General features: G+C 39.2%; 2 protein-coding genes across 3 annotated transcripts; both read right to left on the reverse strand.

The window, feature by feature from the left end:
- Positions 1 to 1,426: 1,426 nt before the first annotated feature.
- On the reverse strand, positions 1,427 to 2,473 carry JAZ8 (jasmonate-zim-domain protein 8). Its single transcript, XM_089169498.1, has 3 exons — positions 2,259 to 2,473; positions 2,061 to 2,157; positions 1,427 to 1,928 (listed from the first exon to the last, which is right to left on the reverse strand). The coding sequence occupies exons 1-3, from the start codon at positions 2,372 to 2,374 to the stop codon at positions 1,734 to 1,736; spliced, it is 408 nt and encodes a 135-aa protein (XP_089025624.1). The 5' UTR covers positions 2,375 to 2,473; the 3' UTR covers positions 1,427 to 1,733.
- A 35,178-nt stretch (positions 2,474 to 37,651) lies between these two features.
- Positions 37,652 to 54,529, reverse strand: LOC149005336 (DUF1365 family protein). 2 transcript variants are annotated; one of them, XM_089169217.1, is made up of 6 exons: positions 54,092 to 54,529; positions 53,336 to 53,447; positions 48,867 to 48,959; positions 38,921 to 39,115; positions 38,523 to 38,762; positions 37,652 to 38,394 (listed from the first exon to the last, which is right to left on the reverse strand). In XM_089169217.1, the coding sequence occupies exons 1-5, from the start codon at positions 54,421 to 54,423 to the stop codon at positions 38,529 to 38,531; spliced, it is 966 nt and encodes a 321-aa protein (XP_089025343.1). In that variant the 5' UTR covers positions 54,424 to 54,529; the 3' UTR covers positions 37,652 to 38,394; positions 38,523 to 38,528. The 2 variants fall into 2 exon arrangements, with proteins under 2 accessions (XP_089025343.1, XP_089025342.1); XM_089169216.1 differs by having other exon boundaries at positions 37,676 to 38,762.
- Positions 54,530 to 63,891: the final 9,362 nt, after the last annotated feature.

A 63,891-nucleotide genomic window follows, 5' to 3' on the forward strand; every position in this document is an offset into this window, starting at 1 on the left:
ATGGGGATATTAATATGCCTCAGTAGGGTCAAACTCACGACCTCTTCACTAAGAGGTGTTGGTTTCAACCACTAGAACAGCTCGGCGTTAGCAATTGTATTATAATTAACCTCTTTACTAAGAAGAGTTAGTCATGACCAACATGTCAATCAACCCTTTTGGTAGTTCAGTTTTGGTTGTTGATTTACGTAAAAATGTTAGACAAATAATCGTTAAAAATCGAGAGACTAAGTCGTCCATAGTTAAAAAAGGTTTAACCTAGCTTCCATTAATTATTTGAAGTAGAATTCCATGCAAACTTGAGTTGGGATCTTCTACCATTGAGGGTAGAATATGCTACTAACTTTATGCGTTCTCCATCAAAAGGAAGTGCATTATCCTCTACCTTCAAGGGTAGAAGATTCGCTTCTGAAAACTTTATGTCCAAATTGCAGTGTTTCAATTTTACTTATTGATTTACATAAGATTCCTGGGCAAACAATGGACGAACGCACGTCACTGTAGGATCTGTGGTGACCTTGGGAAGTGAGAGACTAAGTTGTCCCTATAAAAAAATGACTAACCTAGCTTCCACTAATTATTTTGAAGTAGACTCCTATGCAAACTTCAATTGTTTTGGCGTCTTCTATCGTTGAGGATAAAGGATTTCGTTAACTTAATGTCTTATTTGCCACACATTAAGGAGGAAAGCCCACCTTTGAACTGAATTGGTAGATTCCCCCTCCCCCTCGAATGTATGATGGAGGCTGCACATTAATGAGTTGGGATCATCTCCCCGCAATGATAAAAGACTATGCTCTCCTCATACCTCTTTACCATATATTTAGGAGGGACCCATATCTCGCACACCTTATCAATGCTCAAAGGTGGGACCTTCCTAACTGTGCACAGGGAAGTAATGTGAAGGGAGCACAACCTTCTAACCCTACGAGTAAAGGTTTCAAACTCTATATTGATTGACCAGGGGATAGTTAGTTATCCTCTACCCACGAGAATAGAGTATTCGGATTTTAGAAACTTTGCGTCCAAGCCGGGGAGGTTTGAGTTTTACTTCAAAGACAATGACAATGGGGTCAAAAAACCCTCCCGCAAGGCCACACTATCATAAAATCATTGGGACTAAATCCTTCCTGCAAGATAAAGGACACCAAGGGCTACGGAATTCGTTAAACTGTCACTGGAGGTACATGCTATAAACTATAAAGTATAAACAACCAAGGGATCAAGTACAGTTGCACACTGCCCTCAACTATAAGCTTACAGTCATTTAAAAAAGAAAATTAGGAGAGAATATAAAAATTAAAACATACAAGAACCATAAGCATACAGTTATTTGAAAATTGAAATTACTTGATACGATTTACATATATTTCCATTGGAGAAAAACTGACTAATTACCAAAGGATTGAAATTTAATTTACCCAATTGGAGATAGAATTTAAATCAAACAAAGAAAAAAAATCTGAATTCGATTAATTCTAGAATTAGTTGTAGATTGCAACTCTCACCCACCAAAATAAAGTAGAATAGAAGTTAGATAAACACATTAATCTGATTTAGCTTTACTTGATACCTGAGACTACTCACCCTGCAAATACATGCTAATATATGTATGATTTACTAATACTTGTTATCTGTTCTTCATCAACATGCTCATGATCTCCCAGATGAGAATACATTAGAGGGGGAGATAACCATGAACCATGAACCATGCTCTCTATTGTTCTCCATGATCATTGTTGCTGGTAAGGAGAAGTGGCTTGCATTCGATTCTTTCTTTTCTGGAGAAACTGTTGCAGTGATCTCTTCATTGACAGACCTGCTGGACTTTGAAGCTGCGACTGCAATGGCGAGACCGGCTCTGCCGATCTCGGCGTGTTCATCCGTTCCTCCATCTCTCTTTTTGCCAGACATATGATAGTTCTAGCCTACATGAAACAAACAATTAATCAATCCTAATTAAAGCAGGATAAGGGGAAAAAAAATTTTCTCTTTTTCAATTTTAAATCAACTAGAAATCTGTACATGGTTTTAATCTTTGATGTCCATGATCAACATACCTGAAGCTCTGTAACATCACAGACACAGATACGCCCATTATAGAAGATGGTGAGTTGTTGTTGTTGTTGTGGGGTCTCCATTGAAGATCTCTCAGTCCTTGAAGATGGAAAAAGGATATCAATCAATTTAGATATATAAATGAGAGAATTAAACAACAAAAATGAAGAATATATAAGTACAAGAATCTGATGACTTACATGTTACCATTGCCGGAACCTGGCGTCTCCGGAAGGAAATCCATACCTGCCGGAGGAAGCCGGAGGTCAAGGTTGCAGTTTCTTCTAACAGAGAGTGGAAGAGTCATCTCTTTCATGGAACTCAGTAGAATTGGTTTCAGAAAAGAAAAATTAAAAAAAAAAGTGGGAAAGAGGAGAAATAGTTGTGTCTGAGGGGGGATAACCTACAGAAAGAGAAATAGGAAGAGGTGGGGAAGGTTCACAGAGGAATTTATATAAAGGGTTTGGGGGAGGTTATTTTTACACATTGAAAACTTGAAATGCAGAAAAGACAGATGAAGACGAAAACTCAGTTAGTGACGAAGTATCAATAAAGCACGTGGAACATGTGTTTTAGTTTTCTATTGTTTCATAGTTTCATATCTCTCCGTCTTGGGTCGTCTGCTTTTTCCCACGTGCTTTTTATTTTTATAGTGTTCCTGCAATTCAAATGGCTTGACCTGGGAGGAATCCCAAAACTTTAAATTACTTTTCCAGTTTCCACACAAAAATTAGTTTCTAAATAATCAATCAGGTTTGGTTTTGATGGATTTCTGTAACCAATGGATTGCAAGTAATTTATTAGATTTGGTTTGATGGGTTTTGTAATCCACACCAGGAATTTCATTAGTCTTATTTATTAAAAAAGATTTTTAAAAAATTAACTTAAGTAACTTAATTTTGAAGTCCGGATCTTTTACTCGTAAGGATTAGGGGTGTCAATCGGTATGGTTTTGGTACGGTACTAACTTTGAATACCGAAAACCAGAACCGTACCGTATCGAATTTAAACGGTATGGTACGGTTTCGGTATTTACAAAAATGGTTCGGTATGGTTTCGGTATTAAATCGGTACGGAAAACGGTTTAAACACCAGTATCTAGTGCGGTACAATTTTGGTACGAATGAACTTATGCCAATTTGGTTATTAGTTCATTAAGATCTTAATGAAATTGTGATCAACCAATCAATATAATTTGAAATTAACATAGATAAAGCAAATAAATCTAATTAATAGAGACAAAACAAGTAAATCTAAAAAGATGAGTGAATGATGAAATAAAAATTTGAAATAAGAAAATAGGGATGGGGAAAAGGTAAAGTATTTTAATTGTAAAATTACAATTTATATCTCTTAATTTGGTACGGTACCAATTCGGTACGTACCGTACCGAATTTTGAACGGTACGGTATGGTGCAATTTTAGATGGCGCGGTTCGGTACGGTTAAACGGTTTCAGTACGCAATTGACACCCTTAGGTGTCATCGGTGCGGTTTGGGGCGATTTCAGGCTGGATTTAACGGTTTCGGACTGAAAAACATCGAACCCAAACACGACTTATTAGCAAAATAACGGTTTCAGACCGGTTTCGGTTTGGTGTGGTTTGGATTTGGACTGATTAACGGTTTAGGTTCGGGTTGACTAATAGTTTATGATGTGTAAGAAAAAGAACAAGAAGAAACAATTGAGCATCTTACAACAAAAGCGAAAATTATATGGAAAGCAAAATTGTTATTGGACAATTTCCATTAAAAAAAACCCACCATTCTATAGAAATCAAGAACCTAGATAATTAAGTAGTAAAATGACTATTTGATCTTTGAATTCATGCTTAATTTTTTTAATTGTCTATACCAATTACCTAATGGTAATATAATGATTCAAATACTATTTAATATAAAATTACAAAACAGGTTATAACGGGTTCGGTTTTGAGTTGGTGCGGCCTCCACAATCCTCAACCCAATTACGGACCATTAAGGTTCAATTCGGACTGGTTCAGGCTATAACAGCCGGTGCAGGTTCGATTTTAACGGTTCAGGCTATAAATTGACACCCCCTAGTAAGAATAGAGGATTGTATTTTTCTCATAAACCTTCACCACATATCTAGTCAACAAAAGAAAATATTTGAATCTTAACCGACTTGATTTTGGAGTCCGGTTCCCCTATCCTTTTATGTAGAGAATTTTGTGTTCCATTTACATTTTGTTAAATTGTATTGGGTCGGATCATACCCGTACCCAGGTAGAGAGGGTAAGGCAATGGAAATAAGCCTATAAATTGTGGATCATTGTAAAACCCTAAAACTTAATGAAAACAGTAGCCTCCTTTCTCCCGTAGACGTAGGCCTCTAGCCAAACCACGTAATCTCTTCTTGTTCCTTCTAGATCTTACATCTTCTTCATTGATTTTATATTGATTATACAATTAACACATTTCTCAATTACATATTTAAGAATAATATTTACTTTTGATACTAACAAAGGATTAGGTTAAAACATCATTTGCTATACAGTGCACCTCACTCTATTATGACCAACCGTAGACTTATGTACCAAGTAAGTGTTTGAGAAAAAGAAAAAAAAAAAAAAAAAGTAAAAGACTATTGATTTTTTTTTTTTAATTTAATATCAAGCATTTAACCACAACCTTCAATTTGATAAAAAATTGCACGGCAGAGCAAAAGATGTGCACAACAGGATTTTTTCCCCATGGACCCAGAGGTTTATTTACTCCTCTTTCCTAAATATGTGATGAAGGATGTAAGAAAAGCACAACACAGGTAAAGGATGGATTCTAACTCGGTGCAACATATAATTTTACCATTATGAGTTTCATAACCTCTTTCTAAAATATTACTATAAACAAAAACTTAAGTTTCTTATTGACATATCTTAAAATGGGAAAAAAAAAACTATTTTAAACGAGTTGGAATTCTCTCATTCGATTTCTTTCGCCAGTCATTTGGAATTTTCTCACATGGATACAAGTCACTCTGCATTCATGTTTTAGGTTCATAATTATTATTTACCACCCAAGCCAATATTTAAAAAATAACAATATCATTAGTTTGACTTTTATTCGATTTAGATGATTTTTTTAATTATTAAAATTGGAAAAAAATATATATATAAATTCTTCTTGATGAATAAGACTTGATCTGACCTAGTTTTCATGTTATCAAAATAGAAAGAGCTTGCGTGTGAAAAGCCATGCGTTATCAATAGTAAGATTGAAAATTTGAGAATTAAATAGCAAAGGGTTTACCTATAAATACTCATTTTTATTTTTATATTTTAAGGGTCTAAAGTTTACTAATTTACAAAATCAAACCTTCATCTAGCTACTTGACTTCCAAATCCGTCTCCTCTCGGATTTGAACTCTGTTAGCTTCATGCCTAGCTCCTACGCAACTACCAAGCTTCATTCGTTTCTTCTTCTTTCCGTTAAGAAACTTCCTTCCTCCTTCCTTCTCTCTCTGTCTCAATATAGGCAGAGGAAACTAGTTTCTCTTCTCAGTCACTCGACAAAGAAATCAAATGAAGTTCTTGCTTATGTCAAATAGAAGTTTTGGGCGACGAGCCCTGGAGATGAACTGGAAGGGAAGACTACCCAAGCCTTCACTGTCGTTTCTCTGGCGAACTCCCCAAAGCCAATACAAATCCTCCAGCAATATTTCTATCTATTCTCTATCTTTCTTCTTAATGAAATCGAAAAATGATTCTGGTGGTCGAAACGATTTAGCTGTGTTGTAGTTTTTGCTTTGTATTGATTTTCGGAGGTAAAAAAAAGCACCATGGAGCTAATGGAGTTCAAATCCTTCTGAGATGGTATAGCTTCGATTGTGTCTCCATTTCCTCTGTTCAACCTCTTTTCTCCAATGAAACAATAAGATTTTCAGGAGAGAAGACGGGAGTCGGGTAGATGAGGGGTTCGATTTCATAAATTAGTAAAATTTAAAGCCTTAAAATATAAAAATAAAAATTAATATATACAAGTAAAAATTCTTGCCATTTGATTTTCTACTATTTGATCTTACTTTGGTTACGTGGTGTGATCACCATCGTTGGCATCAACCAGCAGCGACTACTGCAAATAAAAATCCTTAAATGCATTATCATTATCAATTGTTTATACATTGGACCATCTAAATCTATATAAATTGACACCTTTAAGTTTAATTGTAATTCAATAACGTGTAATATCTTAAATACTTTTATTGCATATTTAAATTTTATATATTAAAAAATTACGTCTTGAGAATGTGGTCAACGTATGCGTAAATTGGCCTTAACGTACATCAGTTCTTAAAATAAAAAAAGTAATACAAAAGACAAAAACTAAATTATTTATTTATAAATTTTTTTGAACGAAGACAAAAAATTGACAAAAAATTGAACTGTGGGAATTGATTGTTGTTTGATCACCGACAGATATATGATTAGATTTCTTTTTTATCATTTGCACTGTCTTATTGGCTTAATTATTTTTATTTTAAAATGGAAAGCAAGCACAGCGCATCAATAATTTTATATTAAAAAACGTTTAGAATATCCAACATATGCTGAAAAGACTATAAAAGGTGAGGAGGGGTTGGCAGTCTGGGATTTAGATGAGGGTCGTTGTCCCTATTGTATTAGCTCTGTAATTTAGTCTCCTTTTTTCTTTCTTCCTTTCCTTTTTTTTTGTTAAAGGTATTTATTCTCTTTTAATCTACACGAAAGTGTGAATTTGATATGGAAGCTTTATCAAAAGGAAAATAATAATAATAATAATAATAATAATAATAATAATAATAATAATAATAATAATAATAATAATAATAATAATTTGACACTGAAGACATGTTACGGAAGTCTTGAAGATAATTTTTCTAGTCAGTCTTCTTGTTCAGCAGTAGAGTTAATATTTAACATGGGTCCAATCACTGTATTTCACACATGAAAAGACGATTAAAGGGGGAAAAAGTGAAGTTTTTTTTTAAAATAGAGAAAATGAAATTATGGTATTTCACACATAAAAATAGGACTTTTTGAGAAAGGAGGTAGAGAATTCAAAATTTGAGAAGAGAAAGAAGAAATTCCACAAAATTGGGGGGGGGGGGGGGGGAGTTAGCACTGTTAGGGGTGCACGACTGCCCTGGCCTCGGGTAACTCTGCCTCGAGCCTTATGTCAATAATTTTTTTATTATGGGCTATTTTAGTACTTTGATTTTAGGTTACAATTGTAATTTACAGAACAATTGCGCTGAGGCCTGTCCCTACTTCTATTTTGAAAAAAGTGAACTATTATCTCTAATTTTGGAGTTGTTTCCAAATGGTCAACTAACCATGTTTTCTCCAGCTCGATTATTATGTTTTAAAACAAAGTTTAAAGTATCAGCATCGAATATCGTATTGATTAAGTGATTTTTAAGATTGCATCGTCTCATATTGACTGATATAATTTTGAACAATCTTGTACTTTGCTTTAAAAAATAATAAAAAAGAATAAGAGAGATATATCGACTAATATAGATACTCATGAGCAAGTTTCATAGTATATGCACTATAAACCATGATTGTGATTTGATGTGAGAGACAACAACTTAAGGAATTTATCATCCTAGCACATCATCCACTGACTGTTGTTGTCTATGTCATCAAGCTTTAGATGTTGAAATCAACCCAGTAATGCAAACTATGATCCATCAAGAGTGGGTCCTCTTCCTATTTATGTTAAAATTTAATGGTCTGAATCTGGTAAGGTATTGATCTAATATGCTTCAGATCTGGATTTGAAAATGACTTTTGTAATTCAATTTCAATCTGATCATAGAATCGCTAATTATATTGAAACTAATTAATTTAATTAGCAAAAATTTCAGGTCCGTTACAAGATAATTAGTGAAAAATATATAGATCCTAAAGCTATGTCAAATGAATAGTCATCTTTCATTAATTAGTTTGACAAATGACGAATATATCTTTAGTTGTATTATTCTGTATCTTATAATATAAAATCAAGAACAGAAAATAAGAAAAAGAAGAATAAACTCAAGCAGATGAAATTTAGAATTCTATTTTTCTAAGGACATTATTGTAAAATTACTTGATATTGATGACAACATAGGAATTATGTGATTATCTATATAACTATGACTTAATGCAGTTTGTTAACCAAAAATATCATTATACAAATTTAAGAGACATTTTAAGCTGTCTTTACCCATTTGATATAATTTGTATTTTTTTTTTGTCATATTTTAGGTGCTTCACAAATTTTCTTTCTTAATTTTTTACATGATTTATATTATTCTCTTATATAGAAAACAGAAGATTCTACCATTCACCATATCTGTAGAAATTTTAAATAGTTATTTTGTAGTAGAAGAAGTTCTTTTTTGGTAGAAGTTAGTTTTAAATAGTTTATAGTGAGAAAGGGATCACAATAGCGGTCTTGAATTTGATGGCTCAACGCAATCATGACTCGTCAAATACATTCAAAATTCAAATGTTTTACACATTCCTTAAATGAGTATGGAATTAAATTTAAAAATGAACTAGAAATAAGATTTAAGTACAATGTGCAATGTATTTATGTATAATTAGATATGTTCATGAAAAGCCCACAACATTGTCGAATATCAAATCATTAATATTCATTTTTTATAATTGAAAAAAATGTGGCAAATAATATAATCGAGATATTTGATGAGAGCAAAATTTATTCCATAACATAAAATTGGACGAACAATTGCTAACGTAGAGCTGTTCTAGTGGTTGAAATCAACACCTCTTAGTGAAGATGTCATGGGTTCGACTCTCGCTGAGGCATATTAATATCCCTATCCCCCAGCTTAAAAAATTAGAGATTTTAATGCATTGTATTTATCTCCAACAAACTTTGACAAGTACATCCAAGTAGTGCGTTGATCAACCTATTTTTGAAAGAGGGGGGGCCCACCTCGCCATTGGCTAAAGATGAAGTTACATGACTTTGAAAGAGGGGGGCCCACCTCGCCAGTGGCTAAAGATGAAGTTACATGACGTCTTTATCAGAATATTTTTGCTTCTCACTTTGGACAGTTAGCAATAATTTTTCTATGGACTTCCGGAAATCTTTTTCATGTAGCTTTGGAAGGAAATTTTGAGTCATGGGTACATGACCCTTTACACGTAAGACCTATTGCTCATGCAATTTGGGATCCTCATTTTGGTCAACCGGCCGTGGAAGCCTTTACTTGAGGGGGCGCTCTCGGCCCAGTGAATATCGCTTATTCTGGTGTTTATCAATGGTGGTATACAATCGGCTTACGCACTAATGATGATCTTTATAATGGAGCTCTTTTCTTTTCTTTTTTTTTTTTTCTTTCTACCATATCCTTAGGAGGGGGTTGGTTACACCTACAATCGAAATGGAAACCAAGCGTTTTGTGGTTTAAAAATGCCGAATCTCGTCTCAATCATCATTTGTCAAGACTCTTCGGAGTAAGTTCCTTGGCTTGGACAGGGCATTTAGTTCATGTCGCTATTCTCGGCTCTAGGGGAGAGTACGTTCGATGGAATAATTTCTTAGATGTATTACCGCATCCCCAAGGGTTAGGCCCACTTTTTACAGGTCAGTGGAATCTTTATGCCCAAAACCCCGATTCCAGTAGTCATTTATTTGGGACCTCCCAAGGAGCGGGGACTATCATTCTAACTCTTTTTGGGGGATTTCATCCACAAACGCAAAGTTTATGGCTGATCGATATTGCACATCATCATTTAGCTATTGTGCTGATTTTTTTCGTTGCTAGTATATGTATAGAACTAACTTCATTGGGCACAGTATGAAAGATCTTTTAGAAGCACATATTCCTCGGGGGGGGCAATTGGGACATGGACATAGGGGTCTTTATGACACAATTAATAATTCGATTCATTTTCAATTAGGCCTCGCTCTAGCCTCTTTAGGGGTTATTACTTCCTTGGTAGCTCAACACATGTACTCTTTACCTGCTTATGCATTCATAGCACAAGACTTTACTACTCAAGCCGCGTTATATACTCATCATCAATACATCGCATGATTCATCATGACAAGAGCCTTTGCTCATGGAGCGATATTCTTTATTAGAGATTACAATCCGGAGCAGAATGAGGATAATGTATTGGCAAGAATGTTAGACCATAAAGAAGCTATCAAATCCCATTTAAGTTGGGCTAGCCTCTTTCTCGGGTTCCATACCTTGGGACTTTATGTTCATAATGACGTCATGCTCGCTTTTGGTGCTCCGGAGAAACAAATCTTGATCGAACCCATATTTGCCCAATGGATACAATCTGCTCATGGTAGGAGTTCATACGGGTTCGATGTACTTTTATCTTCAACCAATGGCCCCGCATTCAATGCGGGCCAAAGCATATGGTTGCCGGGCTAGTTAAATGCTATTAATGAGAATAGTAATTCATTATTCTTAACAATAGGTCCTGAAGACTTTTTGGTTCATCATGCGATTGCTCTAGGTTTATATACAACTACATTGATCTTAGTAAAAGGTGCTTTAGATGCAGGTGGTTCTAAGTTGATGCCAGATAAAAAGGATTTTGGTTATAATTTTCCTTGCGACGGTCCGGGACGAGGCGGTACTTGTGATATTTCAGCTTGGGACGCATTTTATTTAGCGGTTTTCTGGATGTTAAATACCATTGGATGGGTTACTTTTTATTGGCATTGGAAACACATCACATTATGGCAAAGTAACGTTTCACAGTTTAACGAATCCTCCACTTATTTGATGGGATGGTTAAGAGATTATCTATATTTAAATTTGAATATTGTAAACGAATCTTGTACAACAACCATATTTATTTATAAAAAAAAAAAAACCACCCCACCAAAAAAACATACCTCTTATTTTTTTTTTGCATCCTTCATGGTATTAGAGCTGGTTTTTATATATTTTTTTCTTCCTTCAAACACAATGATAGTAGTCTCGTGGAAACCAAATGGTGCGGTTGTATGAACAAAGCTGCTCTACTGATGCCAATTACGTTTCCCCCCCCACCCCCCCCCCCACCCCCCCCCCCCACCACCCCCCCAACGCCCTCAGTCATTATAAATCAAGGTTTCCCCGCGCCTTTAAGCCCCACCCCCCCACCACCCACAAGAATAGCCCCCCCCCACACCACCCTCCACCCCAACAACCCACCAACACCCACCACCCCCAACAACACTTCACACCAACGTTTACAACAATGGACTATAAACCTTTTGGTATGAATAGTTTATCGGTCTGGGCGTGGATGTTTCTATTTGGACATCTTGTCCAAACTTGGTTTATAACAACACCAAAGTGCACTTATTCGTTGATGATTGCGTATGTTTACTAAGGGCTTACCATCACAACTTCACATGGAGACAAACCCACCCCCAAAAAAAAAGTGGATACTTAACGGACGTATGGTTTGAATTTGATTTTTGAATTCAATTTTTGAATTTAAGTTTTGAAACAAAATTTTCAATTTGATAGTTTGGTTAAATTTGAATTCAAATTGAATATTGAATCTTGACAACAACCATATTTATTCATAAACACACAAGACTTACCCTAGGTAACCTCTTATCTTAGAGTTTGATTCGCCATGGAGAGATAAACCAGCGTGGAGTTCCTATTTGGACTCTTGTTTAGGACCATTGTGCAAGCAAAATTGGTTCATGGGCTCATGAACACCCACTTTTGGCTAATTTGATTCGATGGAGAGATAAGCAGCAAGATGGTTGGCTTAGCCCATTTTTCTGTAGGGCATATATTTACTTATGCACCTTTCTTGATTGCCTCTACATCAGGCAAATTTGGTTAATTCATTTTTTTTTAATGTGTTCTATGTAAATATGCATACTTTCTCTTTCTTTAGGGATAGAAGATCTGAAATAATGGATTGAATCAAAATAATGGATGAGTCCCAGCCAATCCTAAAATGCAAACATCTCTCAATATATAAAGAGGCACGTGATGCATAACTTACTTTTTCTCCGTGTTTTTATTGGTCCAAGTAGATTTTATTCACGTGCACGTTCTTAAGATGATGTCGATATGCTTGAAAATTGAAATGTGGTAGGGCAAGGCTGTCTCAGTAGCGGCTGATTTTAATTTTTACGTTATCCAAAAAGACAAATAATTTTGTCATGAATTGGGCTTATCTTATGTTCCTAAACCCGGTCCAGTCCAACCGGTTAAGGAGATTTATTGGGTAAATAAAATCCGCTGAACCTAATCCGAATGCTTGCCGTGATTATAAGTTGAGAATATTAAGCTAAATGAGGATAAAATAGTAAATACTTAATCTTTTAGAGTTCTGCTCATAATTTTTCTTGAGGGCTTAACATCCAACATGCTCCAATATGGCACTGTTTCTTCTCACTTGGTGTATTGAAGTTTCTGAATCCTTCATTCCTTCACTTAGCAGCTCTCTATGGAGAAAAGTTCAAGAGCCCTAATCTTAGCTTCCATTCTTAAACGTCGATTCTAAAATCCCAAACTATGTATCTTTTTATTGATCATCTTTTCTCGTTCGTCTATTAGGTAGCCTTTGACATCTTATCACCTCTTCCATTTCTGATTTACTGAGGCATTATTTGTTTGTAAACGTGGGTGAAAAAAATAAACATGTGAGCCTCATATGTAATGGTGTGAGCAGAAGGAAAGAAAATGAAGGGATTTTGTGGGAAAATGTTAAATGTGGGTTGCATTTTGTAATTTTTCACATTTTTTCACAAAATCTCACATATTTTGTGGGATTGAAAAGGTATAGGGTAAAAAAGTTAGTCTGTCACATCAGCATACAAGCTTATTTAATTTTGCCAATTTTTTCACCCCAATGAACCAAACAATCCACACTTTGAGATTTCTTGGAAAAAAATTGTTTATTTCAAACTTTTATCCAAGCCTTTTTTCTCTACACCACCTTTATTCCAGCAAACAAACAATGCTTGAATTTTTCCATAGAAATGACAATTCTTTAATTCTTTGCTTCCATTCTAACCACAATCACTATGTGTCTATCTTTCTTAGGTTACTCAAGTTTGTAGTTATGTCAATTCAGATGTTTGTCACTTACTCTAGCTACCTACCTAGCTCAAAGCCTGTCTTCATTAGCTGGAGGTAGGGTAGGAAATTCATTAGCTAAATTCCATGAGTGTTCTGGAAGATGTTGGTTTTTATTCCTTCAATCATAAATCAGAAGTAGGTCTTGAGCCTTTGCCGTGAGGAATTATGAGGCTGATTTCATTAGGCCTTAAGCAAGATGTTGGTCTAACTCGTCGGTGTTGAAGCATAATACCCTTGCCAGTGAAATTATCAATTGCAATTGCAGCTCTCTTCTACTGAGGGCCTCCAGTGATGAAATTATCGGCTTGCATTTCAAGGAGCTTCTAGTGCGTGGACTTTGGTTTCTTCCTCGTCAGTGCGTAGATTTAAACCTTCTTCATATGCCTTATTTCTCTATTTGACCTTTCTCCTTTTACTTGCTATATTGTTGTGCATAATGGACAAGGAAGAGAAATCGAAATGATGTAAAAGGAGCAAAGGGAAGACGACTAGGATAATGATCATGCCAATGATGATTTCTCTCTATATCTTAGGAGAGAATTAGAGATCAATATTGAAAAAGAGCTAAGTGCATCAGTTTTTAAATTCATATGAAGTTGTTACATTATTATTGTCACACCCCACCCGTCAGTATAGGTCCCGCACGACAACCCGTGGGTGCGATCCACATCACAAGATCCACAGTTTAGCCATTAGTGATAATAAATGCATATAATACCAATAAAGAGCAAAGAACAATTCAATTGTCACATGCACTCAGCCGGTACTCTATCTGGCATACCCGAGTGTGTGAGCCATAGCCTCGAAGATTAAGTATCGAAGAAATCATCTTCCCTCATATACAATAACATAATCATAAACAAGATATAATCAAAGTAATATTATATAAACAATGAGATCAAGATAAAAAGAAGAGAAAAACAACATAGTCAGAGTGCAAAAAGAATAATATCACTATATAAATCAAAATTTAGAGTGTGCGGAAAAGTCACTCCACAACTACAACGGAAATGTAGTCCAAAAACTAAAAAGAAGATTACAACCGATTTCCAAAAGAAATGAAAGAAAAGAAGTAATCAAACTAAGCTAACATCTTTCTCTTACTTATAAAGTGTATCTTCATAAACATAAATTAAAGAAACTAAACACGGCTGCTTCCATTCCAAGGTAGGGCTAATCCTGGTACGCAGCATGATCACATGAGGTATCTTCAACGTAATATTCGTAACCGCTAGCACCTTTTGAGTAATATGCCTCATCGGCTTGCGCCTCGTAATACTGGCCTTTATATTCTTCAGTACCTACAGGATAATCTAACAAAGATATTTATACAAAACGAGTGAGTTCAAAAGAACTCAACAAGGCAAGTTATTTCAAAACAACATAAATAACATGATAGCAAAACATAACATATGCAAAATGATATGAAACAGACAATGCATGTTTGAATCTAACTCTATGTATGCTGGTCTCTATAGGCAGACATGCTTTAAGTTATAGCACCATACTTCTTTTGGTATGTCTCAAATCACTCCCCCTCAACCATCTTGGTATCTTGGGTCTACCGGTGGTAGTTGAGTCCTGCATTCCTCGGAGCACTCCATGGCTGGGGTTTAGGTCACTGCTCTCTCACATCAACATTTATCACACCCCACCCGCGATCTCGATTACCCGTCCGATAACCCGTGGGTGCGATCCGTCAAAAGATCCACAGTCTTATCATCAATAATAATAAATGCAAGTATTAGATAATCATGAGCAAGAATAAGTTCAATAAGTAAATAAAAATGATTTCAGGAGTCCAAATACTCCAATAAATATCCAAGAAAGAATCAAAGGAAAGAATCAAGAATTAAATGTAACATCGAGTTTAGCGGAAGAAAAATAAATAAACTAAATAATCTTCTTTCTAATTTTCTTTTGTAAATCTAAAAACTGGTTTTCTAAATTAGCAAGCAGAGGGGGTCCTCCAATCTTTCTCCATACGATCATCAAAATCCGAACAATCTGCCTCCTTCGTCTGTCAATGGGTGCTATAAGCGCACTCCAAGCATCCGCAGGAGGCTTCATACTCTGTAAGTTCATGTACCATTATCTGTGCCACATAAGCTTCATACGAGAAGAATCTTTCATACGAATCATCTCCAACTTTCGACATTGAGCCACTATCTGTATAGCTCATATAATATATACAATGAAGGGAATGAGTTTTGACGAACTCAGTAAGGAACAGACAATTCTCATATATATGTCAATACAATCCACAAATGCACATATGAAATGATATGGATGGTATGCAGAAATATGAATGCTATTAAGATCTAACTATGCAAGTCTCTAACAGTTTACATGCTTTAAAATATACACCAGCCCTCCTCTTGGTAGGTCCAATCACTTTGATCCCTCACGGACTGGCTACCTCTATTGGGATCCTAGTTAAAGGGGTTAAGTCCACACCTGGCTCTCAAACCATGGCTGGGGTTTAGGTTAGCACTCTCTTACCAAGACCATTGGCATGAGTAATGGCACATGTCGGGGTTTCTAATCCAATGCAAGTCATACTGGTAACATACTATATGAAGTCTAGATACTTCCCCTATGGTACCGACCAACTCGGTTCAGTATCCTTCGCAACCTAGGAATGATAACCCTCACGGACTGGCTACTGCTGTTGGACTCCATTCCTTAACCCTATGGTCATCCACATATTATTGGGCCAGATGCTCTCATGACTCCTCACGACACCCGGTCCGCTCATTGGACGTCCATGAGCCAAACCCTACCATTGCATGACCAACAGTGGACCACTGAATCTCCGCACAGACTGGTTACCGCTGTAGGATGAAACAGAGTCACGTCACCATTGTCACGGATCACCCGACTTCAATTCCCCTGCCAAAAGGGAAATAGTATGTAAGGTACCTAGCCATGTAGTTCTAGACTCCCTAGATATGTCATCTAGTAGTCATGATAGTGCTAGAGGCATCAGTGAGCACGTGTCCCATACCACAACCCTCTGATATCTCCAGTCAAGATACCCCAATGGAATACCCTTTCCATCACAACTACACTTCATCACTTATCATCATACCAAAACAATTGTGCAATATCATAAAAGATAAAGTTAATCAAAGAACACCACAAATAGCAAGTATACAATAAGATTCACATGCTTTATACAATTGCAACAAGATATATGATCAAAGAATAGTAAATAGAATAGCTGAATCATCATGTATATGTAATTGCATATATATAAGTATGCATGTCCTTACCTATAATTAAGTAAAAGCTTACTAAAATGAAATCAAATCATAATTATCAGACCTTCAGTAGACTCAGAGAACACCTAAATATAGGGTTACAAAAATACACAAGAGTCATGAGTCAAAATAGAGCAACAAACAACTAAATATAGCTACTGTGACCCAGTCGGTTGCTTGTGGCGGTTGCTTGGGTCAAGCGACCGCCTCTGTTACAGACAATTTTTCAACTCCGAAATTCAGACTTTTGATCATCCGATTTTAATCCATTTTGGGATGAGCTTAATCCGAATTTCAATCTTAACAAGTCTATAACAAAGGAGCAAAACAACAACCTAAAATTAACACAAATCTAACACCCAAATAATTTCCCTTGATTAGATCCATCCTTTATTCGAATGCAAGGATTCATTTTCTAACATAATCTTCTCAAACACATTGACAAGGGGATATAACCAATCAAGAAAGGTAACTATCAACCAAAAGGGGATGGGTTTATACCAATCAAAAGCTAAAACAAGAGAATGAGTGAAAGGGATTCACCTACCTCAACCAGATCAACAAGAAAAGAAGGGAAAAGGTTCTAGATCACTATCAGCACTTCGCCCACCTTCCAGCAAGTCTCCATTACCGCCTAAATTCCCAAAATAGTAATCCTGAATATAATAATGTGTTAATAGGGCGAGGGTTGCTATTTATAACGAACAGGGGGTAAATTGGGGTATTTTCCTCGCAAGCAGAACCTAGCGGTCGCTTAGGGCGGTCGCTTGGTTCAATCAACCACCTCAAGCAACTGCCCCCTAATATATTGCTATACAAGGGTGCTTTGTTAGGAATAGTAAATGAACACTATCTAGCAAAGAATTAGCATCAATCAATGGTCTAATTATGAATCCCCAATTTGAAACCCTAGGTTCTAAATGCTAGAATCATAGTTTTCAATGAAATCAAATGCAAATGCAAATGTAAAGAACATTAGGGAATCAGCTAAGGGAAGTGATGAACAATAGATTAGAATCATATGCTAATAAGAAATCAGACTTAGCATGCTATACAAATCAGTTTAGGACAAGAATTCAAGTTGCTATGAAGAAAATCATGTAAATGTATAGATAAGAATCAAATGGGGAGTATAGCATAGATGGATTGAGAGGGGCTTATGCATTTGCAAGGAAAGAACACATGAAGTGGTGGTTGCAAGGTTGCAGCACCATCTTCATGATCTCAACAGAAAGAAAGAGAGGAGGTGAGAGTAGATTAGAGAGTGAGAGAGAGAATCCATACCTTGGGGGATGATCCTTGAGTAGAGAGGCAATGATTGGCAATGATTTATGCAAGATTCCTTCACCACTACCAAGGGAATGTCTTGGGAAGCTCTCTCCACGTTCTCAGGAGGCTAAAGGAATAGAATAGGGTTCTAATCACAAGGTTCCCTTTTGTAGACATAAAATAATCAAGAAAAATGTAATTTTTGCATTTAATAATCTGCTGATCGACTGGCCCAGTCGACCAAGCAAGAACAGTAACTTCAGATAGGGAATTGGAAGGCCAAGTCAACTCAAATTCACTTGGGCTTTCTCCTATAGCTCAATCAACAAGTCTAGGTCAGAGTATTATTTTCGGATCAAGTCTAGAAGTGCATTAAGTACTTCAACTAATCTTTCCCTTTTTTAGGTGCAGCTTCTCAACTAAACACTGACAGTGCATCCAAGTAAGGGGCACCACCATCAATGTCCATAGGCTCGGAATCAAACACCATATCTTCAACTCGGAGGGTCCACAATTGCCTTCTTCCACTACTTCGGGTCTTCGGACCTACAAACAACAAGGATTCCGGGTTAGGGTCAGGGTTAGGCTAGGGCTGGATTTCACAGTTACACCATTGGTCTAAGTATTGGTGCATGTCAAGGTAAAGCCTAGCCAAATGCAAGTCATCTACTTGGTTATATCAAGTTAGAGTTAGATACGTCCATTTCTCACCCCGGGCGATCCTTTCCGGTATCCTTCTCACTAGAGTCAGCATATCCTATGGCTACAACCAACTTGGACTACGGACGCATCAACCCTATTGGTCATCCACAAATAATAGACGGAAAGCTTTCATGTCCTCTCACAGGTTGGTTACCAGCCTTGAACGCCCATGAGCCCAAGTCTACTATTTGCAACCCTACCAAAAAATGGCCCCCACAATGTGATTCATGTCCTCTCACGGGTTGGTTACCGGTCTTGAGCGCTCACAAATCCCCATTGCTACCAAGGGTTACTCGGTCTCAATACCCTTCCGAATCAAGTCTAATATAACAGGGACATCCTAGCCAAACACCACTAGACAAGCCCTAGGTATGACAACCAATAATCCGGGAAAGTGTCAAAGGGCACCATCGGAAATATCCCATACTATTCCCACTGATGTCCAAGGACAGAAATTTCAAAAGGACATTCCCCAATCCCAAATCATACCTAATCAATCACATTCCCAATTCAGTCATAACATACACAACTAACATCTCATCATATAGACAGATACATATAAACATGATCAATCGAATATGTAAATGACAAGAATAAGTATTCATAAATAATAAAAAATACATGAACAAGGTACTATTGTACTTGAAGTACTTATAACAGTAATATGGTACTAAGAGAATACAAGTATGGTAGTAAATCTAAGCAATTCCCAAAATAGAAACTAAGATTCACGCAATCTATGTTAATATGGAAACAACTGTTCTTACCTTAAATAGATTCGAAGATATTCTGGAGATCAAAGAGATCAAGTCCAAAGTTAGCAAATAAACCATAGACAAGCATAGATACACCATCAGGAGAAAGCCCTAGAAGATTGGAGGTCAAACGGATCAAATCGGACGAAGAACACAATGCTGTCCATGCCTGGCAGCTTGGCTGGTTGATTGATCCAGTCGACCAGGCAGTTGACCAAGTGAACAGTACCCGATGCCAAAACTTAATTTTTTTATCCAAAACTCATCTTCTGAGATTCGAAACACTCTGAAATTCCAAAGGAATCTTAGGAACAGTTATCTAAGACTATCTAGCAAAGATTAAACATCAAACAAGGATCAAAACCATGACTTTCTAATTTTGATCAAAAGCATGATTTTCAATGAAAACAATCATGGATGCAAAGGAGAATGAAGGATCATATGAAGAGGATCATTAGTAATGGATCAGAGATGAATACTATCATAAACTCAGATCTAATATGCTAGAGAAATCAGATTAGAAGAATGATCATGTCTTCATGAATAAATCATATAATTATGGCTAAGAATCAAGTATTGAATATCATAGCATCAATAGAATGAATGGAGATTCATTCTAAATCAAAGGAGATTGTAGAAGAGGTGTTTTCAAGGTTGCAATACCTTCTTCATAATCACAGTAGTAAGAATTAGATCAAACAGGACTAAATCAAAGAGAAACATAGAGATTACTAACCTTGAAGATGAACAAGAGATGAAGAACTTGAGATCTTGCAAGAGTTCTTCACAAACACCAAGGAGAGGCTTTAAGAGAGGCTTCCCACGTTCACAAAGGGTTCTAGCAACAAAGGAGGCTAAGAAACACGAAGTCTACTTATATAGAGCATCAAAAGACCTAAAAACAAGATATTCTCGGATTCTATATTCAACTGGCAGCCTGGTTGGTCGACTAGCCTGGTCGACTAGCCGACCAGGTCGACCAGGCTAGGACAGCAAGCCTGAATCAAGGAAATGGAGGCCTAAATCAACTCAAATTCAAGTGGGCTTCTTCTTACTCAACAATTGACTTGTCTAGGATAGAGAAATACCTTCAAATCATGTCTAAGTAGGCCTTAGGTTCATCAACTAATCTCTCCTTCATCAAGGTGTAGTTTCTTATCAAACACTGCCAAAGCTTTCAAGTATGGAGCACCATCATCAATCTCCATGGGTTCGGGGTCAAACACCATGTCTTCCACTGAGATGGCCCATAGTTGTCTTCTTCCTTCACTTCGGGTCTTTGGACCTACAAAGAATAGGGTTTCCGGGTCAAGGTTAGGGTTGGATTTCACATCAATACTTAAACAAAAAGGTTATTCAAGTGTCCAAAATCCAATACAGGAAAAGGGATATAATCCAAAGAATTAATAAAAGGAATGTGTCCAAAAGGTATTTCAGTGGAAGCAAAAGAATCAAAGTTTAATTATCGGTTTGGTCTTTCTCGAGGTTGACACTCTTCTCTTCTAGTTTCTCAATAAAAGGAAAAATGAAACCCTCCCTCATCGACCAATCACAATGGCAAGCCACCTAAATCCTCTTGCCATCAATAGGTGCTATAAGTGCACTCTATGCACTCGCAAGAAGCTTCATGTTGTGCAACACCACATCCCACTGGCGTCTCTAGAGTCTTTTCATAGGGGTTCTCCCAGTCATACGGAACTTCTCCCGCTTCAATATAGCCATCTGAATAATATAGAAGTAATCCACAAAAAGATGAGTTCTAACAAACTCAGTAAGACAACAAATCTTATATACATATCAACATCATAACATGATAAATAACATAAACGAAAGATGATATGCATGAGTATGGATGCATCTAGTAGCTAAGCATGCAAGTCTCTAATATGACAGACATGCTTTAAGATATAACACCAGCCCTCCTCTGGGTAGGTCTCCTCACTCTGATCCCTTACGAACTAGCTACCTCTATTGAGATCCCGGGCAAGGGGTACAATCCTCGTCAATCAACCATGGTTGGGGTTTAGGTCCACACTCTCTCACCACAACCATTGGCATGAGTGCTGGCACATGTTAGGGATTCTAACCCAATGCAAGGTCCTACAGTAACATACTACGTATGGTCCAGATACTTCCCCGATGACACCAACCAACTTAGTTCAGTATCCTTCTCTACCATGGAATGAGAATCCTCATGGACTGATTACCTCTGTTGGACACCATTCCCTAACCCTATGGTCATCCACATATTGTTGGGGCGGATGCTCTTATGTCCCCTCACGACTCCCAAGCCGCTTATTGGACGCCCATGAGCCCAACCCTAACATATGCAACACTACCAATGCATGATCAATAGTGGACCATTGAGTCTCCGCATGGACTAGCTACCGCCGTAGGATGAAACAGAGTCATGTTACCGTTATCACGGGTTATTCAACTTCAAAACCCCTGCCGAAAGGGTAGTAGCATGTATGGGTATCTAACCATGCAATTTAGACCTCCTAGGTATGTAATCCAACAACCATAATAATGCTAGGGGTCATCAGAGAATAGTGGTCCCATACCATAGTCCTTGATATCGCAAGCTAGGAATACCCAGTAAGGATACCCTCAATCATAGTTGCAACAACTCATCATTCCATATCATATAATAAATCAAGTACATCTAATCATCATCCACAACATGTTATTATCAAGAAATCATTTTAAACTACTGTAACAACAGGTTATAAGACTACTTATGCATTCAAAGCAATAAATAGTTTATCATATTACATGTCAATTCATATATAAGTAATTGTAACCTTACTTGTCTAAGTGGATAAACTACTGAGAATAATAAAAACCTCACAAAGAAATAACTCCAACAAACCTCAGAGATCACCTAGATTAGGGTTAAGAAGTTTCATTAAAGTCTGAAATAAAAAAAAAGCAAGACTCAAGTTGACATGGTTATTGTGACCTAGATGGTTGCTCAGGGCGGTTGGTTGGGCCAATCGACCGCCCCCTTCTTGGGCAAAATCTCAAGTTTGAAATTCAGACTTTTCATCACCCATCCTCGATCTGATTTTGGGATGATTCAAATCTGAAATTTGTCCTTAATTTTTAGAGAGATCATCTCATTCCAGAAATATAGATGAGAAAGATTTAAAATCCACTTCATCTCATTCAACTAAATCAACCCTTGATCCGGATATAAAAATTCATCTTCAGGCGTGATCTAGTAGTGATCATTGATGGGAAAGATTCTAAACACCTCAACTCATCCTCCGTAGAATTTTAGAGAAAGAAAAACATTCTAATAACAAAGAGAATCATGTAGGAAGAGAATTTGATTAACTAACCTTCAAAAGATTCAAAAGATCGAGTGAGATCCGAACCTTCTCCGTAATTCGAGTGTTCTTCACCACCAACCACGTGTACTCTATCTCCCAACCGTCCACAACAGCCTCCATGAATAAAATAATATGAAATTAGGTTGTGGATGACTATTTATAGTGTCGGGGGCAAAATAGGGTTTAAAACCCTCAAAATGACTGATCGGTCGCTTGGGGCAGTTGGTTGGGTCAATCAACCACCTTAAGCAACCACCCCCTATTACTTTTCAGTACTAGGACATCTACAAACTCGACTTGTCTCAAGCTAGAGATCCACCTTCCTAGTCCATCAGGGTTTCCATTGAATCTCCTTTGGGTTCCCATTATGGCAGATTCTTCATCGGTAGAATCCAGATCCATGGGCTCAGGGTATGGATCGTGGGCTTCAATTCGAACAACCCACAAATTCTTACGGTTGGACCATCAAGTACTCGGACCTGCAATACGGATCCCCAGTTAGAATTATGGGGGTTGTTACATCCTCCCTCTCCTAACAAGAAATTTTGTCCTTGAAATTTGCAGCGTACCTGTGTGTCTGAAAAGATGGGGGTATTTGGATTGCATCTCATCTTCTTTTTCCCAAGATGCTTCTTCAACAAAGTGATTCTTCCATCTGATCTTCACCAGGGGTATGGTCCGATTTCTTAGCTGTTTGTCCTTTCAATCCAAAATTTCAAAAGGTTATTCTTCATAGGTCAAGTCCACACTTAAACCTTCAGGTTCTTATTGGAGCAATTGTTCTGAGTTTGCTAAGCACTGCCTTAGCATAAAAACATGGAATAAATCATGCACACCATTTAGAGACGGAGGAAGGGCCAACCTATACGCAACTGGTCCAAGCTTTTCAGTAATCTCAAAGGGTCCAATATTTCTAGGGCTGAGCTTCCCTTTTATATTAAATCTCATAACACCCTCATAGGTGAGACCTTCAAGAAAGCCCTTTCTTCAACATGAAATTCCAAATTTGACCTCCTTTTATCTGCTTAGGACTTTTATCGAGACTAAACAGCCTTGATTCTTTCTCTAATCATATCAATCATAGTACCTGTTGTCTCAATTAGACCAAGGCCAAGGACACGCCTTTCCCCAACTTCATCCCAATAAAGAGGACTCCTGCAAGTCCTTTCATACAGAGCTTTAAACGGGGCCATACCAATCGTCGACTGGTAACTGTTATTATAAGCAAACTCCACTACAGCTAAATGGTCATCCTAGTTACCACCCATATCAACAACACATGCCCGAAGCATATCTTCCTGAATCTGAATGGTTCTTTTTGATTGTCCATCAGTCTGGGGACGATGGGCCATGCTTAGATTCAACTACATTCTCCAGATCTTTTTGCAAACTATTCCAGAAGTGAGAGGTGAACCTCGGAGCTCTGTCAAATATGATACTGACTAGCACACCGTTCAATCTCACCACATTGTCTACATACAACCTCGCCAGCCTATCCATGGTATAGGTGATCTTCATCAATATAAATGAGCCGATTTAGTCAGTAGGTACACTACCACCCACATTGTGTCATTCCCTTTACTTGTTCGGAGTAGACCTATAACAAAATCCATGGCAATATATTCCCATTTCCAACTAGGTATGGGAAGGGGTTGCAGAAAACCAGATGATGGCTGCTTGACTGCTTTCACCCATTGACAAGTTCCACACTTGGCAACAAAAGCTTCCACATCATTCTTCATTCCAGGCCACAAAAATATCCTTTTATATCTTGATACATCTTCTCACTACCCGGATGAATGGTGAAGATGGATTGATGAGCACCAGTCAAGATTTACACCCTAAGGTCTTCTACTGTTGGAACACAAATTCTCCCTCTAAAATCTAGAGCACCATCAGAGGCTAAAAAGAAATATGTCACTTACCTAGATCTGAAGAAATCAAATCGATCTTCTTCTTCAGTTCTGGGTCAATTGAATGCAAAGCAATGATTTTGTTGGATTGATATAGATGATAAGATAGCTTCAGAACTTTCTAGTACAATCTCAAGCTCAAATTTAATGATGGAAAACAACAAGCGCTTACTCAGAGAAGCCCGATTCACACTTTGTCAATTACTCTTTTTACTTAAAGCGTCAGCAACCACATTGGTTTTCTGATGAGAACATTTTATGTGTGAAATCTTTGGGCATAAAGCATGCATTTTACACACTTAGAGTGGAGCTACCTTGGGTTTTATGTTGTTTTTGCATATTTTAAGACTTTTCAAGATTTAAGCAAACATTTTGAGGTTTGGGTATGAAACATGCAATTTTACACGTCAAGAGGTCCGTTCAAATTCTTAAGTGCGAAAATGGGCTTGATCTGGAGGATGATGGGCTAGAGATGTGATTATGGGCCAACCCCAAAACATTTTACAAATAAAGAAGAACATAGAGAAAAAGAGTCCTTGCATGCTTCAATATTTATTTCCTATTTGGGACTTGATAAAAGAAGTAAAAAGAGGAAAAAGAATCCTATTCAAAGAAGAAAGAGGGAAAAATCCCATTTTTGAGTGTCTTTGTCCAGTTTTGATCAAGCCCTTCATCGAATGGTCATCCATGTCCGATCAAGCTTATTTTTGGAGGAGAGCTTCATGACTTCTTGATCCTCAAATCCAACGGTTGAATTGTACATTTGATCTCTCTATGTCAATCCGATTAGTACGCCAAAACCATCCTTGGTTGAATCAGATAGGAACTCTGAGTTTGATTCAAACTCCGTCAAGAATCATATCCCATGTAAACTCTATAAAAGGAGAGCATACTCCAGCAAGGGAGAACGTGTTTTAGAGCTTAGGATAAGCACACTTTCTTTTCTCTTTAGTTTATTTAGGCTTTCACTAGTTTTCTTTGATTGCATTTGTGAGATTCTAATTTCTAGATTGAATGTTTAGGTTTAATTTTTCTATTGTAATGCAATTTCAAGTACAATTTCAAGTTCAACTTTCAAGTTTGAGGATTCGCTTTTCTCTGTGTCTAGAAATTGTAGATCTAGATCATTATAGATCTGGTTGTTAGGGTTGGTTGAGATTCGAATTGTTCGTTTATGTCTTTTTTTATTATTTGAAGTTCAAAGATGCAAGGAAGTAACATTCTTCAATAATCTTCTCTCCCCCCTCCATTCCCGCTTCTATCTACCCTCCATATTCTTAATTTAGAATTTACTTTCATCATTTATTTATTATTCTTCCTTCCCCCCGAGTCCTTGATCAAAGATGCCTACAGTCGTGGCTCTCTTTGGTTAAGATTTCCCTTTTCCTTTTATTGCTTTGTTATTTCCTTTCTGCATTTTTTTTCTTCCTTTTATTTATGCGTTGGTTATATTTGTATTGTTTTTAGTCTCAATTTTATCGCATTAGATGTATGGATTAGGACTGCTCGTTCAGTTTAATTAATTAGTTAACAAATTTGAATCATTGCACTCTTGCATTATCATTAAGAGGTAAAATTCTAAAGCGGCATATCTCCTCAGCCATGGAATACCTATCAAAAGCCTTTAATGCGATTAACTCGTCTATAGGCAACGGCAGCAGGGGTTCCTACCAAGCAAGCAACGGAGCTCAAGAAAGGGTGCGCAGGAGATAAGACGATTCCCTTTTCCTTTTATTGCTTTGTTATTTCATTTCTGCATTTTTTTCTTCCTTTTATTTATGCATTGGTTATATTTGTATTGTTTTTAGTCTCAATTTTATCGCATTAGATGTATGGATTAGGACCGCTCGTTCAGTTTAATTAATTAATTAACAAATTTGAATCATTGCACTCTCGCATTATCATTAAGAGGTAAAATTCTAAAGCGGCATATCTCCTTGAGATCGACCCATTAGCTACACGATACCGTGCACTTGCGGTTATTTTTATTTTGCAAACACTTTCCCTCAATGATATTGGGATATCACAGTCATAATCCTTCACCAGTTCCAACCATCAATGTTGTCTCATATTCAATTTTTTATGAGTGAAGAAATAGTTGAAACTCTTATGATCGGTGTTGTGAAATCCCACCTAACCCTAACCTGAAAATCTATATTGTAGGTCCGAAGACCTGAAGCGAAGAAGAAGACAGTTGTGGCTCATCTCAGTTGAACCCATTAGGTCTGACCTAAAACCCTTGGAGTAGATGTTGAAGATCTTAGGATGGAAACCCTGAGTGAGTTTGGAAGATGATGTGATTAGAATGAAGTTTAACTAGAAAGGTGGACCAAGAATATAGTGATGACACCTTTGGAAGGTCCTATAAAGTTAGGTAAGACCCTTTCTTAAGTTGGTGAAGCACCCAGGTGAAGCTTGTGGCCGTCGGAGACCAAAATTTTGATTTTTGACCTTACTGTCAAGCTTGGTCACTTAGCCTTGGTCGCTTTAATTGACCAACCTACCCAAGGACAATTTTGTCACTTTTACTGGAGGAGTAGCTTCAGACTCTTTTCTCTTAGTCTTTATTGCTCTGTCTTCAGTAGCTTCCAACCCTTGGGAAGCCAAAGCCTTTACTGCCTTCGGGTTATATCTTGGAGGCACTGAAAGAAGAAAATGAAACAGAAGTTAGTAAAGTATATAAATTATACTAAGAATAAAGTAGAGGCTACAAGGGGTCAGGAGCTCACCAGGGTCCAAACCCCACATTTGAAGGACAGCTTCGTACTCCATGGCTAGACCATGGATCTCCTAATGCGCCTGCATAGATTTAATCTTCTTGATGGCGCTTTCTTCGTCGGGAGCAATGGTAGAGCATGATTTGCCTGGGTATAGGAATCAAGTCGACTCCAGGCGATCGGGAAGCTTAGTTCAGAAGGAGGAACTTGGCAAAACAATATCGATGGCGCCATCCCTTGTGATTAGAAGGGTAGGTACCCTCAGTGAGGATACTGCTTGACCACCCCAACTCGGTTTTGGGGCGCTTCGAGAAGAAAACCCAACCAAGAGGGATTTACTTAGATAGTAGAAGTGTGAAAAAAGAGGGAAAGAGGGAGTAATTTCTAACTTAGAGTAGAGGCCAAGAAAGTTGACGATGTGACGCTAACTATTCGGGAGGAAAATAAAAAGGAAATTGAATGCCACTTTTCAAGGTCTCAATATAAAGGGAGAATTCCTCGGGAGGGTTAGTGTCACACCCCACTCGCTAGTATCAGTCCCGTCGACAACCCGTGGGTACGATCTGTCACAGGATCCACGATTTACCATCAATAATAATAAACGCAAGTAATAATAATGAAGAGCAAGAGTAAATTCAACTAATTAAATGAAAAGGTTTACAGGAGTCCAAATACTCCAAAGGATAAATCAACGAAAAGAAATAAAGTAGTCATGTCAAAATTTTATCGAGTTCATTGGAAGCAAAAAAAAAAGTAGTTCGGTTTCATTCTTTTCGATCTCTCAAGGGCAATGGTCTTTTTTTCAAATATAGCAATGTAGGGAGCTATCCAGCTTTACTCCAAAGATTTCTCAAAATGTCGAGTGATCTGTCTCCTTCTATTGTCAATGGTGCTATAAGCACACTCCAAGCATCCGCAAGAAACTTCATAACATACATCTCTGTCACCCATTGACGCCACCACATCTTCTTCACAAGAGTCACTCCACTCATACGAAGCTTCTCCTAATCCAATATACCCATTTGTATAATATAATGTAACATACAAAGAAAGGAATGAGTTCTAACGAACTCAGTAAGGAAACACATCTCACATACATATCGACAATGTATCAGGGTAAGCACATATTTATAAAGAATGATATGCAAATATATGTATGCAACTATAAATCTAACTATACAAGTCTCTATATGGCGGACATGCTTTAAGATATAACACCAGCCCTCCTCTGGGTAGGTCTAGTCACTTTGATCCCTCACGGACTGGTTGCCTTTGTTGGGATCCCAGGTAAGGGGTTTAGTCCTCATCAATCAACCATGGCTGGAGTTTAGGTCCACACTCTCTCACCACAACCAATAGCATGAGTACTGGCGCATGTCGGGTTTTCTAATCCGATGCAAGGTCATACAGTAACATACTACATGTAGTCCAGATACTTCCCCTATGACACCAACCAAATCGGTTCAGTATCCTTCTCTACCATGGAATGACAACCCTCACGGACTGGCTACCGCTGTTGGACTCCACTCCTTAACCCTATGGTCATCCACATATTGTTGGGGTGGATGCTCTCATGACCCCGCACGACTCCCGGCCGCTCCTTGGATGTCCATGAGGCCAAACCCTAACATATGCAACCCTACCAATGCATGACAAACAGTGGACCACTGAATCTTCGCACGGACTAGCTACCATTGTAGGATGAGACAGATTCACGTCACCATTAACAGGGGTCATTCGGTTTCAATACCCCTACCAAAAGGGTAGTAGCATGTTTGGGTACCTATCCATGCAATCTAGACTCCCTAGGTATGTTATCCAGCAACCATGATAGTGTTAGGGGCATCGTAGGCCAGTCTCCCATACCTCATCCCTTGATATCCCAAGCAATGGATACCCAATATTGATACCCTCCACCGTAGTTACAATTGTCACATCCAACCAACCGATACCCTAACTGCGATACCCGGGTGTGTGTTCCACAGCCCCAAAGATCAGTTCATGACAATTATCCTCCAACATTCACAATAATATAATCAAGAACAAGACTAAACCCATCTATAAATATTATTAACGAAATAATCAATGAGTGGTTCTCATAAAGATTACAAAATCAAATCAGAGTGCGGAAAATATGATACCAAAGGAATAATTAGAGTATAGAGTATAGCGGAAAATTACTCTATAAATCAAATGTGGAAGAGTAGATCCAAACTCTAAGGTAAATCTAAAGTATAAACTATTACAACCAAAATAATTAAGAATAAGAATAAGATTTAGTCTAGTCGTATGTCTCTTTCAATTCAAATAAAATACGCCTAAACTCAAAGACTTTAGTATCCCAATGCCGGTGCACTAGCTCCAAAACATGACTAATTCTGGTACGCTCCACCGTCACACTGGAAGTCTTCACCGTTATAATCATAACAGCCAGTCTCTTGCAATCCATATGAGTCATCCGTCGCGGTCTCGTAGTCCTGGTTCTAGAAGTCATCAGTACTTGTAGTAAGATCTAACAAATGTTGTCCCCAAAGGGAGTGAGCTCAAAAGAACTCAACAAGTAGTTCATTTACAAATAACACTTACAAAGATTTAGAACAGTTAAGATGCAATATGATATGAAACATGATGTAAGTATGCTACTAACTCTATATATGCTAGTCTCTAGTGGTAGATATGCTTTAAGATAAAACACCATACACCTCTCGGTAGGTATCAAATCACTCTCACTCAACTATCTCGGTATCTTGGGTTCTCCGGTGGTAATTGGGTCTTGCATCACTCTCGGACATTCGCAATACTATCCTCACCACCATTGGTATGAGTATTGGTGCATGTAGGGTTAAAGTTAGCCTAATGAAAGTCATCTACTGAGTTATATCAACTTAGGGTTGGATACTTCCCTTCCATGCACTAGACAGTCCGTTCCGGTATCATAACCTCCCTTTCGTGCCTAGGCAGTCCATTCTAGTACCTTTCCCCAGAGTCATCGTATCCTATGGCTCCAACCAACTCAGCCTACGGGACTCTTAACCCTATTGGTCATCAACAAATAATAAACGAGATGCTCTCATGTCCTCTCACAGGTTGGTTACCGGTCTTAAGTGCTCATAAGCCCAAGTCTATTAAATGCGACCCTACCAATGAATGGCCCCTCACAATGTGATCTCTATCCTCTCAAGGGTTGGTTACCTGTCTTGAGTGCCCACAAATCCCCATTACTGCCACGGGTCACTTGGTCTCAATTCCCCTTCGATAGAGTCTGATATAACAGGGTTTTCCTGGCCAAACACTGCTAAACATGCCCTAAGTATGTCAACCAGTAATCAGGGAAAGCACCAAGGGGCACCATAGGAAGCGTCCCATACCACCTCCACTGGTGTCCAAAGACAGAAATGCCAAAAGGGCATTCCCTATTCCCTGGTCACAACTTAGGCAATCACATCTCAATCCAATCATCCATATTCATAAGCAATTCACATAAGTAATATCAATCATTCATATTCATAATGGATAAGCAAATCACATAAGTAATATCCAATTGTAGTTACAGAGTTATAGTAGTGATTCAATTATAAACAAGTTCTAAGAACAGTAGTAAGATCATGCATATCGATTCCAATACAAATAAGAATGTAAACTAGGTTATTTATAAGCAAACATCCTTACCTTAACTTGATTCAAAAACTCCGGAGAAAAGATCAAAGGGTAGGTCTAAAGTTACCAAAGAAACCCTAAACAAACATAGGTTAAGTATTAGGAACAAACCCCAAAAGATTGGAGATGAAAACTTACCAAAAGAGTGGAAGTTGCTATCACTGTCCACCTTGGTTGCTTTTGGTTAGTCGCTTATAGCAACAAAGGCTCAAGCGACCAAAGGTCTGCTGTACGGACAGAAACCCTAGTTTTTTGTCTGAAACTCATCTTATGGGATGCGAAACACTCCGAAATTTCAAGGGAAGATTACTATCAGTAAAATAAGACTATCTAGCATGGTCTAAGCATCTTATATGGTCAATGGAAAAGAAATCCAATCGAATCATAAAATAGGCTTTTATCGATATTAGTCCGTGGATTTTTCAGAGAGACTAGAGTGAATTTAGAGTGAATGGGAATTCACTCTAGGAAAGAGGGAACAGTAGATCATGGTAAAATAATGATCCTAGGAATAGATCAAACATGATGTAGAAATCAAAGTCTCCAAATGAATATACATTCATGAAGGCTACACAAGACTTCCTATCGAAACATCCCGTGTAGTTCATGGGAGTAATAGAATGAATGGGGATTCACTTTGAGACCATGAGGATTGAAGGAAAGGTCATAGCAGCGGCATGAGACCTTCCTCAAAATCACAAAGATGGGTAGAAACATAGGAGAGAGTAGGCTTAGAGAGAGTGAGAGCGATTACTAACCTTGAAGAAGAAGATTCCACTGAAGAACTTTACTGAATGCCTGAGGATCTTCCAAATCTTCGAAGAGAGTGCTAAGAGGTGCTTCCCATGTTCTCCAACGTCTTTAGAACATTATGAGACAAATTAGAATGAAAAAAATATATTATATAGGGCTTCAAAGTCCTAAAATTCCAAGGAGTGACCAAACTGCCCCTATCACCTTTGGTCGCTTGGTGGTTGATCGCTTAAAGTGACCAAGGCGACCAAGGCTAAGCGACCAAAGTGGTCAACAAGGCCAAAAATCATATTTTGGTCTCCTAAAGCCACAACTCCATTGGGTCCTTTTTCAACACTACAAAGGGTCTTACCTGGCATTGTAGGTGTCACACCCCACCCACCAGTCTCGGTTATGCCCGACAACCCTTGGGTGAGATCCGTCACACGATCCACGGTCTTTCCATCAATAATAATAAATGCAAGAAATAGATAATCAAGAGCAAGAGAAAGTTCAAATAATTAATCAAAAGGATTACAGGAGTCCAAATACTCCTAAGAATGAATCAAAGAAAAGAATCAAATCAAAGTAATAAAGTTTCAAAAGTTATCAAGTTCAGCGGAATCAATAAAATAAACTAAATCAGCTTCTTTCCAGTAGCTTTCTCTAAAACTATAGTCTTCTCTTCTAAAACAGCAAGAAAGGGGGTTCTCCAATTCTTCTCCAAGGACTTCTCAAAATGTCTGGCAATCTGCCTTCTTCGGCCATCAATGGGTGCTATAAACACACTCTAAGCATCCGCAGGAGGCTTCGTGGACCACATCTCCGTCTCCCACTGACAATACCACATCTTCTTCATAGATGATGCTTCGATCACACGGAACTTCTCCTAATTTCGTTGCAATACCATCTTTACAATATAATATAACATACAAAGAAAGGAATGAGTTCTGACGAACTCAGTAAGGATAACACATTTCTCATACATATGACAACAAATCCAAATAAGCATATATGAAATGAATGATATGCAAAAGTATGAATGATGCTAAGATCTAACTATGCAAGTCTCTAGATAGTTGACATGCTTTAAGATATAACACCAACCCTCCTCTAGGTAGGTCTAATCACTCTGATCCCTCACAGACTGATTACCTCTGTTGAGATCCCAGGTAAAGGGGTTCAGTCCTCATCAATCAACCATGGCTAGGGTTTAAGTCAACACTCTCTTACCACGACCATTGGCATGAGTACTGATGCATGTCAGGGTTTCTAATCCAATGCAAGGTCATACAATAACATACTACATGAAGTCCAGATACTTCCCCTATGGCACCAACCAACTCAGTTCCGTATCCTTCTCTACCTAGGAATGAGAACCCTCACGGACTGGCTACCGTTGTTGGACTCTATCCCCTAACCCTATGGTCATCCACATATTGTTGGGCCGAATGCTCTCATGACCCCTCACAACTCCCTAGCCGCTCCTTGGATGTCCATGAGCCCAAACCCTAACATATGCAACCCTACCATTGTATGATCAACAGTGGACCACTAAGTCTCCTCACGGACTGGTTACCGCTATAGGATGAATCAGAGTCACATCACCATTATCACAGGTCATCCGGCTTCAATTCCCCTACCGAAAGGGTAGTAGCATGTAAGAGTTTTTACCCATGCAGTCTAGATTTCCTAAGTATGTCATATAGCGGTCATGTTAGTGTTGGAGGCATCAGTGAGCATGTGTCCCATACCACAGCCCTCTAATATCCCAAGCAATGGATACCCAATTGGATACCTTTCCATCACAACTACATCACATCATCCATCATTATATCATAACCATTTAGTCTATATTACAATGTAACAAAGTATATACAAACATCATAAACAACATACATTCAACATTAATCAATGACTTATACAACAACAAGTTACATGATCAATGGAGAGTGTAAGAAATATACCATTTATCATATAGCATGCCATTACATATAAATAAGAAAGTGTGTCCTTACCTGTAAATATGTAAAAGCTTACTAGAATGCAATTATACTTTACCCACAACACTTTCAGTAAACTCAGAGAACACTTAAACATAGAGTTGCAAGAATACATTGAAGACATGAGTCAAATCAGAGCAAAGACAAACTTCACATAGCTATTGTGGCCCAGCCGGTCGCTTGGGTCAAGCAACCGCCATAAGTGACCGCCCCTGTTATAGACATTTTGCAAGTCCCAAATTTTGACTTTCAATCCGATTTCGGGATGATTTAAGTCCGAATTTCATTCTTAAGAAGTCTATAACAAAGGTGCGAATCAGCAACCTAAAATTCTAAAGATTCATAATTCAATTAATCTCCTTTTGATTAGATCCTTCCTTTATTCGAATGCAAGGATCCATTTTCAGACAGGATCTTCTCAAATTCATTGATAATGAATAGAACCAAAAGATGAGGGAAGAGAATGGAGTGAATGGAGATCACTTACCTCTTCTAGATTCACAAAACAGATGGGGGAATGGTTCCACTTCACAATCCATACTTCTCTCACCTTCCAACACGTGTTCTCTGCCTCCTAACCGTCTACATCAACAATCTCGAGTAAAATAATGAGTAAGGTCGGGGGTTTGCTTTATATAGGGAACATGGAAAATTCAGGCAAAACCATGCAAGCAGACCATGGCGGTCACTTGGGGCGGTTGATTGGCCAATCAACAACCTTAAGCAACCGCCCCCTAGTACTTTCAGTACTTGGGTGCTTTGCTCAAGGGGTTGATCCTCAACTCAAACCTAACCCTAAACAACATGTGGGGGAGGTCTTACCTTCAATCCGACATCTTCAAACACCTCTTGACTCTGACCTGAAATCCACTTTCTCAATAAGGTAGAATCTTCATCAAGAGAATCTAGATCCATGGACTCAGAATGTGGATCATGGACTTCAATCCGGATACTCCACAACTTATTCCGGCTTGACCTTCAAGTTATCAGACCTACAATACGGATTCCGGATTAGAAATATGGGGGTTGTTACAATAGGACCTTCCAAAAAGTGTCAATCTAGGACTCAAATCCGTCATACAAGCTCAACACTGACAAGCTGCAACTTCCTCTCAAAGTTAGACAAGGTTTCCATAGGAAGAACTCCATCACCAATCTCCATTGGCTCAGGATTAGACTCAATGGGTTCAACTGAGATGGCCTACAACTGTCTTCTACTTTGACTTCGGGTCTTCGGACCTACAACAAAGATTTTTGGGGATTGTCACAACAACACATCATAACTCATCATTTTATATCCAATCATTCAACATCATAAAGTAATGTAAATACATCTAAACATGATCCACAATATATATTCAACTACAAATCATTAAATCATACTATTACAACAAGTTCTAAGAACAATGATGCATTTAAGTAATCAAACAGTTCATCATAGAGCATATCATTGCATATATATAAGAGTGTATCCTTACCTGTAGATATGTAAAAACTACTATAATTGCAATCGAACCTCACAATAAGAAAGTCTAGAGAACCGAATTCATCCTTCAGGAGCTCACAACATCAGCACAAAACAAAACCCTAGAATTCTAATGATTCAATATTCAAATCATTTCCTTTAATTAGATCTATTCTTTATTTGGATGCAAGGATCCGTTTTCAAACATGATTTAATCAAGATCACTGATGATGTATGGAACCATCACAATTAACTCACTACCAACACATTAAAGTGGATGGATCCACACCATTCAAAGAGTTGAGGAAAGAATATAGAGAGTGTGAGATCAGCTTACCTCCAAAAGATTTGCTAAACTGACGGAGGATTGGATCTGCTTCACCAATAACGCTTCTCTCACCTTCCAACACGTGTTCTCTGCCTCCTAACCGTCCTCAGCCATAATTCCAAATATATTAATGAGTAAAAAGTTCGAGAGTGGCTATATATAGAAGACTAGGGGAAAATAGGGTTAAAACCCCGCAAGCAGACTTGGCGGTCGCTTGGGGCGGTTGCAACCGCCCCCTAGTACTTTTCAATACTTGGGTGCTTTGCTCAAGGGATTGATCCACAACTCAAACCTAACCCTATACAACATGTGGGGGAGAACTTATCTTGATTCCAAACATCTTCAAGCACGCCTTGACTCTAATTGGTGATCCACTTTCCCAGTCCACTAGGATTTATACAAGTTCTTCCTTGGCTTCCCAATAAGGCATGTTCTTCATCAGTAGAATTCAGATCCATGGACTCAGGTATGGATCATGGACTTCAATCTAGATATTCCATAACTTATTCCAACTAGATCTTTGGGTACTCGGACCTGCAATACGGATCCCGAGTTAGAAATACGAGGGTTGTTACAGTTAGAGTTAACCCTCTCATTCGGATTTGGTACTCGAAGGAGATAAGAAAAAGTAAGGGAATAGAAATCAGAAGCAGAGTCTATCTCTTCACAATGAAGGAGAGAGACAATGTAATTGGGACCCTGAGAGGGCCTCTTGGATGGTTGGGGGTGGCTGACTGAAGCTTTAGAAGGGTTTTTTCGTTTCTGGGGAGTGGGAGATGAGGTAACAGCCTCATCTTCATGAGGGTTTCCTTGTGGGCCTCTACAGGAGGATTGAGCAGAAGGACCAAACCAACAGTCGGTCACCCTAATGTTTCTATCCCTAGAGAGGTCCACAGAAGCAATAGGGGTGAATTGATTAGCTGAGTCTTCCCCATCAATCATTCGATCGATTGAGTCATCATTAGTGGTTTTACCACTACCCATGATTGAAGAAAAAAGCAAAAAAAGGGGTAGACAGGTTGTTCAACAGTAGGATCGAAGAGGATAAAATCGGTCTCAAAAGGTAAAGAAGAAAAGAAAAACTGGCAGAGAGAAGTAGAGAGAATTTACTTGTAGAAAGTATGAGAGAAAGCAAAGTTGGAACGAAGAGCTTGGAGGCAGCTGGCGCATGTAGACTCATTGGAATTTCTTCAAACGCAAGAGGTTAGCAATTTCGGCGAAGTAAAAGAGAAATGAACTTGAGCAAGGATTTAAATAGACTTAGAAAAATAGCTTGTACGAATGAGATGCATCCAAATTGAAGGTCGAGTTCAAATGGCTATTCGAGACATGATCCAATGAATAAGATTAACCCATAATCAACGGTGGGATGAAGAAGATGGTTCGAAGGTAAGGCTATCATGATGGCGCTTGTTCCCTAGGGCCATGTGGTGCTTATGGCACGAAGTACGATAGATGAGTGCGGCTCAATGAAACGTATAGTTGCGCAGACGGGTATAATAAATACGACGTTTTAAAGAGCGATGTGACGTTTAGACTTCAACCTACCATCTCAAGGGTTCATGATTGAGAAAAAAAAAACAAACCAAGCAATTGGTCGTTTCATCTTGATCAATTGGCCTGGGGGGCTCATGATAACTATAAAATAACAGCCAACCGGGTCTAACCATGATCGGTTGAAGAACCCTGGACGGGACCGGTTTGAGAGCTGAACTAAGGGGTGTCGTAAGTGTGAAGGAACCTGACAATTATACAAAGAAACGTGTTCCCATCAAACTTAGGATATGCGATCGTGCCTTACATAGAAACAATAACTAACTCAGATAAAAGGAGAAAAACCCTACAATTGGACGGCTACAAAGAAAGATTACGAATAAATCCGACGATCAAGAATAAGAGTGAATTCTATATAAACTAAAGTATCACCTAAGTTAGAGGTATATGAATCGTTTCCCTCCATTTCCATTTTCAATTAAACTTTACATCTAGCCAAAGCTCTGCTGATTGATTTAGCTTTCGGAGGTAGCTTCCCAACGTAGAGTCGCCCACATCTGACATTGTTTTGCAGGAATCCGAAGGTTGGTCATTTTTTGGATGCATCAGGTTGTAATCATCCCCTTAGGATGTAACTCTTAAATCCAAAATGACAAAGAATATAAGACCAACATATTGGTATTTCATTTAGCTTTTCTAAATAAGGGTAATTTCATCTTTTGGCACATTTAATTCAAATGAAGGGCAACAATGGATATTACGAATCCAACCTTAAGAGCCTCATAATACCGCCAGAAGTGAGAGGGCCAATAGTAATTTCATAAATAACAAAGTTCTATTAGTAGTTTAAGTTACAGTACAAGGGGGCAATAACAATTAACATTTTCTTTTTATCTTTTGTAATTTAAATATTAAGGCATGTTTTAGCGTAGTAGACCTTTTTCTGTAGTAGGAGTTGGGGCTATCCATCGTTCCTTGATGAGAATGCCAGAAAACAATTTTAAGAAAGAACGGCATTCTCAGGATCTACCCACAAAACACATACTTAGATCATCTTAATGAAGCCCAAAACACCCCTAATGAGATGTGGACACCCTCCTGATCTAACCTATATACGCCCTCATGAAGTTACACACCATCCTTGGAACCGTCAAACTGGTATTCTCATCTTGTAAATACCTAATTTCACAAACATATGGTCATATTGATACCGGTATTGGATTATATTGAACCTAAATCCAGGAATTATCCTCACAAGAGTGCTTAGAAATTCTAAGAATTTCACATCATTCCATCTTCCCTATAATAGTCAAATTTGTTACCTGGACAACTCTGATACTGAATAATAGGATTTTATACACAAAATCCTTTTACAAAAGAGGATGGATGACTGTTATTGTACAAAGGTTGAAATTGGAAGTTGATAATGACAACCTTAGTAGTTCCCCTTTTTTTTCAGTTTTCTTTACCCGAGAAATAAAATCCCATCAGTGTTGATGCTCTTATGTATGCTTTCATTAGCAGCTCGGCATATTGGTGTAGGGGCCATGCAGCAGCCTGGCAGCAATCTCTTGCCCGTTCTTTTTATTTTCAGCTCTTCTTCAATCTTTCAGTTACACAAATTGTTCTTATTGAAATAAAACAAGAAAAAATGATCTCCAATCATTCAATTACCCAAATTGTTCGTATTGAAACAGAATAAGAAAACATGATGTAATGAATAGGACAGAGAAATCACGCTAAACGTGAACTCACATATGTTCATGACCATGGCCATTGAGCATCTCTCCAAACACACCATCGATCTTTACCATTTATGCCATCCAAACAAGCAGAGTGACTGCTCTCAAACTGATGACGGGTATCATTCCCCTTTCCAAGAACCTGACAGCATTGCAGTTCCCTGTTGCGCATTGAAGCTTCTTCCCTGTATTTTGGGTTGAAGTATCTTGGATGTTGTATGAAGGATACGTTTTTCCACCACAACTTAAGGGCCTAAAATGATTTCCAAAAAAGAAAGAAATGCAGATGTAGTCATTAAAATGTATATTAACGAAGAATCTACAACACTGGAACCATGCCTACAAGTTTCCCAATTTTGTTCCTAGAATACTTCTATCTACTGAGCTGAATTGATAGAACATGATACAAACCTGCCAGTATATCCAGACTGCGACCTTTTGAGGCATCAACCAGAAGAATATTACCCTATCAGATGTGGATGCCACTCTTTTTGCTGTCAAAGTAGCCGTGAAGTAGTCACCAAGCTCTGGGTGTTGAACTGAAATTGCCAGAAAAACATGCTCGCCAGGTGCATTAGCTTTCATCTTCCAGTTCCCAAGCATATCCTGCAAGTTTTAGGTCGCCAAGGAGTAAGCCTCCAGCCAAAACTTCTCAAGACCTGATTTACATGACTGGGCATTATTTATGAAAAGAACTAGAAAAAAGCAGACGGCGATAAGGTTTCAAAAATATTATTTAGTCCATGCCAGAAAAGTTTGGCTTGATATCAGCATTAGAGAGGATGGAGAATCCTAATTGGTAGGTTCAAAACCTCCATTTGTGATGAGGCCTTTCCATACAAGAAGCAAGGTAGACAAACTGTACCACAAACAGTTAAGTCCAGGCATAAGAAGAAACAGGCCAAAACTTAGGCTAATTGTCCCTCAATTGACTTTCCTGGTGCAGGCCAAGTGGGTGAGCTGGTTCACTCAAAACTCGGATCCCGGTCTACATATCGAGGTTTCTATTTTGTTAGATAGTGGTAGCTGTGAGCAATCACTTTGTATTTTGATTACTTAGAAGTAATAGGCCACAACTAATTTCCATTTTTTTTTCTTTTCCCAATTACCTGATGTCTTGGTCAGTCTATCACGAATTGATGGGGCATCTGACCTCTCCACTGTTTAACACAACAAACAGGCTCAAAGCCCCCTTTGCCAGTATTGATTGATCTCAAAAATGTGGGAGAGACAGTTGGCCCCACTCACAACATAAAGTTTTGTATACCAGCTCTGAAAAGAAAATAATAAAAATAGTAACTACTAAAAAAGATTTACTTACACAACACTGTTGGAGGCACCCAACCACCCACTTACCCTGTGGTCCACTGTTTTGAAGTTTACTTGCGACAACATTCTATCCTTCATCAACATATCCCACTATCCTAGTGAGCTTTTGGGGGTTCTACCATCGTGGGAGCCACATCCATCAACCAGAAGCTAGAGTCTTAATGGTTAGTTTCAGTACCATTTAGAAAGGGGGCATACAGCAAAGTCTCTATTCAAATTTGTTCCTGAATCAGAAATGTTTTTGTGTTTATGCTATTTAAGAATACTACAAAAGAGAAAAACATATGGTAAACCTAGAAGATAAAAAAAAAAGAAGAAGATATTTCTGCAACTAAAAAAGAACCATGTATAGAATGGTACTACTGAAGTATTTCTTCTTTTCTATCGAAGTGCATAAAATGTCATCCTACACATTCTCATTACTTATTTCAGAGCACTATTTAAGTCATTACATAAGATCATCGATGCATCAATCGGAAAAGTGTGGAGGTGGAGGTTGATGTCATGGTGGTGGTGGCAGTGGTGCAGCTGGAGGACCAAGATTTCATAATATCCAGCCCTTCTGTTTCAAATGCTCCACCTCCCCACCCCCCCCCCCCCAAAAAAAAAAAAAAAAAAAAAAAAGAAGAAAAAAGCTCTCTTCCAACAGACTAGATGACACATACAACTCCTGTTCCATTTCTTTTTTGAAAAACAAATAATAATAAGAAAATGAGAACATTAACTGTCTTGAGTTGGTGTTTTAGCATTGCCGTGCAACCCCTAAGTTACTATATAAATGTCTCATTTACCAATTTCAAGTCTTGCTCCTGTCTTCAATCTAACCATCAATTTGGTGACATACTTGGAGAGAGTATCCAGTCATCAACCCCTACTTATGGAATTAGTTTGGTGGTGAGCTGTCCAGTGGTTCATTTGATTCTGGTAGTTGCTAACTCTGACACCTACAAAACCTTTTTCTATTTTGTTTTTTCTATCATAGAAACTTATCTAACCCCTGGTTCACCATCAAACCTGGAGTACTGTCCCATTACCTCAACTCCTCCATTTGACTAGGTCCTGGGTCCTGAGCTTGACCTAAACCTTCGATTCTCATCCATCAATCTTCTTTTGTTGCTAGATGTCTAATCTAATGTAGGACAGGTTTGAGAAATTCACATTAAACCATAAACCAGTACCATTCTAGTTGTAAGTATGATTTATTGGGGTATATGGGGTATATTGCATTTGAAGAACAAATGGAAGGCACTTAAGAAATTAAAATGGGGTTACGATAGAAGAAAACAACAACCAATTCCCCCCCCCCCGGATTAGAGATCTAGCAGTAAGGGTTTGCTCTACATATAGAGTTTGAAACAGAGGAAGAGTTGATTGAAGAAGGAAAAAAGAAGATCATCCCTGGATCCACACCGTGTTGGATTCACGCCAAGAATGGCATAGAATCATTCATGCTTTCATTCCTTTCTTCTTTGCTTGCTTCCTTTTCTTCCATCTACATATACTATCAATTTAACCCAAAACCGGAAGATGGAAAGGGAAACCAGAATAATAATAAAAAATAAAAAGACAAAAGAATAAATAAATAAAAATAAAAAGACAAACTCCCTGCTAACTACACTTCAAGCAATAACTACTCCCCGACAACAACTTTTCCAGCAATCCCTTACGACATTAGTACATAAAAACTCTGAAGCCAAATAAAAACATGAAATAGAAAAAGAACCACAAGATGACACATAATGCTACTCATCTAGCTACAATGGGATATGTGGCCACATAACCCTCTAGTGATGTCCTCATCAATTCTCAAAGTATGGGTAGAATTAGCCTCTGCTGAAAATAAGCACTTGTATCTCTCCAATAAATCAGGTTTAAGGCCCGGAAGCCCATCCATGCTAATCCATGTACAAGCCCTATGAAACTCTCTGACACCTAATTTGATACAGGATAGGTATAGTAAACCACAATAAATTACAAACCAGTTTCATCCTAGCAACCAGCATGATTCATCGGGGTATATGGGCTGTTGTATGAGAGGAGAAAAAAAAGCACAAATGGAAGGCACTTAAGAAACAAAAATGGGCTCAGGAGAATATGATAATCTAATAGGGATATTGTTTTTGAGGGTGTAGAGTTTGAAAGAGAGAAGAGGAAGAAGATCATCTTGGCTTCAGACTATGAATTGTATTGATTTACTTGTGCTTTCTTTCCTTCCTTGTCTACTTGCTCCTCGCTTCCATCTCCCAAATCCTAATATTTTTTTTAAACCCAATGAGGAGATGGGGTAAAAAAAGAGAAAAGAAGATGATAAGCGCCTAAAACTAAATACTCCAGAAATAGGTACTCCCTTAACAACATTAGTATGTAGATTTCTGGCTTCAATTACAACAACAACAATAACAACAATAAGCCTTGTCCCAACTAAATGGGGTCGGCTACATGGATTCTTGCCCTCCAATCAGTTTTGTTCGAGGCCATGCTAGATACAAGGCCTAAGCTATACATATCATTTCTCAACACTTCTCCTAAGGTTATCTTAGGTCTACCCCTAGCTCTTCTAGTTCCTTCAATATGGATTATATCACTTCTCCGTACAGGAGCATTTATAGGTCTCCGTTGAACGTGGCCGTGCCACCTCAAACGACTTTCTCTAAGCTTATCACTTATGGGAGCAACTCCCAGCCCAACTCTAATATGATCGTTTCTTATCTTATCCATCCTAGTTTTGCCACTCATCCATCTTAGCATCCTCATTTCTGCTACACTGAGTTTATCTATATGATTCTTTTTAACAGCCCAACACTCTGCACCGTACATCATAGCTGGTCGAACAACGGTCCTATAAAATTTTCCTTTAAGCTTTAATGGAATACGCCGATCACATAAGACCCCGGACGCACCTCTCCACTTCATCCACCCTATTTTAATTCTTTGGGAAACCTCATCTTCCAAATCACCTCTTTTACTTATGATTGAACCTAGGTACCTAAAACAATCACTCTGAGGAATCTCTTTATCGTCAAGTATCACCACCTCATCATCTGGCCGATCATGACTAAAGTTACAAACTAAATATTCTGTCTTCGATCTACTAAGTTTAAAGCCTTTTGATTCCAAACTAATCTCCATGATTCTAATTTGGTATTAATCCCCACTTGGGTCTCATCAATCAACACAATATCATCCGCAAAAAGCATACACCAGGGGACCTCATCTTGAATGTCTTTGGTTAATTCATCCATTACTAGTGCAAATAGATATGGGCTTAAAGTTGACCCTTGATGTAGCCCAACTGTTATCGGGAATTCATTACTTTGTCCCCCCACTGTTCTAACACTAGTCACCGAACCATCATACATATCCTTAACTATATCTATATATTTACTTGCAACACTTCTTTTCTCTAGTACTTGCTAAATTAACGCTCTAGGGAGAAAGAAGAATTAAAAATAAATAAATAAAAAATGGAGAAGAAGAAAGAACAGCACATAATGCTAGTCATCTACTGTAATGAACTGACATGTAGCCACATCAATTCTTGAGTGGTATCCTCATCAATATCCTACGGTCCTAATTGTGGAGTGTAAATACTTTCTGCTTTAGTAGTCTAGCCCAATTAGTCAGTATAGGGATGCTGGAATAGGATTTCCTCATTCTTTCAGTTCTTTGACTTATATGAACTTGTTTAAGTGTCAGTTGTCCCTTTTAAGCTGTCAATCGTAAGTCAAGGTAAAGTAACAGGTCCAGAACATCATGTTAGCAAAATTTGGGGTGGGGGGGGGGGGCAGAGGGAACCCCTATAGGCAGGCCTATAATGTACCGGTCAACCAAAACTCCGAAGTAGATGAATCTACATGTAAAAGGAATAAATAGAGAAACACATGAACAATAATGGTCCAGACATTAGAGAAATAGGATAAACCAACCTGAACAAGACCCCCCCCCTTCTTATAAGATAGATGCAATGAGATAAACAATTAAAGCTAATTGAAGAGATGGCATTGGACAGAAGAGTGGATTCATGACTATAGGAGGTGATGTAAACCAAATTCCAGGGTCTGGGTTGTAGCATTATTGCCCTAGCATTGGGCTCACTCCAGGATCCTCTTCCATAGAATCAGCAGTCTTCTAGGGCTGTAACTGCCTTCAATATAGGTCTCTTGTAATACAAGGATAGGTAATGGGGTCAGGTTAATGGTAGGATAGGTTTTGGCCAGGCTGGGGACCTAGGGTCTTTGGTCCTAGGGTTTAGAGCTTGCTGTAATGTATTGATTTCAGATTCAGAATTTAGGTCTAGGGTTAGGTCTATGGGTTTTTAGGGTTGAACTGAAGAAGAGGCTTAGGGTTCGGCTGCTGCTGTTATTGAATTTCAGAACTGAAAATTGATGTTGGGGTTTAGAAATTAAGGATCTAGGGTTCCAGTCAGGGTGGGGGAGGGGCTGCAGTTGAGGTTTTATAATTTCTGATTTAATTCTTAGTGGTTGGGATTGATTTGGGAATCCTACTTGGGTTAGGACTCTTAGGAAAGTCAACTAGGGTTAGGTAGGGGTAGAAGAGGAGTGGGAGATGTTGACCCTAAAGGGGTTTAATGTTTAGTTGAGGTTTTAGGGTGTCATAGGCATTTGTATAATTAGGGTTTGTAGGTTGAAGATGAATTGCAGAATTCTCCAACTTTGATCATGAAAAAGCACAACTTCATTACTAAAACAAAACACAGTTACATAACTTGCATAGGTCATTCCTAATATCAATAGGCCTAATGGCAATCTGAGTTGTTAGGTAGATACATTATTGAAGTAAAGTGGGGGATTTAAATTTGCACAAAGACAGATTAGCTGCCTGAGCAGAAATGTTTAAGGGAACAGGGAGGGAATAAAGAGGCCATGTGCCGTTCACTGGTTTAGGTAGTATCCAAGACACCCTCTCGATTTTTACCAAACTTCATCCACATGGGTATTCTTGACGGTTAGATGATAGAGTCCTTTGTGAATTGCCTGCAGCACAGCTTGCATTCCACTCCTATATTCAAGAGCACCTGCCTTAAGGAACAGCAGTCGCTGCTGGATTTTTATTTGCAGCAGCAGCAGGCAGCTGCTGCCGACGGCGGTGATTTCGCCACATCATCGAAATTTGAACAGACGATTGAGATTAAAAAGAAAGATTTATGTGTTTACATTTTAAGGATTAAATGTTTTTAATTTACAAACCAAGTCCCTCCTTTGCATCGCTGGGAGGAGATCCAACCAGGTTTTGTCTTCGTCGGTGTAGTAGCTGAAGATTTCGTTGCCAACGAGGAGGGTTCGAATCCTGGCCTTGGGATAGAAGGGGACAAATTTGATTTTGACCCATTCGTTTGCTAGGGTTCGATTTGATGAGATGTTTGAGATTATTTGGTTAGGAATCATGACAGCTACTTCAAAATTGGTTTTAGTAAGGGCTTTGAGGATTTTGAGTTCTGGTTCGTAGAGCTTAACGGTATCTGCTTTCAGTTTCTTAATGAGCTTCATGGATCAAGATGTGGAAGGTAGATTATTGCCCAGAAGCCCATAGTTTATCCCAATATTGCTTGACACCTCTGCATCTGCCAAAGAAAAAACATAAAAAAAACAGAGTTTGACAAAGAATCAAATCTCAAAACAGGAAGCAAAACATAATCTTTTGTTTCAAGGTGACTTACTGGAGAAAGCTATGAGACAAAAGAAGCTCAAAGGAAGAAAACCCATCTCCAGATTTCTCCGTCTGGAATGAGGGTTTTGGGTAATCAGTGAATGAGGGACTTGGTTTGTAAATTAAAAACATTTAATCTTAAAATGTAAACACATAAAATCTTCCTTTTTAATCTCAATCGTCCATTCAAATTTCAATGATGTGGCGAAATCACCGCCGTCGGCAGCAGCAGGCAGCTGCTGCTGCAAATAAAAATCCGTCGCTGGTTACTAATAATCCCCACACTCTAAGCAGCACAACTTGCTGGAATTAAGTTAGGGAGGTGAGGGGAGGCTTGCAAATGGTCTAGAGGAAGGGGGAAGAGCTTAAGGAGGGGCTGGGTGGGTTTGTACTTACTTGGAGACAGATTAATACTGCTGGAACTGAAAAACACTTGCTGAATTTGAAGAAGAAGACACTCTAAATCCTCTGTGGCCCTCCCAAGGAAGCCACAACTTCCTTGTCTCCAAACACTGATAATTTTATTCGATACAACTTAATAATTACAGAGCAAGAAGGCTTTATTTATAACCTCAAATAAGAACACTTAAAAGGACTCAAATTTGAAAAACCAATTAGAACTTTGACTGACTAACCAAATCTAACTCCTAACTACTAATTGATTAAGATCTGCACAAGAAAACTCCATAACTTACACTCAAGGACTCCAATCCAAATTCTAAGAGTAGATATGGACTAGTAATAAAAGAAATCAAGGTGGTCAAATTAGGGGTCCCAACATAACTAGGAATATCACCTAGACTAGGACTCTGCAAAAACTTTCAAAATACTAAATCAAATAATAATAAATAAATAAATAATAAAACAAAATAAATAGATCTAGGGCCAAACAACAAACTGGATTTACTGGGACCTAGACCTAGGACACACAAAGTTGATCAAAATTACCAATATGTCGGTCGAAATCCTCTGGGTTGCTGGTGGGGCCGTAGGGCATTGGCAAGCCCTTTGGGGCCTCATTAGTTGATCCTAGAAACAGTTTACATCAGCAGGGATCAGTTCATCTGCTACAGACAGAATTAGGATGGAAAATCATGGAACCATCCATGTGGTGACAGAATTAGACTGACCTTGCCACATGTAGATGTGCCGAACATGTGCAGCCCTTTGAGGCCACCATCTTACTCTAAACAGTGAAAGATTTCCAGTCAAGCATGTACCTTCACTGTCGAATAGTCTGTCTCCTAACATCATAATAACAAGAGCAAATTACTCTGACACCCCAAAACAAAAGCCTCAATGCATTGAAACCCCTTTCTATGTCCCCTTTTCTGATAGAACGGTTAATAATCAAGATAAAGAACATTACACTTCCCGTAAAGCACGGAGAATAAAAATGAAAAGACAATCATATCCATTGGCATCTTTCCTTCCGTGAAGCTTGACCGGAGCTTCCAATCTGAATGAGATTGAACCAGAGGATCATCAATGAGTTGGGTCAAAGGCGATGAACGTACTAGATTTATAAGATTTCTCAGGTAAAATGGGCACAGCATAACAGCGTTATTACAATTTTTCTTGGAAATGATAAATAATTTTTAGCTTCTTCAGTTCTGATCATTGGAGCACGAACCTGTCCAGCATATTCCATTACTGAAAGGAAATGAAAAACCAACAAATTAAGGGAACCACCGCCAATAAATTAAGGGAAATGATCAGGTTTTTCATCCTCTATGAGTTTGGGAAGAGAATCTGATTCTTTAGTGAGAGAAATTTATGGGTTTTGTTCGGCTGTGTTAGAAGAGAGAATAATGAAGAGGGAGCATCAGGAAAGTAGTGGCAGTGGTGGCAAAAGTAATGCTGGAAATATGGGATGAGACACAACAGCAAGATGCGGGAATGCTTCTATCCATATTGTATCACAAGGTGATGTCGTCAGACATGGTGGAAGTAGCTCAGAAGCTTGGGCAGTTGGAGATGGTAATTGACCAACGTTCAGGAAGATGGGTTTTCTCATCTAGCTTCCGAGACTTTTCATACAACCTTCTAATCTCTATATCTCACATTAGAGTATGCTTTCTCAAAATCAAAACTCCACCTAATTTTGATCCACATACTGCTGTTTGACCCTAGGATTCTGGAATCAACATTCTACCCAGATTAGGGTTTTGTGAATTGAAAAACTCCAGGGTTAGAATTAGGAATTTGCAGATTAAATGATGCAGTTACAATATCGAATTAAGTGACTCAGCCGCAGGATCTCACAAGCTCTATACAATGTGCAGGCGATATATCGCCCTATCGCTGGGGGGTGACACGATTCCCCCCCAGCGACGCGATTTTTTCAAAATATCGACCATATATCGTCGATGACTGATTTTTCGACTGTTGACGATATTATCGCCAATTTATCGGCGATATATCGTCTAATGTCGACAATTAAATAGATTCAACCGAATTTCTCTCTCCTCTCCAAAGCCTCTCTCACTTATTTCTTGCACTTTTCACCATATTTTGGTTCGATTTTCAACATCTACGAGTAGATCTTGCTTCGTTATTGCCGGATATCACGTTGTAGACTTTAGATGATTTGGTTTATATGAATTTCCCGACTTCTAGTTTCGCGGCTATCGCCCGTATATAGTCCAACATGTGTCAATTAAGAACATTAGTTTAGGTGATGTTTTAGGTCAAAATAACATTCCCAATGTGTTTCCCTCAAATTAGGCTACATGTCGAAATTCAGGCCAAAATGACCCCAAATGCCCCTCGAAATGGGGGGTCAATTTTTCATCGAACCCCCTCAAAAAGTCCCCCGAAATATCGATTGGTGTCACCGTGTCGGTAGTGTCGCTAGCCACCGACACAACGACACCAACCGATATTTCGAACTTTGCTCCCAAGTAAGGTTTAGGTTTTCAATGACAAATCAGAGTTTTAAGAGAATGAACAGACAGGAGGAAGACAAACACAATATAGGGTAGGGATGTTATGGTCATCTTATATATAATTAGGAGTATTTTTGGAATCAAAATAACTAAAATGATTATTTAACAGTAATCACTAATGGATTGGACTAATATGTATTATTCAATTCCAACTCGGGGTGTCTTGCTTTTAAAACATAAATGGGGTGTCGAGATAATTTCCTCTAATAACAATTATGAATCCTAAAGAAATGATCTTTGACATAATAACAATTCTGAATCCTAAAGAAAAGATAATGCTAATAATGTATATATGATGTAATACTTAGACACTTAAAAATCTAAATATCTGATGTGAATGAAAGATAATTAGCTGATGACCAAAGAAATCAACCACAAACCCAGTTGACCCAAGCCAAGGCAAGAGATCTTACCATAAAAGGACTGACATGCAATGGCTTTGCCACTAAATCTGAATCAGGGCTGAAAATGAAGGTTACTCTTTCACCCCATGGTGTGTTTGTTACCTACAAATTATAAATCACAATATTGATTAGCAAGGAGACAAAGGGATTTTGAAGCACAAAGAGCCTCTTCAAAATGGAATTGGCCAGCAACTATAAACAATTAATTTCATCCAAACAAAGATGCTCACATAAATGTCAAACCAAAACACTAAAAATCATATTATATGGAAAAAGAACCAAGAAGAGTATTGTTCTATACATTCTCATTTTACACTATAATCATATGTATTGATGACATGATGATAACTTCGTAAAAAATGGGTAGTTTCCATCTTAAAGTTGGCACCAAATTTTCTCGCAATTCAAAGTGTGATCATATGAATTGATGACATGATGATAGCTATGCCAAAATGGGGAGTTTCCAATTTAAAGTTGGCACCAATTTTTATGCAACTCAAAGAGCAACTCTCTTGGATGCAGCATAATGAAATTTGGTCAAAGGTCCAAAATTTACATTGACCAATACAATAAGAGTTACATTTGAATTATTGAAACATGAGGACAACTTAGCCAATTTATTAATTTTTTGCTGTGGGGGGTGAGGGGATGGTTAGGGGCATAGATAGGCATTTGAAGTAAGCACTTAACCCGAAATTTTAGTTATCTCATCCAAAATGTGTTCCATTAAATGATGTCCAATTAAAATGTCTAATATCTACTGTACAATGTGTATATCCCTTCATCATGTAAGAAAAATATATGGCTAGATGAATCTGAAACAACACTCATCAACATGAAGTTGAAATGCATATGTTAAAAGTCACCTCCATTCAGATGATCCTCACTTGTGATAGTTGCACTACTGCTCCACAAATATGGTTATTGGAACTTCACTGATAAAGATTGCGAAGTCTCGTACTGTTTTCATGTCAAAATACTTTATGGCCCCTCCAAAATTTAAGATTTTGATGATGATAATGATGGGGATACTAATAATAGAAACAAAGAACCTATTGTGTCGCTGTATAAGTTGGTTAAATTTTGAAATGATCAAATGGATGGCAATGAATAGGAACAATCAAGTTAACTATGGATTTTTTTTTCTTCCTTTTTTTCAGTAGGGAGGGATCTCTCTACCTTAACCTGAAAAATGGGTTTCTAGCAAACAATATTTTCATCTTCTGGGATTTCTTATCAGATAATTCAAAGTTCCTTACACTCCACCCACCCACCCACCACCCCACCCCCCAAAAAAAAAAAAAATCAAATAATAATAATAAAATATGAAAAGATAGAAACAATAGGAGAGAAAGAGATGAAGAGATAACAGCGAAGGGTAATATAGGAAGATAACAAGAGATAATAGATACTAGAGAGGGAAATTAAGGGATGATAAGAGAGAGAGAGAGAGACTAAAGGATAGGGATTTGGGGCTTTATGGATGAAGTTGTCTGACATCTTCTTGCAACTGAATTCCCTTCTCAAGAGAAACTTAAGAGATAATTTAGGATAATAATCATGTCCTTCCTTTATTAATGGCAGCCAAGGGGGGGGGGTTGGGTGACTTGCGCAAACAGGGGAGGGAGGGTCCGGGGGAGGCTGTGAGTGAAGGGGAAGGGATAGGGGAGCCTTGCAATGGGAGGGGAGAAGGGGGAAGGGGCTGGGATGGCTATACTTACTTGGAAACCTTGAGACCTTGCTGGAATTTCTGAAGAATAGTGCTTGACTGAGTAGGTTGCTGATCTTGAAGAAGAACTTTGCTGTAAATCTGTTGTGGCCCCCTCAAATAGGAATCACAGTCCTCAAACTCAATATTCTTATTCAAATAATCAGACTTAAGGAATACAAAGAAATAATATGTTATTTCTAGCCTAGTGATAGACCCCTTATCTCACGAGTCTATACTCGCAGGCATGGCAAGAGAGATACAAGATCTGCTGCACAGCAGCCACGAATGGAAGGCAATAGTTGAGAGATATAGACTGCCTTATAGGAATGGATTTGGGGGTGATTCTATTAAGGGATATTGTAGGTAAGTATTTACTATTAATAAGGGGAAGGGAGAGGAGGTTAAGGTATGCTTTTGAGTTATTGGGGAAGTAAGGGTGAGGGCTATTGCTCTCAGGTAGCTGTAGGTACACCTACTGCTGGTAGTGTGCTCTGTTTCTAGTTCAGCATTCAATAGAAGTTTATTATTACTACTACTTCCTTGTGTCGTTTCACCATTGTTAAGCTACTGCATTCGGGTACTTAACACCTACTAAAAGACCCTAACTCTAAGTCGGATTCCTCTATAAATTAAGATCCCACCACATTAATCTCAACCGACCAGTCAATAAAAGATCTAACAGACTCTAATTGACACATGCTGAAATAAAATCCTACTAACTAAAACTCCAGTTGACACATGCTAAATTCTATTTAATTAAAAACTCTAATTGACATGTGCTGGAATAAAAAAGAACTAAAGACTCAAGGACTTATTTAACTCAAATTAGACTGCCTGCCTGACTGAAACTCTTCAGAAAATAAAAGAGAAAATTCTGAAAATAAAAACCAGCAATTATTTAGGTTTTCACCAAAACACCCTCTTTAGGGTTTGGCCAGCCCCAGATGGCTCACTTTAAGGTTTTAGCCAGGAAGGGGTCAAACCTGTTCGCCTCATGCTGCCTGCTCTGCTACGAACCCTCCCTCCAGCAATCATCTCTTTAATCTCCCCAGCACGAATTTTATTGGTGATGAGTTTTGACAATACCAGTACTTAGAGATCTCTTCAATATTTGTTTCTTCGGTAGGGTTTCTGTCTCGTGGGCGAAGAGTATTCAGATGAAGACGATGATGCAGCTGTTCTTTCCCCCTCAGATATTGATAAGGGTATTTAGGCAGTCTTATAATTAAAGATAGGCATATGAAGCAACCATTTTACCTGAAGTTTTTTTTTTTTTTTTTTTTGGATGAATAAACCTGAAGTTTTTAGTTATCTCACCCAAAATGTCTTCCACTAAATGAATGTCCAGTTTACAAGCTACTATTCCCTTCATCAAGTAAGAAAATATGTGGGTTGATGAATCCGAAACAAACTCTCATCAACATGAAGTTGAAGTATGTCAAAAGTTACCTTCCTTCAGATGATCCTCACTTATGATAGTTGCAACAATGCTCCACGAATATGGTTACTGGAACTTCACAGATAAAGAATTTAACGTCTAGTACTGTTTTCATGCCAAAATATTTTATGCCCTTCAAAAATGATGAATTTGATGAGGATAATGATGGTGATACTAATAATAGAAACGAAGAAACCTACTTGTCTACTGTATAAGTTGGTTAAATTCTGAAATGATCAAATGTATGAATGGGAACAATCAACTCAAGTTAATTGACTGACCTTTAACAGAATCTATGGGTGTTTATCTTTTTAAGGAGGGAGGCAACTCTCTACCTTAACCTAACAAATGGTTTCTAGTAAACAATATTTTCATTTTCTGAGATTCCTTATCAGATAATTCAAAATTCCTTACATTCCCCCCCCCAAAAACAAAAAAAAAAAAAAAAAAAAGGAAAACAATGTCTATAATTTACAGAATTACTCTTTCACAAGCAAATCCAATAAGAATAAGAAAAGATAGAAACCATATGGAGAGAAAGAGATAAAGAGACAACAGAGAGGGTCAATATGGGAAGATAAAGAGATATAATAGAGAGGGAAATTAGGGAAGATGAGAGAGAGAGAGTAAAGGATAGGGATTTTGGGCTTTACAGATAAAGTTGCTGGACATCTTCTTGCAACTGCATTCTCTTCTCAAGAGAAAATTTAGGATAATAATCATGTCCTTTCTTTATTCATATCTACCAATGTTAAATAGGATGGCACTTGGATACATACCAAAGCACCATCTCCCCCATAACTCCGTCTGACTCCTCTTTTTCAATTTGACTTCCATGGACTCCTACCATGATGCCACATCTACTTGACCACTTACATTGTTACATAAGTTACTAACTAGTTACAACTGCTTATACGATTCAAATATGGAATGTAAAACTCTAATGAATTGGATAAGTGGGAAACTACTTAGTATAGTTCAAATAGAATAAATTTTGGAATAAACCCAATCCAAAGGGCTGATTAGAGCTTAAATTTATCATAGAAGCCATTCATGCTCACTTGTTAGGCACTACTGACAAATGTAAATGATGACTTCTGATTAGCCACTGAATAATCCCCTATGCATTGTATGCCATACATTCTCAGTAGAAAACTGTACAGCCATGTTCAACAATTTGGTCAAACAATTTATTTTCAGGCTTGACAAGCAATTGCATCATATCTAAAGATACACAAAAGAGATACAATTATCTTTTGCCTAAATCACAAAACACACAAATGCATATATGATTTCCAACCAAAAATGAAATTGTAGCTTGTAACCCACCTCAGCAATGCACTTCTTCAAGCATTGATTAGAACCTTCAAGATCATAGCAGTAATAGACGCTCAATGGGTTTTGTTCATATCCAACACTAGGAGGAATTGTCAGGAGGAACCTGCATAAAACATGAATGCAGATGAATGTCATGTTTAACCTGGACTCTAGAAGCTATGAGTAAATCTTAACATTCAAAAGATAGAAGAAGAAGAAGAAGAAGAAGAAGAAGAAGAAACGAGATGGCCAACCAACGTTCTAGCCCGATAATAAGTTTGAAATTGGTAAACTAAGATATCTAACAACCGATCGATATTCATAAGTGCCATGTTGGATCTGAAAGCATAGTAATCACTTCAAGGAGAACAAACCAGCCCCTCAACTCAAAAAGTCCAAATGGCCACTCACAAGCCCGAACCCAACAAATCCCCATCATCCCATTCTCCCAGAACTAGAGAAGGAAATAGGATAGCTACTGAATCACGCATACGACCGACATTTGAAGGTACATTATGATTATCTACTCGGAGATAAATTAGAGAAACTCAATTTTGAAGTGGTGTAGACTAGTTGTAACTTACAACTACTGAAATTCGGTTGATTCACCGGTACACTAAACATTAAAATCAAAATAATAATAACGAATCATATACCCACAAATATAAAACTATTCCAGTACAAGATTCATGGACGAAACTGAAGCTGGACATACCAAACAAGGCAATAGCGACGTTTCAGATAAAGAACAAGAGAGAGGTAAATTACACGGGTCCGGTGGTTCCAGTGATTTCCCGAGCTTGATCAGCGGTCAAGTGGTTGAGAAGCATGTCGGGCTTTGCACGATCAAGATCGATGAGGGCGTATCGAACTGGGTATCGAAAGGAATGATGAACAGGACGCCTACGTTCATGCCAAACCGAACCTTCATACAGAGCTACTTCTTCTTCTTCTTCTTTTTCCTCATTGAGTGGTGGAGGAGAAGAGGAAGCAAAGATGTCAAATGCTCGTACAAGAAATCGGAAGAGGAGATGGAGAGAAAGAATTGAAGATGTCACGGAATAGTAGGTAATGGAGCACAATAGGTACACCACCTCCATATGCGGTCTCTCTCGCTTGCGCTTCCTGTACTCACATTTCCGGCGGCATATACAATATCCCTATCCCAATATAAAAAATCGTCTCTGTACCCAAAAATAATCTTGAGTTTATTCGCCTTCTACATGTTTGTCCATGCCTAACAAGGGAGACAGTTTCTGTTCATGGTACCGGAACTGGTATTTTTTACAGAAAATCGTGTCGGATTTCTTTTGATAACAAAATCGTGTCGGATTGAATATTGATTAATAATACTGGCAATATCAGACAGATAATGCCCTAAATATTCCTTCAAAAAAATATTTTGGAACTTTAGCATCTATTGTACATGCCATGCAAGTCTGTCCATCCACTTCTCTATTTTGCATTTTATGGGCAAAATCTGGGATTCTTAAACAACATAAGCATGCATGTCCTATTTTCAAGTTTAAGAGTTAAAAGACTATTCAAAGTCAGCAATTTTTATGCTTCATTAGATTTGATGCAAAATCTAATTCATATACATCATCTCTCCATGCCTTTCACTAATAACACCTAGAACACCATCTGAGGAAATGGTATCAAACAATGGATTTTGTCTTCTGGGATAAAATTTGTTGACCCAAATCCAGATACAACAGTCTAAATACACCTCGACAGAAGTATTGATACAAGAATATAACAGCACAGATGAAGTAATATTGAATTACCACCTGAGGCAAAAGAAAAGGAGAGGAAATTCAGAACAAGTTAATTTAAATTTATACCTTGTAAAAGGAAAAGCAGTTGAGTCCAGCCATTTTAACATGAATTGGTAGCTATTGATTTCTGATAGTCCACAAACTGTGAGAAAATAAAAAGCTAAATGGTGTTAACTGATATTATTCCTTTGATATGAAAAGAATCACTTTTACATTCTACAACTTCTACACGGAATCCTAGTTTCCAGCGTAATGGATACAACAAGACTTCTTTTTAACTAATAGGAAATTGTTCAACCCCATGAACTGAAAAGCAAGACTCGTTTCAAAAAAAGAATCACAACTGATGCGGATCAATTATGCTTCCGGATCCGACTGAGCCTCCTCTCGTATCCGGGACGATGAGTCCTGCAAGAAAGGTTAGATGCGGGCCGGCTGGTGTGCCGGGCAGCCGCCTCCGATGGCTAAGTCAGATAATGAGCGGAGCAAAGACTCGTGCAAAAGCTACACAAGATTATGCTCAAAGTGTATTGGTCTCTTACCGGAGGGGTAGATCTCTGCATTTATAGTGTGGGTGTTACCTTTTATGTGTTTGGTAAGTTAGCCAGACCAGAACTGATGTCTCTCCTCGGATCATGCTCCCTTGTCGTTGGTCCCATTCAATCAGCTGCTGAGTTGACCTTCCATAACAGGGATGATTGCTATACCCGTGGCGAAGTTACGCTTTTGGTCATGGATGCTCGGCAACGAGGGCCGTGGCGGGGGGACGGGGGAGGAGACAGGGATAGGGAACGTGGCAAGCGAAAGCCCTCGAGCTGGGTTCGGGTAGCAAGTGGTTGGGGAGTGTGCCGGGAGGACTCCTCGGGATATGGAAACCTTAATGGGGATAAAGCGGGGGGGGGGGAGGGTGGCGGGGGGGGCCATAAGGGCTCGGGGGGGAAGACGGGTGTAGAGAGGATCGGAGTGTACGCTTGAATATAAATGGGCTCCGGTGAGCGGACGCGCGAAGAGCCTGGGGAGATATAGGCAAGAGCCAAAGTAGCTTGAGAGGGTTAGGCACGGAACAAGGGCGGTAGGGGGGGGGAGCGGGGGTAGCGATCAAACGGGGGGGAAGCGGCAACTTGATGAGGGAAAAAACAAAGGACGGATATGATGAGATCAAGGTGGGGAGGGAAGGCGCGGGAGTGAGCGGAGAGGGGGGAGGGGCAGGGGGGAGGGGAGGGGGAGGGGTCCGGAAGCCGGAGATGTATCACGCGGCGGAGGTTGAAGATGAAGGATGGAACGGGAACAACCGGCAAAGTGAAGGACGACACGGTGGGATATTGATAGATTCTTGGGTAGTTTTGATCGAGGGATACGGTACATGGAAGCGGGAGGAGGGGTCATCCCGTAAGATGCTTATCGGGGAGCTGTATGATCTTTTCATAGGGAAGGAGGGGGGTAGAGGGGGGTTTTGTAAGAATAGGGGGCACTGGGTTTTTTCTATGGGTATAGGGCCCGAGTGGGTTTACCTTTTAACACGGGTGGTCCCCAAGGGGAGGGGAAAGGCATGGAGGAACATAGTAAAAAGGGGGGGGGGGAGGGGGCGTGGGGCGAGTAAGTCTTTGTTTTGTGTACATGTGGGAGAGTGGGGGAAAAAGAGAGACGGGGGGAAAGGGGGGGAAAGAAAGAAAAGGGAGAGCCCCCCGGTCGGCGGTCAAGAGAGGCTTGGAGGAAGGGTTTGAAAGGGGAGGGCCCCTCTTTTGGGTGGGACGGTTTAACGGGGAGGAGTATGGAGGGTAAATGAGGCCACAAGATGTAAAAGGGTAGGGAGTTTTTAATGAAGGGGAGCTTCGAATCACTATTATCAATCTAGGGAATCTTTTTCGGATACGGGGTGTTGTGAAGAGTCTCTTGTAGGGGGAAGGGGGAGGGGGGGGAGAGATAGGGAAGAGAAAGAGAAGGAAAGGGTGTCCTTTCCAAAAGTAAAAGGTAAAAGGAGGTGAGAGAGAAAGTGAAGGGGAAGTTAGGGGTGGGAGAAGAATGAGAGAGAGAAAATGAAGAGGAGGGCCAGAGAGGGCGAGGAAATGAGATGAGGGAGAGGGTATGGAGTTGCTTAAGAAGGGGGACCTCGTGGAGTTGGAGAGGGGAGACGATGAACGGAGACGTCCGCTGGGGATCTTGTGATGGACTATATGACCCTCTCCAACCCTCTCGAAGACGAGTAAGAGAGGAAGGTGAAGATGAAGGAACAATAGCTCGGGAAGAAGATAGTGAGCGCGGAAGAGCATGATCGGGGCGAGGGAGAGACCCAAGGTTCGCAATACGTGAGGCATGCTTGGAGTCCCTAGAGGGTGCGACCGAACCAGCTGCTGAAGAAGACCTTCCCGGGAGTCCTTCAGTGAAAATTGATTAAGTCTTGATGCTGAATACTGTAATCTTTTTTGAATGAATCAAGTTTTTTCTCCATTTTTGTTGTTCATGAGCTACCAAACAAGTTTTTTTTCCATTTTTGTTGTTCATAAGCTACCAAACAAGTTTCTCTTGGGGGTTATCGAGATAAGCCCGAGTGATTTGTATAAGCATAGATACGAATGGTATCTTTAAGGAAAGATGTAAATTCCCTCAAAAAAGGAATAATTAATCAAACGGGAATGAACCCGAGTGAATGGTATCTTTGAGAAAAGATGCTATTTCCTTAAAAAAGGAGTAATTAATCAAACGGGAATTAACCCGAGTGAATGGTATCTTTGAGAAAAGATGCTATTTTCCTTAAAAAAGGAGTAATTAATCAAACGGGAATTAACCCGAGTGAATGGTATCTTTGAGAAAAGATGCATGTTTCCCCAAAAAAGGAGTAATTAATCAAACGGGAATGAACCCGAGTGAATGGTATCTTTGAGAAAAGATGCTATTTTCCTTAAAAAAGGAGTAATTAATCAAACGGGAATTAACCCGAGTGAATGGTATCTTTGAGAAAAGATGCATGTTCCTTCAACCAGAGTTGATCAAGCGGGAATGAACCCGAATTTATTGTTTCTTCCTTAGAAAGATTTGATCTGGTAAAATGTGAAGTCACAAACGGAATTGACCCGATGTCTATAGTGGTTATTGGTAGAACTTCTTCAAATTTGTGGAATGCCATGAACGATCAATCGGGCTTCCGTCTTCCATTCTCTTCAGTCGATATGATCCCGGTCTTGTTTCTTTTTCCACCAGGTAAGGCCCTTCCCATGTTGGAGCTAGCTTTCCTTGATTTCTTGGGTCTGAAGCCCCTGTTCGTCTTAAAACCAGATCTCCCGATCTATATCTTCGGTTGTTAACCCGAGAGTTGTAGTGTTGTGCCGCTCTCCTTTGATACAATAGATTCTTCTGTTGTGCCTTTGTCCGGGACTCTTGCAAAAGATCTAAATTCTGAGCCTGATCATTTTGTTGTTGTGAACGATCATAACGTAATGATCAGAATACTCCAGGAGTAGGGTCAGTCCATAAGCTAAAAAAAGGGGTTTAAGTTGGGGTTGACCGTAGTTGATGAGAGGACACTGGGAGTTCCTACCACATGGATTATCTCTAACTTTTTTGATCCCATGAGTAGTGTGTTGGTGACTCAACGCATGTGGGGTAGGAACGGGAATCGATGTTCTATATGGTATCATAAAAAGGATTTGAATTAAATGTTTGCAGTGTACTAATATCCGGGTATCGAACCTATATATTATCTTCTCTTGAAAAAATTTTCCATCGTTTCTCGGTGATGGAAGATAATGGTCACTTGACCCACTTTGTGAAGTAATCTATTGAACCACCATGTACCCCAATCTTAGAAGCTGGTAGTTTGACAAGGTCATAAGAAATGGCATCGGGTTGGAGACGGATATCATGGGGAGGTAACTTTGGGACATAGGGGGATGGAAGAATAGGGGTTTGAGGGAATATGACCTAATACTTGTGAAGAAGTGAACATATGCCTTCGTGGATTCAGTAGGGTAACGGGGATGGCCCAACACATCTCAAGAGAGGATTCGTGAAGGATATACGGTGTACATGGTGAAGGATTGACTCTTTTTGCTTCCTTTGGAAGTGGAGAATGCAGAAAAGAACGGGGTGTGGTAGCGGTTCCTTGGATCTCAAAGGTTTCTACTCTTGGATACTGGGTATTTAATTCTTAATGTAAAGAGTAAGTTTTGTAACTGCATTGAGACGGGAGAGTATGCATTTCATTCTCTTTTGTATCGTCGGTATGTTAGTTCAAAGAAGGTTTGAAATGTCAACCTGACCAAATATTTAGCCATTCTTTCATCCTTGCTTCATATTCCCGTTTGGTTGACTACCAATTGAGAATCACTCACTTCCAAAACGAGGGTGGCATGAAGGAGAAGCCTAACTGCTCATTGTTTGAGGTGGGAATTTGAATCTTATTGCATAGTGATAGTGAAGTTCTCGGACTACAAAGGGAGGGATTGAAACACACGAACATCAACATGTAGAACAGGGATACTCCATCGGGCATTGGTGTTCTTCGTGGTATAGTACGACAAAAAGGAACAGGCTTTTATGGGTTGGTAAACCAAGAGAAGTTAAGACCATCCACATCGCCTTTGAGTATTTTCTTTAATGGGAAGTTAGTCGGACTATTATCGGGTGGATGGAAGTAAGGCTTAGTTTTCGTGATGCCACGAGAAGTGAAGGTATCGATGCGGGTACCGCCAGATCTATAGCACATGGCTCACATAGTAGATCGGATCGAACGGTATCAAAAAAGGAGGTGGGAGATTGCGGATAGATCGAAGAGCCAGAAGAGGTGGGCAAAACGGTGTTGTCGAGATATGTTACAAGATGATCGAAGGGTTGGCATTCGGTGTCCAAGTGAGTTCGAGCGAGTAGTCTTCAAGGCTTTAAGAAGTGTTACACTTTTAGGGGATAGAACGATCAAAGCACCCGTTAAACATGGATTTCTTTTATGGTAAGGTGGTGTCATTTGATCGGTGTTGAATCTTTTGGATTAGCCTCGATTCCTCTTTGGGAAACCATGAACCCAAGAAACTTTCGAGAAAGAAGGACTTTTAGGGTTAGGATTGGTATGTCGAGAACATCAAATGTCTCTTCCAAGTCGCCAAATGTAAAAGCTTTTACAAGATGTCATCTACATATACCTCCATGTTGCGATTTGCCTTTGGAAAATCTATTGAACTCTCGATAAGTTGGCATTTTTAAGAATGGCATTACTCGGTAGTAATAACTCTCCCGATCAGTCATAAAGGAAGTGTGTTTTTGTCTTACTCATCAAGATCTGGTTATATCCGAGTATGGTCCATGAAACTAAGGACTTCATGACCAGCAGTGGCATCGATCGAAGATCAATCCTGGGAGTGGGTAGCAATCCTTAGGGCAGGCTTTGTTCAGGTCGGTGTAGTGGTACACATTCTCCATTTCCCATTTGCTTTCTTAACCATAACTACATTGGCAAGCCAGGTGGGCATTCGATTGGTTCTATGAAACGACCTCTCCAATTTTCAACCGACCTGATTGCCTCATGCTTTTCAATCGAAAATTTCTTCGTCTTTGGATGACCGGGTTGCATCCTTCGATCCGAGTTTGTGCTCGCTACGTCTGTCTATCGCATATCATTTGCGACCATGCGAAGATATCGCATTATCACACAAGAACCGGGTAAGTTCCTTCTTGAAATCGTCGGGTTCCGAGCCAATAAACGTTCCTCGGTCGGGAAAGGATTGACTAAGTTGGATCCTTTAGCTTTTCCAGGGTTCGGTTGCATGCTTTCTTCATCACGATCATCCGAACCTCGACGTTCAGGCCGTTGAGCTTTCGGCTTACGCTTTTCCTTCAAGTAGTTTGTGTAACATTGTCGGAGGCGATTGATTTGAGCAAACTACTCGATTGGTGAACTTTAACTTCATATGCGGGACACCACTGCTTCAAGTGGTTCAATGTTGGTCGTCCCGAATGACGTTATATGCCGACAGTTCCGGACCACCATGAAGTTTACCCGAACCAAAGTATCTCGGGGTGACATTCCAACTTTGAGATCCAGATGGATCGTTCCTTCGCCACTGTGGATGATCCTGCAAAACCATACGGTGGCGTTGATGATGGTGTTAACAAATCATCAGCCAACTTTAATCTTCGAAGGCATCATACGAGATGAGGTCGAGAGAGGATCGTGTCCACGAACTGGTGAACTTCCGTTTGCTATTTTGACTTTGATGATAATCGCGTCATCATGTGGTGAGTGACACCATCCAAGTCAGCGTCCGTAAAGGTTATAGGCTCGGGACATACTGGATTTTGCCTTTTCTTAGGCAAATGAACAGCCCAGAACGAGCCTTTTGTTTTGCCTTTCGATCGACTCCACAGTTGGTCCCCATAATGGTACAGGTGTTTCCTGATCGACCTTCTCCTTTCCTTTGTCCGCTTTTTTGTCAAGCTCTTTTGGACTTGGGGATCGACCTCTTTTCTTTGGCGCCGGTGAATATGCTTGGCTCTTCCGATCGCCTTACATATTGACCCAACTTTCCTTGTTGAATCAATTTCTCTATTTCAAACTTCAGATTCGACAAGCATCCGTATGGTGGCAGTAATCTTGGTGGAATCGGCAATATTTTGTCATATCCCGATCCTCTTGAGGTGCACGTATCTTCCCGGGCCATTTCAACTCCTTTTTATCCCGAATATTCATCAAAATCTCTGACGGCTTCGAGTTTAAAGGAGTATAGTTTACTTGTTCACGCTTCCGAGTTACTTTTTGGCCTCGATGCTTGTCACTTGGGAATGGTTTTTCCTCACGATCTGATCTTGTCCGATCGATTGCGCCTTAACCCGAGCGTCTATTACTTCATAGACACCGGCTTGCTTTTGACACCGAGTAACAAACATGCCGTACGTTCTTGGCTTGTCTCGTAAGCAAGACTTCCAGAAGCCTTTAGTGAGTAATGCCACTCCAAAGCGCACTGTATGCTACTTGATCATCAAGCTCCTCGATCTCGATGGCAACCTCATCAAACCTTTTCAGATAATCCCTAATGGACTCATTTCGGCCTTGTCGTATGCCAAAGAGACCGTCGGACGTCTTTTTACTCCCGATTGCGCTTCGAACCGAGCTATGAATTTTTGGGCCAACTCCCGGAAATTATTTATTGATGCCAGTCGTAGACTACTAAACCATTTAATAGCCGGGCCCTTAAGTGATGCTGGAAAAGTTCTACAGAGCAATTCATCCTCCCGACCTAGCACCGTCATTACCGATTTAAAGTAGCTGATATGCTCCTTTGGATTTGTCTTCCCTTCAAAAGGGGTGAAGGTCGGCATGATAAAATTCCTTGGTAGAGGCATGTTCATGATTTCGTCCGAGAACGGCTCCCGATCCACTACGTCAAGATCCTCGTCATGATCCCGATCTTCCATTTCGCCGACCTCGGCCACTCGCCCGCAACCGGTTCGCCTTGTACCCTCCTCATCGGATTCGACACGTTCCTTTTTTGAGCGAGGGTTTGTAGTCTCCTTCCTTTGGGATGGTGCCCGAGAGGTCGAAATTCTCGACCTTGTAGGTTGGGGTTGGCTTTCCCCTTCTTCCTCTTTCTCTACGATCTCATCGACCTGTTCCCGACTATACCTGGGGGGCAAGGACCCTTTTAGGCGGCAATGAAATGCGTTCTAAAGCACCGATCCTTGTCCCATTAGGCGTGGTTTGGCGCGCTACGATCAGGTTGTATTTCCCTTTGTTCCCGAGTAATTTTTGTTCTCGGGATGCGCCTTGGATGTCGGGATCCTCGCACCGTCCTGAAGGCTTTCATTAGCCTTCCCGACTGGGTATTACGCCTTGGTCCTTGTTCGACCCCAATTTGATGTACTAAACCACGTAATACCCCTTGCATTTCAAGCATACCTTTACGTAGTTCGTCCATATCTGCCATCATGGCTTGGTCCCGGGGTCCTCGTGATGTCCCTTCTTCATTTGGATCGTCCAGAACCATGTTGTCCGGGAGTATCTCTTGTTCTTCGTGAACCGACGGATTAATTGTTTCTTCGGGAATTACTCGATCATCCCCCGTGCTTTCTTGTCGGGAACGTCCATTAGTTCGTCGCACCATGACTTGAAGATTTTGTCGTTCCCACACGGCGCCAAACGATGCGGATCAATTATGCCCGGATCCGACGAGCCTCCTCTCGTATCCGGGACGATGAGTCCTGCAAGAAAGGTTAGATGCGGGCCGGCTGGTGTGCCGGGCAGCCGCCTCCGATGGCTAAGTCAGATAATGAGCGGAGCAAAGACTCGTGCAAAAGCTACACAAGATTATGCTCAAAGTGTATTGGTCTCTTACCGGAGGGGTAGATCTCTGCATTTATAGTGTGGGTGTTACCTTTTATGTGTTTGGTAAGTTAGCCAGACCAGAACTGATGTCTCTCCTCGGATCATGCTCCCTTGTCGTTGGTCCCATTCAATCAGCTTCTGAGTTGACCTTCCATAACAGGGATGATTGCTATACCTGTGGCGTAAGTTACGCTTTTGGTCATGGATGCTCGGCATATTTCCCGATTATATGGAGCCCCATTCGGTATGGACCCGGCCACATTTCGTCCTGCTTGGACCGGGTGTGACCCGGCTAATATGACAAGGTGTTATATTCGGGTTATACCCGTTTGGTTCTAAGCTTTCCGTATCAACAACAAAAGGCTAGATATTCAAAGTAAACACCTACCACTTTCAAGGAGGAAATCTAGGGTATGGATGGTAATTCACGAAATTATAGAAAAACACTATGCACTCAAAGGATAAAGAGAATTTGAGCAGCA

The sequence above is a fragment of the Hakea prostrata genome, chromosome 9, assembly GCF_041222555.1.
Source record: "Hakea prostrata isolate BN-2017 chromosome 9, UWA_Hpros_2, whole genome shotgun sequence".
NCBI lineage: Eukaryota > Viridiplantae > Streptophyta > Magnoliopsida > Proteales > Proteaceae > Hakea > Hakea prostrata.

What these genes read in the sequence shown, in the direction of transcription:
- JAZ8 (XM_089169498.1), bottom strand. Translation starts at nt 2,374, where the DNA reads ATGAAAGAGATGACTCTTCCACTCTCTGTTAGAAGAAACTGCAACCTT. An exon ending in GGTTCCGGCAATGGTAACAT is followed by an intron (nt 2,158 to 2,258) that starts GTAAGTCATCAG and finishes TCCATCTTCAAG; the next exon opens with GACTGAGAGATCTTCAATGG. An exon ending in GTGATGTTACAGAGCTTCAG is followed by an intron (nt 1,929 to 2,060) that starts GTATGTTGATCA and finishes TGTTTCATGTAG; the next exon opens with GCTAGAACTATCATATGTCT.
- LOC149005336 (XM_089169217.1), bottom strand. Translation starts at nt 54,423, where the DNA reads ATGGAGGTGGTGTACCTATTGTGCTCCATTACCTACTATTCCGTGACA. An exon ending in ACTGGAACCACCGGACCCGT is followed by an intron (nt 53,448 to 54,091) that starts GTAATTTACCTC and finishes TGTTTTATGCAG; the next exon opens with GTTCCTCCTGACAATTCCTC. An exon ending in CAGTCTGGATATACTGGCAG is followed by an intron (nt 38,763 to 38,920) that starts GTTTGTATCATG and finishes AAATCATTTTAG; the next exon opens with GCCCTTAAGTTGTGGTGGAA.